This window comes from Anastrepha obliqua, chromosome 4 (assembly GCF_027943255.1).
Source record: "Anastrepha obliqua isolate idAnaObli1 chromosome 4, idAnaObli1_1.0, whole genome shotgun sequence".
Lineage (NCBI taxonomy): Eukaryota > Metazoa > Arthropoda > Insecta > Diptera > Tephritidae > Anastrepha > Anastrepha obliqua.
Genome location: NC_072895.1, coordinates 13,303,856 through 13,375,944, shown reverse-complemented (window position 1 = coordinate 13,375,944; position 72,089 = coordinate 13,303,856). Strand labels below are relative to the sequence as shown.

The 72,089-nt window shown below is 39.2% G+C and overlaps 2 protein-coding genes and 1 pseudogene across 3 annotated transcripts; all 3 read right to left on the bottom strand.

Moving 5' to 3' along the window:
• Window positions 1–17,938: 17,938 nt before the first annotated feature.
• LOC129245412 (angiotensin-converting enzyme-like) lies at window positions 17,939–43,075 on the bottom strand. Of its 2 annotated transcripts, none has more exons than XM_054883553.1 (10): window positions 43,008–43,075; window positions 39,916–39,984; window positions 39,297–39,836; window positions 39,056–39,221; window positions 29,446–29,809; window positions 26,019–26,364; window positions 25,695–25,915; window positions 21,052–21,192; window positions 20,740–20,912; window positions 17,939–18,047 (listed from the first exon to the last, which is right to left on the bottom strand). In XM_054883553.1, exons 2-10 carry the CDS (start codon window positions 39,952–39,954, stop codon window positions 18,016–18,018), a joined length of 2,022 nt encoding a protein of 673 aa, XP_054739528.1. In that variant the 5' UTR covers window positions 39,955–39,984; window positions 43,008–43,075; the 3' UTR covers window positions 17,939–18,015. The 2 variants fall into 2 exon arrangements, with proteins under 2 accessions (XP_054739528.1, XP_054739527.1); XM_054883552.1 differs by having other exon boundaries at window positions 42,945–43,045.
• A 6,712-nt stretch (window positions 43,076–49,787) lies between these two features.
• LOC129246194 (angiotensin-converting enzyme-like) lies at window positions 49,788–66,267 on the bottom strand. The gene is made up of 7 exons (XM_054884787.1): window positions 66,176–66,267; window positions 54,267–55,174; window positions 53,860–54,205; window positions 53,458–53,678; window positions 53,234–53,374; window positions 50,434–50,612; window positions 49,788–50,338 (listed from the first exon to the last, which is right to left on the bottom strand). Exons 1-7 carry the CDS (start codon window positions 66,215–66,217, stop codon window positions 50,289–50,291), a joined length of 1,887 nt encoding a protein of 628 aa, XP_054740762.1. The 5' UTR covers window positions 66,218–66,267; the 3' UTR covers window positions 49,788–50,288.
• Window positions 59,304–59,487, bottom strand: LOC129246580 (U2 spliceosomal RNA; annotated as a pseudogene).
• Window positions 66,268–72,089: the final 5,822 nt, after the last annotated feature.

The window sequence follows — 72,089 nt, the reverse complement described above, 5'->3', positions numbered from 1 at the left end:
GCGCGGTTGTTAAGGCCGATGATATCGATATCATAAAGAGCGATACTTACTTACTTTAAAATATCTGATTAAAAAGTGTGAAATTTGGTGAAAATTTCTAATTTTTAGTTTTGATTTTTTAGAGGGGTTTTGTAGGGGAATGAACTATATACATACTTATATCATATATCTAAAAAATCTGAAAAATATTAAACTTTTTGAGTCGACGAAGAGCTAAAATAAATGAATGTTTGACTGAGCTCCTTTTCCGATTAGTAGTTTCCGTCTTGATATGGAGGCAACCACAGCTTTATACCGTCTCCAAATGCCTTTTCATGAGGAGCTTTTTCGTGCCAGAAATACTCTCAGAAGTTAGACATTGCCTGCCAAGAGCAGAGAGCCGCTAGTAGAATATATTTTCTCTATCATTGACTGTTTCGTACGTGAGGTTTCGAACACGTATACTTCCGACTGAAACCATATATGAACTATACCTGTATACTTATAGAAAAATTCTTAAAATAAAACGTTGAGTTGGGAAATAAGTTCATAGCGGTTTTATATTTTCTTTAATTTTACAACGATTTGATGGCTGTTTTGCAAACTGTAAGAATTCATTCGATAGAAGTCTTTCTGCTCTACAAAACTATGTTAATGGTATTTTTGAGTTTTTTAATTAAGTCTAATTAGTTTTGAGACTTTAAAATGGAATTCCCAGGAGGTAAAAGGCAACATTTTCGACACTCGGTCTTCTTTGCTTTCCATCGAAGTAAAACGCTGCCGAACCAACCCGGGACATTTGCGACATGTATGGAGAAAGTGTCATAGTCGAGCTTACAGTACGGAAATGGTTTGCAAAGTTCAAAAATGGCGAATTTCGACGCTGATGACACGCCCCTCAGCGGAAGACCTTCTGAATTCGATAAAGAACGTCTCAAATCCTTTTTGAAGGAGAACGGTCGCCAAACCAGTTATGAAGTGGTGCAAGAAATGAACTGCTATCATAAAGCGATTCATTCATTCAATGGAATTTACCGAAAAATTGGGAGTCTGGGTGCCTCACGAGCTCAACGAAAAAAAAACAAAGAAAGTCACCTTGAAATTGCTTCTCAGCATCTCGCCCAAAATCGAGCGCACTCGGTCATAAACAGCGCTTTTTGCCCGAATCGTCACGGCAGATGAGAAGTAGTGCCTATACATTAATATGAAGCAACGAAAGGAGTGCATGGCGCCAGGAGATACGCCAAAGCCGAAAGCCAAGGCGGATCTTCATCCAAAGAAAATCATCAAATAAGCTTGCTATGACTGGGAGGGCATGGTGCACTGGGAAATCCTCGATAATAATGCCATGTTCCACAAGGAGCTCTACTTTGCCCGGCTGGAAACCGTAGTTGAGGAAAGCCTATTGGGTCTGCACGTGAAATATATTTTTAAAACTTTATATGAATATAAAGAAAGCACTCTCCCGAATAAATTGTCGCGGTATGTGATACGAAAAAACTTTTCTGTTATAAAAATCTTAATGGAATGTGCTCAGAATTCGGCTTAACTTACGACGAGTGGATAAATAGTATGCAGCGGCACAGCCTTTGCATACAACTGCTGACAGAATTAAAGGTCAAATACACCAGAGAACATAGCGAAAAGGCACTTGCAAGCGCATCGCGCATATACAAATACTTGGACCAAGCGAAGGGTTCAACACACACAAAACAAGGAATGCAGATTGAAGATATTTCAATGATTTTCAAAGCACGATGTGGCCTGCTTATGTGAAAGGTCAATAAGAAGGAAATGTGAAGCATTTTATTGGAAGGTGTCCTGTACTCGCTTAGTTTAGAAATATTTATTTGCCATAGAAAAATCAGAATTAGCAGAAAAAGAAATTATAAGCGCATTAAATAGAGAAAACGATGTAAATTGAAGAAAAACTTTAGGTTTTTTGTATTCAACTTTACGCTATGGAAATTATCTGATAGCGGAATTTAACTAATTGGTTATTTTATTTATATTTATATTTATATATAATAAATAATTCAAAGTAACTAAAAGTAGAGCTTCTTATTTGAAAATTTCTTTACTGAAGTATACAGGGTTTAATTGAAAAGTAATGAGCCTTCCCGCGCGGAGCGTCTGCCAAGCGATCAACCAAATCGGCTGGTGGGGGAAAATAATCGTTGGACCTTCCCCTTCCACTAGAAACCGGTTCCAGTTCGCTGGCAACAGCGATGCACTCAATATCGCTCCGCGCGTTAAAGCTGTTTTAAAAGTGTGTTAGGATTTTGCAGTGGCGAAAATGCAGCGATCGTTGGAGTAACTTTACTTGGTCAAATTTTCGTACCTCCAGGAAGCACTGTAAACGCTGTCATTTTACAAAGAATTGCTCTTTCGCTGAAAAACCGCGTCGCCCGGGCTCGGCCCGACCTCGTCAACAATTGGACTCTTCATCACGACAATGCACCGGCCTACACCGCCTTACTCTGCACCTCTGCATTGGCCAAGATGGAGGTTCCGGTGCTTCCCCACCCTCCCTAAAGCCCAGACCTGTCCCCTCCGGACTTCTCCTTGTTCCCGCGCCTGAACAGAAAGCTGAAAGGGAGGCGTTTCGACTCCATCGAGGCGATCCAAAAAACTGTGACAGCCGAATTGAACGCGATTCCGCCGGATGGGCTTAAAAAATGTTTCCTGCAGTGGAAGGACCGCTACCAGCGGTGTATTGACGCTCAAGGGTCCTATTTTGAAGAATATTAGTTGTTTAAGCCAAAAGGTTTAATAAAATTGCTTAAAAAAAATAAGGCTCATTACTTTTCAATCAAACCCTGTAGTCTTTTGTTCGTTCCATTTTGTCGCCGAATGTAATTAATTATAAATTTTAAAATAAATAAATTAAACAAATAAAAACGTTTATGGACCAGCCTAATGTGTATATGTATGCTTGTATGAGTGTGTTTGCATGTTTGATTGCGTTTGCCGTTTGTTAGTTTGCTGCGCTTGCTTTGCTTTATAATTTATTTACTTTTTTAACTTCAACTTGCTTTTCGTTGCATTTCCCTTTTACTCAGTTGGTTTAGTTTCACTTTTGCGGGTTTTTCCTAGCTTTGCATTTAATTTCAGAGTTTTCACAATTTTCACAATTTTCAAGGTTTTCAGGCGTCCTGCACCATTTGTTTGCCATTTTATGCCTATACTCCAATTCCTTGAGCCTTTAACTCTTCCGCATCTACAGCTGCACGTACACACACATACACATCCACATATTTACTTACTAAGTTGTGTGTGTACATTACTTAAATTTTTCAGGTTTTGAGCATTTTGAATGTAACTACTGGGCGTGTGAATGTGTGCCTGTATTCAGTAAGCAGCATTCAAAAACTTCTGGCTTCAATTACAGTTAATTTGATTGAGACAACTGGGATAAAAATTGTCATTAAATTGGCCTTTAAAGGGGTGTGAAGAGGAAGAGGTGTAATTTGAGGAAAGTTTCTCAAGGTTTCATTTCAGCTGAACCCTAAATAAGAAGAAGATATAAAAGTTAATGAAAAAAAAAAATATATCCCAAAGCGTTGTGAAGGAACAAAAGATAAGAAGTCTAAATAATAGCACCTACTCATGATAACGTAAATCTTTATAAATAGTAGTTTTCTTTAATCTGATTGCTCAGATTTTGCAGCAAAATACTGTTGCATGGGGCATACCTTACCAGCTCCTTGTCGGCGTGCTTGAAAAGCTCAGCTGGTAGGCCATCGCCTTTTGCTACTTTCAGGGAAGTTTCCGCGAAAATACGAGAGATACCGAAATATGTGAGTATGAAGAGTTTGAGATGCCAGCCAAAAGAAGAAACGACCGAACGGATGATAAACGGCGACCCTCTTTACCACCTGGACAAAGAGGGTCAAACACCAATTCCTACTGCTAACAATTCCAAAATTTTGGGTGTAACCTTTGACAGTTTGTTCCCCTTCTCTCCGCAATTGCCACTAAAGTCCAAAATCGTAACAAGGTCCTCAAGTCGCTTGCCGGCAGCACTTGGGGCAAAGATAAAGAAATGTTGCTGGCGACATTTAAGACAATTGGCCGGTTGATGTTAAACTACGCTGCGTCTGTCTGGTCGCCTGGAACTAGTGACACGCATATCAAGCTCCAGACTTGCCAAAACACTGATATCCGGACAGCGACGATTGCCTCCTGATGTCTCCTCTTCAACATCTTCACAACTAGGCACAGATGCTCCCAGTAAAGGAGCACTATAAAGTTTCTGCTTGGTTGCTACCGCAGGGTTCACCCTTGCAGATACTTGCTTGAGCCAAAGTCGCCTCCCAGGCACGTTAGGAGACATCTTCTCAATTATGCCGCCGAGATCCAGGACAAAATGAACAGACATCTACTGGACCAGACTGTGTTTAGACAGACAATAAACGACATTCATCGAGAGACCGTCACCACCTTCTTAAGCTCTCATCCAACGAATGGAGTAATCGGAGTCCAACCACCACCCACAGTAGATGAAGAGCTTCAGTTTCCCCGTGAGACCCGCGTAACACTGACATAAATATGTTCTGGATATAGTAGCAGGTTAAACCCCTTCCTACCTAGAATGGACTGCGATATACCAAACTTATATCCAGCATGTAAAGGCACCCCGCATGACACTAACCACCTTTTACCATTCCCCATCAAACTCACTCATCTAACACCCCTCTCCCTCTGGACCAAACCTGTCGAAACAGCATGTTTCCTGGGCCTACCGTTAGATGAGTTAGACGAAGACGACCGGTAATATACACTATACTGAGAGGGCTTGTATTGCTGTTACAACAACAACAACAGAAACGACCGAAAACTTTGCCAGCAGGTGCGGCGATTTTCAGAAGGTTTCAAGACGGGTGCGATTTACTGTGAGAACAAAGAAGACGACCAGGATACACTTAAGAAAGGGAGGTACCACTTCTCTGAGCTACTGAATAGGGGGAGCGCTAGCCCCTACGGAGAAGATAAGAAGCCCATACCTCTCGCCGTAGTTGACGGTGTCGACGCCCGCTTACCTGACCTTAGTGAAGTGCAAGTAGCGATAACGCAATTAAAAAATAACAAAACAGCTGGAGTATTCTTAATATCGCATATTTTTTTTTGTTTTGCCTCCTTTATTAATTACACCTGTCGTATGACACTAAGTAATTCTTTCTGCAGCTTGGATTTTATAACATTAATCATTATCAATATTACATTTGGGTTAAGTTTTTGTGTCGCATATAAGGTGCTATCGAGGGTATCGTGTGACTAAAGCCTACTGTAATGAATTGATTGAACCTCACCAATGTGGCTTTATACCTTTATTTATATATTCACGGTACGCCAAATTCTGAAAGAGACCTACGAGAAGAGACTCGCCACTCGATTTCAAAGTCGCCGTCGATAGCACGAAAAGAAGTTGTCTATATGCGGTGATGTCTGAAATTGGCATCCCTGTAAAACGAATATGTGTATGCGAAACGGCGTTGGGCTAACCAACAGCATCGTCAGAATTGGGAAGTACCTCTCCGAAGTACCGCCAAGGCGACTCTCTGTCGCGCGATTTTTTAAATTTAATTTCTTTCTATTTTCTATGCGATTTGATTTCAGTCTAAATATTAACAACTCAAATAAGTTTTATGGGAGGTCTTCTATTTATACGAAAATATTAGCTTGGGGAGAAAGAAACCCGTTATTGTTGTGTAAAATTTTTGCGTAAATTGTTTACAACTTTTTTATGATCGGTCTTTAGTTCCTGGGAGGTGCTACGACTACTAAGATGTCGATCAACTTCAATTATTTCGGTGATTTTTCTGATTATTTTTGACATTTTCGACTTTATCGGCATTTTCAATAACATGAAAAATTTCCGAACGGAGTTGACAAAATCCATTTTGCTCGTAATTAGTGGGTACTGTATCGGCCCCATAAATACCATTCCTAATTTCAGTCTGGCTTTATTAAAGAAAAACTGTAAAATATACCAAATTTTCTCTTCGTTGATTTCCATTGTTAACACCCAGTAACCCACAACTGAATGAAACAAACAAAGCAAACAGTAAAAGAATTTTTAATGTGTGAGTTTTTTAGTGTGATATGTCACCTTGACAAGGAGCACAAACTTAAAATTGTTTGATCAATACTTTACGAGATATCGATCCCTACGGCCATCCACCAAAAAATTAATGAATTTCATTTATCCCAAATTTATTTATGCTACCTTCTTTCTCACGAAGCCAATTAGTCACTTATTTTTGCAACCATCACAGAGCAAACTTTTCGTAAAATATCTATCGATAAATATAAATTTCAACATTCTGCCTAACGATAAACTTCTATTCTAATTACCGAAAGCCGGAAGACCTGCAAAAATTCAAAAAAATTGTTTCAGTCTACATAAAAGAGGGGAAAATACCGAAAATTCAAACAAAGTAAGTTTAAATCAGCATTAAAGGTACCGGATGGCTAAATTGAGCCAGTAGAAATGTATTTATTTAATAAAGTACGAAATAAACAGCTCACAAAAAAACAAAAAAAAGTGTGCTGTAAAAATGTTTCGCTAAGAAACTGTGCGCTATTCGCACATACTTACATACATATACACATACCTACATAGGCACTTACAGTGAGGGAAGAAATATTCACGAGTATTTCATCTATACATATATCGAGTGGCTGGAGTTTATTTCCTATTCTAAGTTATTTAATGGTTTTTACACAAAAACGCGCCTGGGATTCGATTTTAAATAACACATGTAAAAATTTAGATTCTTTCAGGTTTCTCTACTTTTATTCAAAATACCCAAATCACCCTAAACAAATTCTGAATTTTCTTATTTGATTATAATAATCGAAGCATCCGAGCTAATTGATGGTAATTATATTTTTTTTGTTATAGCCGAAAAATGGGGTTGGTCGAATAAATAGCCCTTCTACCCCTTTTTTGGTATAACAGTCTGCCTTCCCGTTTCCTTCGTGTTCCTTATGTCTTGGTACCCACATCAGTGAGATCTGATTATAATCACTGCGTTACAAAAACGAACTTTTTTTCTGTCCTATGAACCAAATATACTTTTTCAGAAAGGGAAGAAAAAATAAAAATACACGTGTATCGGTGATTTTCATGTACACGTCAGAATTTTTTTTTATGTATAAAATATAGAGCTCGTAGTCCGCCTGTGTGAAAAACTTTTGATCAATTTCTAACCCTTTTTCCGTGATCCAATCGCGCTGAATTTCTGCAGGCAGACTCGTGGAAATGTTTTTATTATGCAAAATTAAAAAAAAACAAAAATTTTATCAATTCTCAGATTTTCTTGAATTTTTTTTTTCTAAAATTGCGCAATATTTTTCCGAAACTGAGCGGCGCAAAGATTCATGCAGGTATTTTTTTTACGAAGGCTTTTAGTAACTTTATTTTTTTAATGATGTGTATAATTTAAGGTGTTTTCAGTGGTCCGCAGATAAAAAAAATAGTTGCAAGTTATGAATTTTCATCAAAATTGAATGCTATCGAACAACGTGCATGGAAAGGCACAGTTGCCGTTATTGAGCAGTTTCTTAGCAACAAACGAGCTGACAATTATAAAAATATTGTTGCAGAAATGATTGCGGCATATGGCGAAATGGGCATATTAATGTCGCTAAAGATCCATTTCCTTCACAATCATTTAGATTGTTTCCCTGGTGATTTAGGAGCTTGTAGCGATGAACATGGCGAAAGGTTCCATCAGGAAAATGGGGGCTATTTAAAGGACATGCTTTGCGAATACTGTTGGTCTATTTGTCGCGATACTGACACAAATGCTTACAAACGCAAAAATAAAAGGCCTAAGTTTCTTTAAAAGCATTAAAATTTTTAATGAAACAATTTTTAATTTTAGTATAATAAAATTTATAAAAAAATTCGGGGTTTTATATCTCTATTGTAATGCGGAGTGAAATACCTTTCTTTTGATAACCACATCGGCATATCTCATGCAATTTTTTTTTTAAATTTCGAACAAGTGGAAACCCTGTGGAACATTGTCAGTGCCAACAACTAGGTGAAAAGTCTAGAAATGTGATACACTATCTGTGTGCCCAATTTCATTCAAATCCGTGAAGCTAATCCTGAGATTGTGTGGCTATACAGATATGCATACAAGAATTGCTCGTTTAAAATTATAAAATACAAAAAAAAAAAAAATTGTGACGAGTACATGAAAATCGCCGATACACGTTTATTGTATATTTGGTTCAGAGGACAGAATGTGTGTAACGCGGTGTTATGAGTGGCCAGTTTGTTGAGCGCATTGTTACACTCTATTAGGACTTTTGACTTGAATATGAAGCTATTCAAGGCTTTGAGAACCGATTGGCTCTCCGAAATATTTTAAGTTTTATTTTCTCGAACCCTCTTTTGGATATGATTTCCACTGTTTCCATTATGGCGAAGAGTTCCGCATGGAAAATTGTGAGCTGTTTGATAACGCGTAACCAACGTGAGTTACTTCAAATTTTTAGCCTCTAACGCAAAATTTCATACAAGCTGAACACATCTTTATTAAATTTAATACTCAGACTCAACCAATTAACCATATTTTTACGAATTGCTAGGTGCGCAACTAAGTTGTCGCTGTCTTTTTGATGAAAATTCAACTTGATTCTGAAAAAAATGGTTACAAGTGAATCGTTGAAAGTATTGCCCATCGCTGGCTACTACTTTTTCCCATTTTTCTGGTATATCTCGTATACCGTCTCGATAAAACTGTTCATCTTTTGAGGCTATCCACGAATCAAGTCATTTTTTGATATCTTCATATGAATGGAACTGCTGGTCAGCTAGACCATGTGCCATCGTTCGGAGCAGGTGATAATCGGATGGCGCAATATCTGGAGAATATGGTGGGTGGGGTCGGATTTCCATTTCAGTGCCCAGGTAGGTTTTAACGGTCATGCTGTAGAATCACTTTTTCGCGCAGTGATCGGCTCAATCGCATCAATTGAAGTCGATACCGATCCCCGTGATGGTTTCGCTTAGCTTTAACTGTTCATAATAAATAACACCAACTTGGTCCCACCAAATACATAGCATAAACTTTGCAGCGTGATTATTCGGCCGAGGTGACGACGTAGAAGCATTATCGGGCAGTCTCTATGACTTTCTTTTCTTTGGATTGCTGTAATGTATACATTTTTCATCACCCATCACGATGCGATAAAGAAAATCCTTCCTTTTTTCCCGCTGGAGCAGTTGTTCACAGGCGAAACGTCGAAAAAATGATGTTCACATCACTTGGTTTTAACTCATAAGGAACCCAAGTCCCCTGCTTCTGAATCATTCCCAAAGCATGAAATCGCATGGAAATGGATTGGCGGGTAACTCCTAATACTGAAGCAAGCTCTTCTAGCGTTTGACATGGATCCTCATTGAGCAATGCCTGCAATTCAGCGTCTTCGAAGGTTTTCGGCCTTCCTTCACGCGGACGGTCGTCAATATTAAAATCACCGTCTTTGAAGCAACGTGCGGCCGATTCCCGAAAAGCTGGCCAAAACTCAAAAAATTAAGTAATTGATTCAAAATTTCTTACTCGGGGGTTGTCGGGGTCGCTGATTACGAATTTGATCTTAAAATTTTGAAAATCCACCCCCTTCCACCCCTATTGGCCACCCCCTCACGTGAAATAGCGTATATTCTAGAACATAATCAAGATGCATGTAAATTTATATGCTTTCGGGGTCACAAGGTAGCAAGTGGTAGCAGCTGAATCTTGTTTTATTCAGTAACCATTACTTTTTTGAGTAACCTTTAATAGGTTTCAAAGCAGCATATGACAACGTTGTATTACTATACAGTTTGAAAACTCAAATTTTATAAAAAAAATTGCAAAAAATGTATCTACGTATTGCTGCAGCTAAAAATTTTGTGTCGAGGTATTGATATGTACTAAAGATTTCTCGTATTTTACTAACCTTCCGAAGATGATTCCATTTGGTTTTGTTCAATTTACTCCATTACAAAATCTTTCAAATGTGTACAGCTTTCACTATTCATCGACAGTAATACGATGCTCAAACGAAGGCCACGTTGCGACTGAAAATACAGAGGATACTTAAGGTACAGGACGTTGCTATGAACGGTTTTCACTACTCAAGGCATTACTGTAGCCAACCCAAAGACAAAAAAACTCTATTTAGAAACTTTTTTTTTCGACTTTTGGCCAGCTTTTTGGGAATCGGCCGCACTGTGCGACGGAACTAATCTCGGCACATTGTTTCACTTAAAGCAGCATCTGCATAAGCGTTTTATGGCTCTCGATGCGCTTCAGCCGCCCTTTTTTCGAAAGAAAGAGGAAAATCAGCACTTACCGCAAATAACGATTATTCGGCACAAAATCAGACATTCTCACAAAACCAAAAAATATAAAATACCAAAACAAAATCACTAATGTGTCGAAGCAGTTTGTTTATGGAGTCGGGCGTTGTCGTGAAGGTAATTTTCAGTCGAGTGGCTTTATCCACGCGGTGAAGCTGGGCAATCTAGAGCTCCTTGTTGACTGCGGCATTTTTTCGAGCATTTCACAGTACACCATGCCCTCCCAGTTCCACCAAAACATATCATGGTCTCTTCTTTGGATGGAGATCCGGCTTGACTCTCGGACTTGGCATATATCCTGGAGCTACCCACTCCTTTCTTTTCTTCATTTTGATGTATGGGCACCATTTCTCATCTCCCGTGACGATTCGGTACAAAATGGCGGGTAGGATGCTGAGAAGCCATTTGAAGGTGTCTGTCTTCATTTTTTCGTTGAGCTCGTGATGCTCCCAAGCTCCCAATTTTTCGGTAAATCCAATTGAATGAAGTTTATTGAGAAATGCTTTATGATCGCGGTTCATTTTTTTCGCCATTCCACTACTGGTTTGGCGACCGTTTTCCTTCTTCAAATGTTTTTTGAGACGTCCTTTATCGAATTCAGAAGGCCTTCCGCTGCAGGATGTGTCATGGACGTCAAAGTTGCGATTTTTGAATTTTACAGAGGGATAGCAGGAGACCAGGCTTAGAGTAAGGATCGAGTTACAGGAGGTAGGGGGGGGGGGGGGGGGTACTTTTTGTTAAGCGTATTTATCGAGCTTAATGAAGCTAAGAAGAAACTCATTTGGACAAATTGTGCGCTCTTATATATTTGGCATGAGGCTGTATCATAAGTGGATTTGACAGCTTGAGTAAACTTCTTATTAGACACAATTTTACATAACTTAACCCAACCTAGGAGGAGGAGCTCGGCCAAACACCCAAAAAGGGTGTAAGCGTCAATTAATAATAATAATAACCCACCTACCATACGAGGGTTGCCTTTCTAAGTCCTTGCCCTTATCGAAAGTTTGGTATTTTTAGCATAGACTTACATATAACGTTTCTAGTTTCACGCTGTGCTTCTTCGGGAACTCGGGAAAATTATCATGCGATGAATTATTACGAATTTCGACATGAATTATCGAGACAGGAGTGCATCTAATAACTTGCTTCGACTTTTGGCATTGAAACACCAAACTTTACCAGTGTGAAACGCTGGTACAAGGAGCTCTAGTATCGCCGTCGATCCTTGCAGGGTGAATTTTATACAGGTCATTCAAAAACGCTTGTTGGGTCGGAAATAATCGATGCTGAGCGCCAAATGGTAACGCAAGATCGTCATGTGACATATCGTGAGATAGTGGCATCCTTGGGCAATGGTGCGACCAGCATACACGCAATATTCAATGAACATTTGGTCGTCGAGAAGATAATTTTCTCATTGGATTCCCCGGAATTAAAAAAGGATTCGTGTCGATTGGTGTAAGGAAATGTTGAACAAATTCAGCCGCGGTGGTTCAAAGCGCGTACGCGACTTCGTAACAAGGGTAAATCTTGGTTCTATGCATATGAGCCGGAACACAAAAACAATCGGCGATATGGATGCTCGAAGATGAGTTTAATTTAACAAAAGTTGTTTGCGGAAGAAGCACCTCAAAGTAAATGGTCGTCAGCTTTTTTGAAAAATCTCGTCCTATCGCAATGGAGAACTAAAGAAATTTGATCGGAAATCGTGTTACAAAGGATTCAGTAGTACCCCATAGGATTCATTTTATTCATGAGAAAAGGAACATAATCGCAAAATAGCGCTAAAGAAATAAAATTTTAAGCTAAAAATTGATTAATTTACTTCGTGTCAGCTGGTTTTGACATGAATTCAAAATTTGGCATTGATTCAGTGATAGCAAAATATTTGTAGTCGAGACGACTTTGCTGCGATGCACTCAGGACATAGTCCTAAATAGACGAAACAGAAGGGCTCAGTGATAAGGCTGAATACATTTAAATGCATTATTTAAAGAAATTTTTGAATTTTTGTGTGAACAGTTTTGCTCTTCACTGTGTGTGCACCTAAATGCGTATGAGGGCAAAATGGCCACGCACTAGTCTACTAACGCTTTCTAGATTGTACGATATTCATATATTTATGCATTCACATACAAATACATATATAGGTATGGATATGCTCCCATGCTTGTGTTGAACTTTCTATTGCTCGCATGCTGTTAAATTATAAACTTTTTGATTTTTATCCGCCTGCTGACACTCTGCATTATCCCACCGAATTTACTTGTGTTTCGGCAAATAAGGAACAATCATGTTCACATGATGGTGCCGCTTGTGTAGCTGGTGAGCAAGCATATTATGAATTTTCATACGTGTGCGAACACACACACACATAAATACCAGTAGGTGAGTATATCCATGCCAGGTCTCACATATTTTCGATGCTTTGTGGACGCCATGGGGTATTTACACCGACGGCACATTTGTAGTTGGGTGAAAACTTGTCTTACGTAAAAAGCTCGAAGTAGATATGTTTAACCCTTCCAGGGGTAGTGGAATGCATGGGTCTCCGAAATTTTTGCTTGGCTGTTTTTGCTTATTCTAGGCTATGTTTGAGAGAAGATTAATGTAGTTGCTATGGAGAGCAGATGAGTTTATAGCGCAGCTGTCCCCTTCTCAGACATCGATGTCCCTTTGTCCGTTGTTAAAGGGAAATTACACAATTTCTTTCTTAAAAAAGCGCAAGACAGATGGAGGTTTGTCTCATCGGTGTTCACTGGTCATTGGGTGATCGATACTCATGCGGAGAAGCTTGGAATTCCGTACAACTCCTATTGCAGAAGCTGTGGGGATCCTGCAGAGAAAGATACTGTTGAACACTTTCCCTGCAAATGTCCGGCTCTGGCGGCTAGGCGGTTGAGATTACTTAGCGTGACCTTTGGGGATGGCTTGAAAAGATTGCCCAGCTTAGATCCATTTTCTCTCACCACTGGATGGCTGTAGAAGGTTTTCTCTTCCCAAAAATTTTTCTTTGTACAGGTAATGGTCCACATTATGGTATCAAAACGGCACGTAAGTGTTACTTGAAGCGATTTTTTTGATACCTTGATTCCTGGAGTTTATAGAATCGCTGAGTCAAATTTGAGATTGGAACTACATTTAAGTGAAGGGTGATCAGATTGGTGGTGCTTTTTCCAATAGGGTTTTTTTTACAGATCGCGTGTGACTACTGTCAAACTAAATACAAATTTTTTTTCAGTATTCTTTGACATTTCATCATGGAAAGTTTTGCGCCTCGACATATGGGTTTTATAAACCATGCAATTTTATTACGAAAATCGACGATCTGCCGAATTTTGTTCAGTGAAGAGGCCCATTTTTGTCTTAAGGGGTTAGGGGTAGTCAGAATTTTCAAAACATTCAATTTTGATTTGCATTTTCTTAAAGTATAATACCTCAAAAATATTGTGTGAAGATTTGAAGTAAAACAGACAAATACTTTTCGAGTTATTCAACTATTAACAAAGGGCGCTCGGGTGCTCCGGAGTCGTCGAGAGCAAGTAGCAAAACTTTAAATGCATTTTTCTCAAAACTATGTTTTTTGAACTGGTGATCACTGTAACTTAAAAACCACTTGGTAGATTTCAATAAAATTTACACTGTTTTTGAAAAACATAAAAAACTCGTGCCTGATCGACTGACTTTTTTCAAAAATTTCGATTTTTTTTTGCACTTAATTGTAGGTTTTTTTCTCGAAAATCTCAAAACTATTTTCTGAGGCCGCCATATTGTTAATTATGAAAAACAAGAATAAAGCTTCGATCAGGCACAAGAGTTTTTATTAATAAAACTAATTTCTCTTGTCCAATTGATTTTAGATGAATCACCGCAAGGGACTTCTGGAGAAACGGAAATTTTTTGAAATTTTGCTAGAGTCAAATCGAAACATGATGTATTAATATTATGTTTTCAGTTTTGTAAAATAAAGCGATTGACTGCAAAACAAAAATGATTGAAAATCATCATTTTTTCGGAACTCTGACTACCCCTAACCCTGTTTTTGGGCTAAAGAGCAACCCGAAGTCATTCAAGAATAGCCATTAGATCCATTGAAAACAACCGTTTGGTGCGACCTATGGTCTGGAGGAATCATCGACCCATATTTCTTCAAAGATGAGGCTGGCGCCGATGTAACAGTGAATGGCGAACGCTATTGCACTATGATAAATGACTTTTTAATGCCGGATATTGAAGTCAGTGATCTCCACAACATTTGATTCCAACGAGACAGCGCTACTTGCCATACAACCCGTGAAGCAATGAATCTCCTGCGTCATCATTTTATTTATCTCTCTTCTCGGACCAGTGGTTTGGCCACCAAGACCGTGTGATATCACACCTTTGGACTTTTATTTGTGGGGGTATGTAAAGTCTAAATGCTTTGCGGATAAATCGATCTATTGAGGCATTGGAAGCCAACATTACTCAAGTTATTCACGAAATACCGACCAACTCTCAGCGAATCACTCAAAATGGGTGTTTACGGATGGCCGAATTACGGCGCAGTGAATAGAGAATGTCCAATCACTTTGAATTTTCGTTGCTTTATTTAATTTCAAAATCCAATACCCAGTGGACTTGTTTTTGTCTTGAGAATAGGAAAAGCTAGTAGCTTCATTCTGTGTTGTCTGATATTTTATAATTCCCATACTCATTCGGGAGTGCTTTGGTTCGAATCTCCATGTATGTAACAGCAAAATTATAGAAAAGGTTTTTCCTATAGCCCTTCGGCCATGAAAAAGCTCCGCATAAAATAAATCTGCCATTCCGAGTCAGCTAAAACTATAGGCCTATTTGTGGAACAGCATCAAGACACGTGCCAAAAATAAGAGCAGAAGCTTGGCAAAACAAGCAAAGTGTACGCGCCAATTTTTTTTTATTTTTTATTCTGTAGACAGTGGCACAGAATCTGGTGTCTTCTCTTAGCAACTTTTACCGAGAAAAGCTTACAGATTGCCAGACTATTGCATCGTTTTTCAAGCTGAGGTGCATTTTATATGGCGACAAAAGTCTTAAGCAGGATGGAACCCGTTCCTTCAGAACTCACCTTCTTAGTAGATAAGGTCTCGATTCTTTTAACGACTTTAAAATATATTCAGCAGCGTCACGCTCTAATGGATCCCGCTCGTTCCAACGACAGTCTGTTTTGCGTTACCGGAACGATCGGGGATTTATATTCGGCCAAGGAATGCCACTCCACCATTATTCTACTATATGTATGAGGAATGTTTATGCTGCTACAACAACAACAACAACAACTGAATCCCGCTCTACCCCAGCTCTAATGGTATATCAGTAAAAGAAGAAGCGGGCGAGTGCATGGATAAGGAGTGGGGAATCAAGTCTAAGCATACGAGCTTCACTGGGTTTCTTATATTTACAAGTTGCAAATAAATGAATAACACTAACAAAAAAACAAGAAACCAAAAAATGATAGACTATCTACTAACAGAAGCTGTACCAATCCGAAGATCTGCAGAGCATCGTATTCATTTTGGTCAACACTCGGGGAATGAAAAGCATGGAACTTACTAAAACTACCAAAAATAGAAAAAGCTGCTTCTCATGGGAATACAAATGGGTTACTGATGTCTTCTTCTTTCATAGCGTTACAACGCAGAATGCGTCAAGGCTTCCTTCAAAATGCTCCTCCAAAGCGGTCTATCTTGAGCTGTTACTTGGTAGTTATTGCTGTCATATGGCTGTAAATTTCTAAGTTCAATGAAACAATTTCTGTATTAGTTGTAGGGATGGAAAAGATTGCGGATCTATCAACCATTTCCTTTGCAAATGCCTTACACTTCGTTGAACAAGCCTCTGATTTCTGATAACCTACTTATTCGACCATCTAGTCATAGTCTTGGTGACAGTCGTAGCTGAACGGGTTGGTGCATGACTACCATTCGGGAGTGCATAGGTTCGAGTGGGTAGGTTCTGTGTATGAAACAGCACAATTATTGAAAAGTTTTTTCTAATAGCAGTCGCAATGGCAAACCTTCGAGTGTATTTCTGCCATCAAAAAGGTCCTCAGAAAAACCCATTTGCAGTTATAAGTTGTCTTAAAACTGTAGGTCCCTCCATTTGTAGAACAACATCAGATTCACTGTTTTTTGTTTAGCAATTGTATAATAAACTAAGTGAAACTTAGTTTTAACTTGTGTTCTCCTCTTGGGTGAGTTGGCCCAAACCGTTCTTAACTTAGTTGTAAGTTGTATCTCGAATTATTTTAAATTCACTTTCTTTTATTGATCTGATCTTCCATGAGTATACTATCTGAATTTGGATCAAAGTTGATAGTCTGAGCAGCGAAAAAGAATTTCGCATTTTACCATTTAGCTCTCAGATTCGTGTTGAGTAATAAATACCAGAAACCGCTTCGCACCAATTTCGCTTAAGAGTTGTTCGATTTCAGCGATTTCCGTTCCCCATATAGGATTCTCGTTGTTGATTATTCCAATTCCTTTCCCACACTGCAGTTCAGCCACCCCATAACCTTCAAGAACCAAAGGCATCAAAGAAATTTGTAAATTACAAAGAGTTTTCCCTGAAAGGGTTAAAGATGAAATTCATTCATTGCTATGGAGGAGTACATACGGAACATGTGGGCGAGCCAAATGGGCAAAATTTGTGTAAAGGAAATGCTTTAGATGAAGGCGCTCAGGGAGGGGTAATGCAAGTTGACAGCCTATATCTTTGGTAGCTTGCATTTTCTCAGGAAACTAAATGGAAGTGAATGAGTTGCAAAAGTTTGCAACAGAAAAATAAAATTTATTGTGCAATAGAATGGCTCAAGGTTGGAAACAAATTGCCTCGTACTCCGCAGCATTGTATTGATTAGCAGCTAAGATATAAAATGATGGTACCTGTTACAAAGTGAGTGACTTAAAGGTGAGGTCATCGTGAATTCTTAATCTGAAATCTTTTCCTTTGCCAAATTAATTTTAGTTGTTTTTGATTTTATAAAAACATATCTATTTTATTCTAGAAAAAAAAAATTACACACATTCAAAAAGTTTGAAACTTGGTCTATTATGGCCTTTATTATAAGAAGGATCTTCATAAAAAAGTAATTGACATAAAAAAAAATATATGTTAAATAGTCGAAACTGGGCAATATGTGGTGCTTTAGTAATTTTTTCTTTACTGCTGTGCAGAATCGGTGGAAATGCAGTAGTCATCGCGTCTTCTGTTATGGACATTGGCCCACCACCTAACTGATACAAACCTTATTTGGAACTACAAGTACGGGGTTTCTCTTCTGTTTTTGAACTCTCGATGGCGGCTCACTCATGACTACGGAAAAATGAGAAATCTAACCATTGATCAGTTTGGCTTTAACCAGCATCTCTTTAGCCCTTGAACTGGAAGTAGGTGAATTGTATGTGCAGTGATAATCAGCGAGGATCGAGGGATGTTATGGCTATTTTAATTTTTGTTTATTTATTTTAATTTTTTATTTTATTTTATTACAAATATATTTTTTTGAGCTCAATGGTCCAATCATCCATCCTTCCTATTCATCGACCCTATATTTAGAATTAGTTTCGATTTCGTTTCATATAATTTTATTGTTGTTGGTAGATTATAGATTCATGCGAATGTAGATATATAATATATTACTGATGCTAAGATGGACTGTAGTAATCCTTGCTGCATCCTGTGGAAGAAAAAAAAACCAATTAGTATATGGCTCGTTTATTGCAGAGGTGTAATTTTTTTTAGATAAAAATGTAGAACGTTTTAGTGTTATTTCACATTAAATGTTTCATAATGAAAAATTAATTCACCTTGCGATAGGTTTCAGAAATGTGTTCCAATAAGAAAACAATTTTGCTATCGCTGTGTTATATTAAGATTTATATTTATTGGCAGTTTATACTTCGATTTCATGGTCTTTTGTTCCCTCTACTCATCACATCTATACTTTCCTAAGCACATCTATAGCTACGCTGATTTCGTTATGCTTTTATAGGCTGGTATTGTCACTTGCGAAGCGAACGTTTTGGCGAGCACACTTAAAATTTGCATTGTGGGAGGCAAACGAACTTATGGGCCGAAATTATGTCGTTGCCATTTGAGAAAAATAAATTAGTTTATCCTCTTTTACATTTGGTTTTTCGGTTTACTTATACGAACCGAAATTTTAACAGCGTGTATAAGTGGGTGTATAAATGTTTAATAGCCCGGATATTCATTTCGAGGATAATTACAACGTGGATCCGGGAGTTAAGGGGACAGATACCTGTAAACGGCCATATTTTCCCTGAGTTTCATTAAAATTATTTAAAATGAAGAAGTCAATATATTTTTTTCAAAATTGGCATACAGTTTATTTATAAAGGGTGGTTAAGTTTCAAGGGCCGGTGTTGATTTTGAATAAAATACAATTGTTTTAAGAAATTATTATCATTTCTCTTCATTATGATAATACTGGTATAGGTCAATTACGTATAAAACAAAATATTGGCCTCGGCGGCACATCTCCATCCAAATTTTTGATGACGCTGAGGCATAATTGAGGTTCTATGCCGTTCATGTGCCGAATTATCTCATCGTTTAGCTCTTGAATTGTTGCTGGCTTATCGACGTACACCTTTTCTTTCAAATAACCACAAAGAAAGAAGTCAAATCACATGATCTTGGCAGCCAATTAACATCGCCGCGAAGTGAGATTATTCGGCCATCAAATTTTTCGCGCAAAAGAGCCAGTGTTTCGTTAGCTGTGTGTCAAGTGGCACCGTCCTATTGAAACCACATATCGTCCAATTCGGGCCGTAAAAAGTTCGTTAGCATCTCACCATAGCGAACACTATTCACAGTAATACTTGACCGGCCTCATTTTGGAAAAAATACGACCCAATGATGCCGCCGGCCCATAAACCGCACCAAACAGTCACTCTTTGTGGGTGCATTGGTTTTTCGGCTTGGATTCAGTCTTGGATTATCATTCGCCCAAATGCGGCAATTCTGCTTATTGACGAATCCACTGAGGTGAAAACGTGCCTCATCACTGAGGATGACTTTCTTCACGAAGTGCGCGATATGGATTTTGATTTGAACGCCCGTTTCCATAATAAGCCTGAATAACTTTAACGCGTTGCTCGATTGTGTATCTTTCCATGGTTCAAATTGAAAAATGTCAAATTAAATGCAGAAAAAAACTTGACATTTAGGTGTAGTTCACATGCAACATCGCCATTGAAATTTAACCACCCTTTACATTAAAAATAATATAGAATTTTTTTTTTAATTTTAATCATTTAAAATGGCGGATGTACACTAAATTCTTCCAGGAAGGTCGCAGCGGGGCTTCTCAATCGACGGGCATTGTAGCATCGGCGTCAGTGACCTGAATACAAAAAGCCAAACAGTTTTTTGTTTATGAATGTCATAATTTCTATTTGAATTAAAAACAAATGAAAAAAAATTCCCGGAATAAAATGCTTCAAAAAAAAAAATTAATTTCGGGGCGAATTTTCCTACTATTTTTGCTTCGAAAAAATTATTTTTTCGAAAAATTTTTTGAAAACTTGTAAATTTCCAGTTGCTTCAAAGTGTTGCCTCCTTCTGCGAGTCTGGTCATCATTAGAAGTCAGCAAGGCTTCATTCAGATATCTGATCGATTGATTGCTGTTAGTCTGCTGCTTGCTTTGTGTCATATTTTTTTCTAGAATTTTTTACTTTGTTCTTTTATTTCCAATAATTTTAGGTGCTGCTTTTTTTAGCTCGTACATTTGTCTAGTATATCTAGCCATTTTTGCAATTTTTTTTTCTAAAGGTTTTGGAGTTATTAAATAGATTATATACATAAAATTAAAGTGTATTTACGTCCTTTCAATCATTTTAATGCGAACAGAATAAGCAATAGTCAAATTTTGTCAGTAATGGCGAAGCGAATGTAGTTTTTTGCTAATGGCAATGCAGGAAACTCATTTTCGACACTCGTTCGCCATTTTGTGGCGCATTCGCTTGCGATTCGCATCTCACAATTCGAGACTGTCAAATTCGCCCATTTTTGCTTTCACTTCAGAGGTGACAATACTAGCTTTGGACAAACGTAATGTGAAGAAACTTATAGTGCCGAAGGCCAATGGTGGGCAGGAGTTTAAAAAATAATTGTACGACGATATCTTGAACACAAGACTGAGTTTATGAAAATTTTACTGTGAAAGCGTTTGTTTCTTTAAAATCAAGAAAAAAAAACGATCCGAACATTTTTACTTTCCTTATACACATAGCTAATAAAGTAAAAATGTTGCTGTTTTTTCCACATCTAAGTCAATTGTGTCTAAATAAATATCAAAATTTACTTTATAGTAATAAATTTTCCTAGTATTAGTAGTACTCACTAGTCTCCGACTCCCAGCCCGTTTCAACATCATTCTTTTTATTTTGCTCCTTCAGCCAAGTGTAGAGTGGTGCAAAGTATTCCATAACACCTTTGGCGCTGAGTTTACGCTCACCTATGGTTGTTTCCATCAAATCACGCCAATGCTTGGTTGCGCCTGCTTGCATCAACTCCCTGTTGAATGGGAAGAGTTAGATTTGAATTTTTATTGAATATTTTTTTTTTTTGTTTTCGTTCAAAATATGACTACCTCGTTTGTATGAGGCTCAAATTCACATACGTGAAGGTATTTATTTATTGCATATGCACTCACTTCATTAAATCGCCTGCCGCCTCGCTGCCATAGAAATCGCAGTTGTGCAATGGATACTCCGGGTCCCCGGGCTTATACTGTTCGCTGGCCAAACAAAATGCCCGATAAAATTGATAGCCCAGTATTTCCGAAATCAATTTCCTGTTAACAAAATGTGAAAAGGCAAAAAGAGTGAGTTCATACAGATTTTGACTAGAGTCCAATGTGGATACTATACACTTTTCTATATGCATAAATCTATGCCGTGTAAACCGTTTAATTGATGCACTGTTGGAGACTGTGCTGTGACGAACAGCAGCCTAAAACGTGTTGCCACCAACCAAAGATTTGCTTGTGTGTATGGAGGCTGTAGGAGTATGTGTATATATGACTCTACGTATCCAGGTATGCATGCATTAATGTATGTATGTATATGTAGTCCAACAGTTACTGTGCTGGACCCACTGAGATGCATGCCAAATGTTCGTGACACTTTCTAGTTCCTATAGCTGCGCTTTGGTGTGTGAATACACAAAAATAACTGCACGCACCTCAACTCGTATATGTATGGATTTATGTGTTTGCATTTTTGCTGACGGACTTTTGGCGCAACATGTCGCTGACGGATTTATTTGTGAGCCTTTCTCGCTGAACAATGAAACGCCGTTGGGCAAGGCTGAAGGTGTTTGCATTTTTTAGAAGCCTCTACCTTAGCGAGTATGCAGGCAATGATTCGACATGCATTGTTGCGTCTGGTTTTAAGCTTTCGGCAAGCAAAATTGTTAATGAAAGGTGCGCTCTTTGTTTTTAACTGTTTCCCACTAGCTAAACCCGTCCAAAGCACACTCAAAAAATTTTTGAAAAAAAAAATTTTTTTTTTTAATTTTGGTTCAAATCAACTAATCTGCGGGTCGTTGGTCCATTAAAGTTTATGAGAATACAAAAGAAATGGTCTAGCAGCAAGGGAACTTTTTTTCTGAGGAAATGTCCAAACGCAAAAATAATTGTTTTCGCTGCTTTGGTGCTCTAAATAGCTTCGCAGACGCAATTGAAATGCTTAAATGCGGCTTTACTGCCAAAGAATGATCTGGCGCGTGAACTTTTGAATTGCAGATTTTGTTGCTAATGAGTATTTTTTCTATTTGAAGTGTATTTGAAATATGCCAAACGGTGGAAAAGAGAGACCCTCTATAAAGAAAATTTGGCTAAATTTTCCACTACTACCACAATATATTTGAATGTGGGCTAGTCAGCGTCGGGTATTGTGAACTAGTAGCCCACATTACTCCCTTAGTATTTTCCTAATTCTCGTTAATTTTCCTGTTTTGTATTTCTCAACTATACACATTTAGACGCGCCAAAAATGGAGAAATAAGGAAATGCGACCCCGGTATGATAAAAAAAGCTATTGTAGCTGTTAGCAACGAGGAGATGGGCACACTTTCAGCATCAAAGATTTTTGATGTGCCGCTTTTTACATTGCAAATAATGGTAAGGAGTAATGCATGCCCTAGCCTGCTTTTAAAAACCCCACTTGGACGTAAGCCAATACTGGACAAAGCCACAGAAAAACACCGTGTAAAATATACATTAGAAATGGAATCAAGACTTTGCGATCTCATGGGTCACGATATTCATTCCATGGCGTTTTAATTGCCGATAAAGTGCCAAACAAATTTTCGGTCCTCAAGCAATGTGCAGGGAAAGGTTGGCTGCATAAAAAAAACACATTGCTTTGGCTGAATTTATGCATTAATAAGTAGATCATCAAGTGGAAATCAGTTGCTTGCGTGCCGATAATGCAATGCAAAAAAAGTTTCAAAAGCTCGCGGTCATCCCCATTCAACCATGTTGCCCGAGCCATATAGAAAAAAAATTATATTGACTTATTATACTTATAGCATTTTTAGGTACATTTTCTTCAATAAAAATTGGTTTTTATATGAGCCAATGTGCACGATGACCTTTCACTCTGGGTAGAAAATTGTCCGCACAAACGTAAAAAACACACAAGGATAGCCGCAAACAAAAAGTCATCGTATAAATGAGCTCTAACTTATGCAAAAATGCAAAAAAAACAACAACAAAAAATATTACAATATTTAATTTTTTTTTATTAAATTTAGCCAATTCCAAAAACTATATGACAGTTCATTTTCTACAATCCTTTTTTTCACCAATCCTTATTGACAAATGTTTTTCTAGAATCAATAAATAATGGGATCCGGAATAAAAATTCCAGAAAACAGATGATTTAAAAGTGAGTAGTGCACCAGTCCTGGTCTGGTGGAACTCGCTGGAAAGGACGACATCAGTTAAGATGCTGGAAAGGGTGCAAATATCTGCTGCTATTAGAATCAGTGAGGCACTTCGGACCACTCCTATTTCCGCGCTCAAAGCTACACTGCATGTGGCAGCCATGGACATCGCAGAGAAAACTGCAGCTGCATGCGCTGCTAGCAAATAGAGGTGTTCGGGCACTTAGTGAAGTGTTCTTAGACCCTTACAGTTCAGCCCCGTGATACTTGTGTACCCTTGCTGGGCCCGAGCGATATTTTTTCCATTCATATTCCCTCAAGGGAGGGGTGGGTGGTGTGCAACATTTGGAGACAGAGAATAGAAAAAATGTTTTGGAAGTTGGACGGAAGACTTGGAGGGGAAGTATTCTGCGGCGAGCTGAGGCTACCGGACTACTTCGGAGCAGAGTTAGTCGCGTTTAAAGAAGCAGTGGATTGGTTGCTTACCTTTGCAATTAATGTAAGGGAGGTAAATATTTACTTCGGCAGCCAGGCGGCAATTAGGGCTTTTGGTTCGTTGTTTGTGCCCTCGAAATTAGGCGGGGAGTGCCTGACTTCCCCCCTATATCCGAATACTTCAATATTAGGCTTATTTGGGTCTCCGATCACAGTGGTTTAGAGGGAAACTGCTGCGCTGAGAAGCTAACCAGACAGTCGATCCTCGAGATGGTTTCATCGCAAAATGAGAGGATTGGCTTTCAGTGGGGGACCTGTGGTGTGCTTCTGCAAATATGGGTCTCGCGTCAACTCTGTGCGCACTTGGTTAGTGCGCAGACGTGCAAAGTCGGGAGATCCTTTTGGCCACAGGTATATCGGGGGCGCTCGAAGGAAGTTCTTAGGCTATCAAAGCCGCAGTTCACGAATTTGGTAGGTATTCTTACCGTGCATTGTCCGTTAGGTGGCCATGCGATGAAACTTTGGGTTGCCTCAAGTCCTTTCTGCAGAAGCTGTTTGGTGGATGGCTATTTGGTGGACGAGGATCAGCCATCTAAGTACCTTCTCCTCAGGTGTACTGCTCTTAGCGGGCTAAGATTTAGGCATCTGGGTTCTCACTTTTTTTTTGCACAGGTTTAATTATTAGGTGTCTGGTGAATTTCTTCAGGAGATTGAAGGGTTTAACGTAATTAGTCACCATTTGGTCATCATCCTCTCCTACTTGTATTTCCCCTCTGTTTTTCCTCTCTGTATCACAATAGATGGATTTGATTCTTTGCTCAAGTGAGCCCTCGTTTCGGTAGCTATTTATATTTATCTAACCTTATGGCACAGCCAGAGCTGCTGTAGCCGATGGGACCGAATGGGTTGGTGCATTCGGAAGACGTCGGTTTGAAACTTCGTGAAACACCAAAAGTAAGAAAACGTTTTTTTTTTTAAGCGGTCGACTCTCGGCAGGCAATGACAAACTTCCGAGTGTATTTCTGGCAAGAAAAAGCTCCTTATAAAAAAGAGCTACCGTTTGAAGTCGGCTTAAAACTGTAGGTCCCTCCGTTTGTGGCACAACATCAAGACGCACGCCACGAATAGGAGGAGGAGCTCAGCTTAACACCAAAAAAGGGTGTAAGCGTCTAATGGCGCACCATATGGCGTTATTTGGTGTCGGCCATATTGTTTTTCCAGCGTAAGCAAGTAAGTAAGTCAGTAATTTTTCCGATCGCAAAGGTGCCGCGAAGAAACGCGTCTCGCCAGAAAATATAATTTTTCTTCCAAACTTCACGCCTCATACGCATACGAGCCGTTCTAAAAACTCTCAGCTAACAAAACATAGGGAACCGGATGATTTTATGCCTTCAGTGTTTGATTCAGCCGTAAGCAATATAATAGTAAAAAGAATACCTCGACAAGTTTGTAGGCACACAATTCTCACCAGCCTTATTAATAAGGTCAAGAGAGCACTTATTTTGGAACAAAGTTATGAAATATTGGTAAATGAGAGATTTATTTGCTCCTACGCAGATATACCGCTGATTGATAGTCAGAGCTGTTGGAGCCAAAAAAACCGACGATTAAAAACCAAACGTATTTTTGGAGCACCCTGTTTAAAAAGTTACAGTTTTTCGCTTAGTTTAACCCATGTATCAAAATTTCCTACTCTGCATCAATACTCCAAGGGCAAGAAATATAATTCTAGAATAGTTAAGCGATCGCATATGGACGCTCAGTTAATAGTAATTAGCATTTGCCGAGATGCCAGGTTATTTGTTATTGTTAGGCAGCTCGTTGTGAGTTACTATTTCGAGTTCAAAGCTCAACGAATTTTGTTCATATTATAATTTTCGTTAAATATTCTCTAATCTTAAAAACCTTTTTTTTGAAAATTAAATAAATTTCCTCATAATCGCACGCTTTCGCAAATACTTAATTACTCACACTGTATTCGGTTTCTCTGGATTCAAGCCACGATAGAATTTAAAATCCGGATCGAAAGTCTTTTCATTGCGCCGCAACGGTGGTACTACACCGGCATATTTATTTTGCAACTTCCAGTAGCCGCAATTCAAATCTTGCGCGCCAATGTGACCATCCATCACATCAACCAGAAACTTGTCATTGATGAAATACTGCGGTATAGCTAAAATTGTGTGAATACCCTAAACGATGGGAGAGAGTAAAATTAAAAGAAAAAATACACAACTCGAGAAAATCATTAGGTTGTTGCGGGCTCAAAAATACTATGCCGCTAGTCCAGCTTACCATACGGAAGAGCCGATTCATCGATTGCTCCTCATTCAGACTGTGATTGAAGAGTATATGCAGTCGATTGAGATGACGTGGTGTGCCCGATGCAATGACAGCCGCTTCACCCAGGGCGCTTGCAAAACCCGGACACGGTTCACTGTCCACACCGTAAGGTAGTCGTCCTCGATATAAGTTGTACTGCAGCTCCGCCATATTGCCATGAATTTGCATAAGTTTCTTATAATCCAGTTTGGGGCAGTAGCGTAGAGCGGCCTCGGGTGGGAAGTAAAATACCTCAGCGCGACAATCAGGGCCGAGTTCTTCGTCGCCAATGCGACGCGAAAAGCGTTCATAGAAGGAGCTGTATGTCGAGAAAAAGGTGTGCGTGAGAGCTTAGAGTGAATGAAAGTAAGATCGATACCAAGTTTTTGGAAAATAAGCGAGAGTAGAGTAAAATACAGTAAAGGAAGAAGATTCAAACTCAAAACTTGGGTGGTCAATCAAGAACTGGAGAGTCCTTGCCGAAGATTCGCGCTCAGACCACAGGTACATTGAGATTCAGAGTGGCGAGAAGGCACAAATGCCATTGCCCTCTAGAAACCCAAGAAAAATAGAGTGGCAGAAGTTTAGGGGGGGCGTTGCGAGAACTTGACGTGACGCCACCGAGACTTCGGAAAGAACTGAGCATTCAGGCGGCTGTTGGGAAACTCAATTCTGCCTTAATTGAATGTTTTGACCCAGCCTGTCCAATTCGACCTCTCCCTAACCGAACTCCCGTTCCTTGGTGGAATCGAGAGCTCCACATGCTGAGGCGTGAGTCGAGAAAACTTCTAAAACGGGCCCTCAAGACTAACCTTGCTGAGGACTGGGAACGAAACCGTGATGTTCAGAAAAACTACAAAAGGCTTGTTCGGGAATCGAAAAGAGCCTCCTATAAAGAATTCTGCAGCGATATTGAATCTCTGAGTGACACGGCGAAATTGGTTAGGATCCCGAAAAGGGACTCAACTCCAAAGCTGTGTCACTTAAGAAATCTGATGGCTCCTTCACGGAGAGGCAAAGTGAGACACTCAGCTTGCTGATGGAATCTCACTTTCGAGGTAATCAGATAAACATCGGCCAACAACAGCCCTTATTGATAGAGGCGGTTGTCAGAGCTGGTACACCTTCGCGACATAACTTGTACGTTGCCAGATCTGTGGTGAATGAGGCCGCCAAAAGTCGCCCAGACTAGATTGCATATAGTCATTAAAGGGAGGCACAGAGTCCGTGACAGCAGCCTTGAAAAAATCTTCTCTGCATGCCTGTCACTGGCCTATATTACCACGCTCTTGGAGGATGGCGAGGATCGCCTTCATTCTTAAGGTTGGAAGAGTTGACTACACCAGCCCTAAAAGCTTCATACCCATCAGCATGACATGTGAACGACCGTGACTGTTTGGTAACAGTCCCTTCGCTTATGAACATCTGTAGGAAAGTGCAGAAAACTCTGGATATGATCGACACTTGGTGCTGTGCGAATGGGCTATCGGCAAATCCCATCAAGGCTGGCATTGTCCTCTTCAACAGGAGGAGGAAGCTTGATAGCCTAAGCTAAAAAGAGTCACAATCCAGCTATTCAAAGAAATTAAATATCTTGGAGTAGTCCTCGATAGTAAACTCCTCTGGAAACCACACGTTAAAACAAAGACATCCAAAGCACTGACAGCCTTCTGACAGCTGCTATGGATCTACACGGCTATGATAAGAATTATTATCACCTGTGCATCAGTGGTCTGGATGAGTAGAATCTCTCTGGTTCTGTGGTCATCTGTTATACCGGAGATTTTCCGACTACTTCAGGTCCGGCATTAGATGCTCTGATTAGTCTAGCACCACTTGATGTTTTCATCCAAGAATAGGCCTTGAAGGCCATCTGCAGGCTGAAACATAATGGGAATTGGTACGGCCCCTGCCCGGCATTGGACAACCGAGCAGGCATGGACTTCGATCCAACGACCCTCGCCATGTCCCTTGACTCCATGCCATCCAGAGTCGTGCTTGAGAAGAGATACAGTGTGGTGCTGCCAGAGGTTCAACTGTGGTGCTTGGCAAACACTGTTTTCTCATTTTCACGGATGGCTCCGGGACGAGCATGGCTTGGGCGCTGGGGTCTACGTGGAATCCAGAGGGACAAAACTGCACTTTGCTATTGGAATGCATGCATTTGTGTTTCAAGAGGAGGTGTATGCTGTTCAAGAAGCGATGAACTTTGTTGTGGAAAACCGATGGAGAGGCAGATCTATACGTGTCTGCAGCGGCAGCCAAGCTGCGCTCATGGCCTCAGATAGCCCCTCAACCACTTCAAGGGTAGTAAATCCAGGCTGAACTATGTCGATATACATAATAGCCTCATGCTAACATGGGTCCCGAGACACGTGGGTATCGCGGGCAACGAGATCTCTTACTCTATAACTATGATGAGCTTAGAGGAAAAGTTCTTTGACCCGAAGCTCGTTCTACCACTTACTTCTGCAGCCATCAAAGTCACGGTTAGCAAATGGGGGGGCTACAGCCCACAAGCGAGCTTGGCAGGCTGAGAGAGGCTGCAGATGGACAAAACTGATGTTAGCTGCCATGCCCGGCCTACTGTCGCAGTTTCTCCTGTCATTAAGCAGAAGGGACTGTAGGAGATTGGTTGGACAGATGACGGGCCACTTTCTCATATGACCACTAAGCATATGGAAAAGGTAGGTGGATAGTGCACTCTGCCCAGCATGTGGAGAGGAGAATGAGACAGTACACCACTTTCTGTGCGTCTGCCGCACCTTCGCTCAAATCAGTCTTGAGGTCCTTGGCACTGATGTGTTAAAAAGCGACCATAAGATCTACTCAGATTTCTTCGGAGGTCGAGTAGATTTAAAAAAATTAAAAAGGGAATCCAAGTGCAGTACAATGGACTTAATGTTGTCTGAGTTCTCTACTAGTATGTCCCGATAAAAAAAAGGTGCGAGCCAAATTTGCAAAAGTTGAAAACAATCGGGAAGGTTGTGCCATGCTTGATTATGTACTACTTCTGGAATAGTAACTGTATGAAACTGTGCAGGGCGCATCAAAGAAAGTTAACAACTGTTCAACGACTTTACAACTCGAAAGTATTTATTTTTAGTAGAGGGAGGATAATATTTAAAATAAGTTTTAAAATTTTCTACAAGGTAGCGCAAAATTAATCCTCCAATTTTGTTTTGGAACAATTATTCAGTAAATAAAAAAATTATGTATTTTGAGTAATGGAAATCTTTTTTTTTAGCGGCCCATTGCTCAGACTAGCAAGACTTGCATGCTGCAGCTGTCCAATTCACAATTGCCAAATATGATTGCATTTGCAAAAATTATAAATCCTCCTAAATGGGGTAATTAATTTTGCGTCACCTTGTCGCATCAATGCTTTCTCTGTACTTACTCTGACATGTGATTCAATCCGATGGACTCAAAGAACTCTGCCGCTTTTTTAATGATCTTTAATGATGTCACAAGTATCTCCTCCAAACGCTGCTGCACAGTGGGCAGCTGATTCTTCGGATATGGTGTGCGAAAGACTGTGCGCGGCGACCAAGCCTGTCGTACGATTTGCTCAAACACATGCGCTGGTATGACGCCGTCATCGGCATGCAATTTCTCACCATAAGTGTTACGTACACTTTTAAGTAGATAGGCGTGTAATTCCTGGTACAGTGGCATTATTTCCCAAACGACATCCTCGAGCTCACGTTGAAAATTATCCGTATCGTAATACAGATACCAGGTACGTGATGGGGTTATATGGCCTATGTGGAGATGCGTATATATATATGTGTGTATGTGCATACGTATGAATGCCATGTATAGGATATATTGGGTGTGCAAGTGCGAAAATGAGAGAGCAAAATGTATGGCATTAAAATATGAATATGTGTGCGTGTGCTTACATCTATGTACACATACATATATTATACTTCGCATGTGTGTTAGTAAATGTCCTCTTCAATTGTGATTAGTTGAATGGCATCTTGTGCCCATTGATTTCTTGTCAATCGCCTGGCCACTGTCGGTCTCATTACCACCTTCCCAACAGCTCTACCGCTACTTGACATTATTAACGTCATCCTAGTTTTTACTCGGCCATGCGGACCTTCGGGTTATGCATCTATCGTCCAATTTACCTAATATATTTATGCCAGCACGTGTACAATAGTAGCTAACTGCGGATAATGGAAACGCAAACGTGCATATGGACATTTACACCACAGTCAAAGAGACCAGTTCTGAACTAGTTTGCTACCAGCTTGCGTTGCAGCTGAAGATGCTCGTCTGCTATTTTCCTTTTATGCTGCTATTTTCCTTTATACTGCGACTGACGGCTACGGTCAAATGCCAGTCTTTTCTATGGCATTATAGCAGTCAACATATTAGTTCATAATGTACAAATAAAGCGGTTGATTGGCACCACCAGCATTTTTTTACTACTTTTATTAGTCTTGTCGGTGCACGGTGCACGATACACCAATGGACATCTCGCGCAGGGCTAGGGATAAACGCGGAAAAACGGACATGGTACTTTTTACCAGAAAGTACAAGGTCCCGCCGTGGAACCTCCTGAAGCTAGGCAACAACGAACTACTTCTCAAAGATCATGCGAGGCACCTCGGAGTAATACCGGACAGTAAATTGCTGTGGCAGCACAATGTCGAGGAAAGGGTGAAAAAGGCCAGTAATGCAAGTAAAAGAAAGCTGAGAGTTACTTGGGGTATATCACCCTCTCTGAGGCATTGATGCTACACAGCGGTAGTTAGACCGATATTGCTGTATGGGGCCTTAGTATGGTGCACTGCGACAAGAAAACTGACATACTTAATGCCACTGGAAAGGATGCAGCGACTCGCTGCTCTGTGCATAACAGAAGCGATGAAAACCACTCCAACGGCGGCGCTGGAAATGATACTCAGCATGCCATCTATTTACCTTATGGCGAAAAACCTGACAGCGAAATCCGCGAGGAGATTAGTGGCTGCTGGAGTATTCACCTGCAGAACCTTCGGTCACAGCTCAATAGGAAAGTGGAGCTCAGGTGGCACGGACTACATGACTCCGTACTTTAATTAGGAGAGAAGGTTTCGCACTACAATTGAAGAGGAGGGATGGCACAAAGGCATGAAGCCTGGCCATAGAACTTTTCACATCTACACAGACGGCTCTAAAACTTAAGATGGAGTGGGAGCGGGTATTTATTGCTCAAAGCTAGGGATAAGGCAGCCTATCAAGCTGCCAGACCACAGCAATATTTTCCAAGCGGAAATTTTTGCTGTGGGGAAAGCCGCTGAGCTAGCCTACACAAGAACAAGACAGAACTCAAGAATTAATATATACGTGGACAGTCAAGCAGCAATAAAAGCAATAAGCTCATATTGTATTAAGTCCAAAAATGTTCGGCGGAGCAGGGAGGCCATAGAAAGGCTAGCCGAAAACAGTAGGCTACATATCCATTAGGTACCTGGTCACAAAGGCATTATGGGCGAACAAAATAGTAGATGAGATAGCAAAAAGCGCTGTTAGAGTACCATTTGAACAAGAGAACATACAACGAAATACAACGAATACATGAAAAAACTAGTAGAAGTTAGGTAGACCAATTTGACCACGTGCCAAACATTAAAAGTTGTATGTAGAACTAACCACAAAAAACCGACTCAATTCGTGCTTACGCTCTCGTGAAAGGACTGCAGAACTATCATAGGTATGCTAACAGGTCATCATCTATTGGCTGTACATGCGTACAAGATAGGTATTGCTAACACGGACAAATGCAGGAAGTGCAGAGAGGATGTTGAGGAAACTTTAGAACACCTTCTGTGCGTTTGTCCGGCATTATTAAAAACGCGTTTAAAATGCCTGAGAGCACCATAGTTTGAGAGTCTGGAGGACGTCTCAAAAGCGGATCTCTTAGCTCTACTTAGATTCGCCAAAAGCGTTGACATCCTACATGATGTGTACTTCAGGTATTCATAGAGGTCGGTATCCATCTGGTATCGCTAGGGACCAAAAGGTCTATGCGTGGCTTAACGCCAACCAGGCTAACCTAATCTAACCTAGTAGTCTCGTGGTCCTTGCGTGCGCAATTCATGTTTGAAAGGTAAGAATGAGCGTTGCCATCAAATTTAAAACAGAAAAATAGCTGAAGGTTTTGTCCAAATACCATCCCGCTTCAGTAAAATTTTCCTTCTTTCAGCTAATGGTGTAGAAAGTTCTTACCGAGCTTCCAAGGAGAGTGTCTAGATCTCTACATTGCTCACTTGTAGCAAAACTAACGACTTTTTCTACCAAAAGAGATTCCACGTGTCAGTTTGTTATTTGGTGCCAAATACAAACTGTACTGCTGCGACAAGCTTGTAACTGGTTGAAATGAAATTTGAAAATGGCGAGCCAAGAAGAACCGAGATATTTTATATGGCAATTGGCGCTTACACCCTTTTTGGGTGTTTGGCCGATCTCCTCCTCCTATTTGTGGCGTGCATCTTGATATTGTTCTACAAATGGGGGACCTACAGTTTTAAGCCAGAAGCCGAACGGCAGATATTTTCTTTTATGAGGAGCCTTTTCATATTAGAAATACACTCGGAGGTTTGCCATTGTCTGCCGACGGGAGTCTTGTTCTTCATTTTGGTGTTTCATGGAGATTCGAACCGACGTTCTCTGCATTCCGAATGGTAGTCACGCACCAACCAATTCGGCTGCGGGGGCCGAACGATTAGTAAAAAGGCCCATTGTTTTTAAAATTTTAGGAAGTAAAAGAGTTGATAGTTAAAGAGGAGAGTTGAGAAGTGACAGAAAGAAAGAGATGGAATAGAATAGAGACAGAGACGGAGATAGGTAGTCCCGTGAGAATTTCCCAGATTTTTTGGCAAATCTGAAAATATCCTCCAGTTAGAGAGAACCAATTTTACTTATTCTCATGACATCGGAATCCGAAATTCGTAGCCTTGCTCTAGTAAACGCGGGAAACTTACAGAGAAAATGCTCAGTGCCATCGCCTCCTCTAAGCAAGACAGGCAAATCGGGTCCTCAATGATTCCAATGGTGGTCATACGCAGACCCACTCTAGGGGTTGTGTCATATAATAATACCGGCCATCAACCGAACGTCTTTTCTACCAAGTTTTATAAGAAAGTTCAACAGGTCTCTGTTCGTGCTTGTCACTAAATACTTAGCAGTTCTGCAGCGTTCCTAGACCGGACTATCGCTCTTCATGTAAATTGCTTATATAATCCCTGATCCAATTAATGATTCCTGTTCAACTGATTCCGATTATTGGCTCTGCTCCCTGCAGGGTAACCACACAGAGCCACAGTCGGTCAATTTATCGTAAATTTTAACTGGTTACTCTCAAACTAGTACGACCACATCCATCGAATACCAGTTCATGAATTAGAAGGTCTGCTGAGTACTTTGGCTGTTCACTGCAGAGTACGCCCATGCGTCTACGTGTGTGTATGCTTTAATTGCGCAGTTGTATGTGCCATTTTAAATGCAATTTACGACATCTATTTGCAATTTCATGCTCGACACATTGAAGGCATATTGGTTATATTGGTCCGCTCGACTCGCCTTTGGCTAGCTGTGGGGCTGGCTGCTATGGCTTTGGCACGCAAAGAAAGGGACGTGTATTGAGTTTGTTAGGTATTATGTTACCGTCTGTTTAATCAATAGTCCTGTATGCCGTTGTATACTTGGGTAGATATTCGAGTGTGTGAGTGTGTGGACACCACACAAACTCTTTGTCTGCAAATTAGGTTGGGAATTCTTCTGCCTGGCACGTTGCTGTGCCTCCGTTGTTACCCGAAACTGGAATGACTTGCGTAAATTTTACTAAATGGGCGATTTCAATTTTTTTTTTCTTTTGAAATATTTTTACTTTTGCGTTTATCGTAATTGCAGTTTGACTCGTGTTATAAATATGTTTATGGATTTATTTTAATCTCCTCGGTAAGTGTAATCGATAAAATCTGTAAATTAGATGCCCTTATAACTCAGAAAAGATATACTCAAAAAACTAAGGTAGAAGAACTGAGTTTTGCTGCTTTATTCTTAAAACTCTTTTTTTTATTTATTTTTTTTTATAAAAAATTTTGGCAAACAAAAGAAAATGTCTTTAATAAAACAAAAAATTAGAAATTAAAAAAAAAAAAATTTGAAGAAAATTGTAAAATCAATTCCTTACTTTTGGTTTAAAACAAATATTAACTAAATTCTCATAATTAATAATTTTAAGTTTAAAAAATTCTGCTTTTCATTTTACAAATAGTTTTTAACTTTAATTTAAGAAATGAAATAATTTTCTTAAAAAAATTTGTTCTTTTTTTCTTAATTTTTTTTTTATATTTAATATAATAAAAATTTAAAAAGTAAACCATTTTTTAATAAAACAAAAAGTTAGAAATTAAAAACAATTTGAAGAAAACAATTTTTTGAAAATGAAAGGCAACAAATTTTGAAGAAAAATTTTTTTTGGAAGATTTCTTTGATGCAACAAAAAATTAGAAATTAAAAAAAAAAAATTTAGAGAAAAATTTATAAAAATTTTTTTTTGAGAATTAAAAGTAAAAATTTTTAAAGAAAAGTTTTTTATTGAAAATTTCCGGCTTCTGAAATTTTATAAATAAAAAAATCTTTTTTTCTTTTTTAAAAATGTTTTTTACTCTTTATTTAATAAATAACATTTTTTTCCTATGTCTTGTATATGTCGGGATTTGGCAACCCTGGTGTTGCAATCTGGCAACTGACAGCTGTATCGCAAAGTTTGACATTTTTTGGCTTTTACTTACTCAGAACGTTTTGAAATACCAGCGCTATTTGTGTTGTTTACAGTAACTTAAAAGATTCATCTCGGTCCAAAAATGGAATTAAATCGTGAACATTTTCGTGCGATTATTTTTTAAAACTTTCGACGTGGCGACTTTTTTGGCAATGAAGATCCATCAAGGACCAGTGTTTATCGATGGTATGGTGAATTCAATCGTGGTCGTAGTTCACTCCAAGACGAATTTCGTGAATCTCGTCCAAAATCAGTTCCGAAAACCATTGATGCTGTGCGCGAACTGATATTGCAAGATCGTCATGTGACCTATCGTGAGCTTGAGACAATCTTAGGCAGTAGTGGGACCAGCATACACAAACAATATTGCATAAACATTTGACTGTCAAAAAAATCGCGGGGCTTCGAAACACGTCTATGACATCGTGACAGGTGATGAATCATGGATTTACGCGTATGAGCCCGAAAGTACACAGCAGTCGACTGTATGGGTGTTTCAAGGTGAGCCAAATCCAACAAAAGTTGTTCGCGCATGAAGCACTTCCAAGAAAATGGTCGCCTGTTTTTTCGGAAAAACTGCACATGTCGCAACCGTGCCACTAGAACAACACAGAAGAGTAAATTCTGAGTGGTACACAACCATTTGTTTGCCAGTTGTCTTCCAAGAAATTAGGAAAACCAATCGCCAAAGACGGATCACTCTTCACCAGGACAATGCGAGCTCTCACACATCGGCTCAAACAACTGCATTTTTGAGCACCCAAAACATCGAATTAATGGGTCATCCGCCATATAGTCCTGACTTGGCACCGAATCACTTCTTTTTATTCCCGTACGTAAAAAAAAAACTGAGAGGTCAACGTTTTTCGACCTGAAGAAGCGGTTGCGGCATTCAGAATGCATGTTTTGGAGGTACCTCATTCAGAGTGGCAAAAGTGCTTCGAAAATTGGTTCAAACGCATGCAAAAGTGTATAGATCTTCATGGAGAATATTTTAAAAAACAATAAAGTGATTTTCGATGATTAAAATTTGTTTTTGTTCTATAATCCCGACATATAAAAGGCACCCCTCGTACAAAGAAAAAAATTAAAAACAATGTTAAAAAAAAGACCCATTGTTTTCAAAACTGTGGAACATAGAAGGATAGATAGTCAAGAAGGAAAGAAGAGAAGCAACAGAAAGAAAGAGATGGGATAGAATTTTTTTAAACAGTTGAAAATTAAAAAAATTAAGAAAAAACTTGAAAAAGAAATAAAAAAAGGAATTTTAAGAAAAAAAATTTAAATTCAAAAAAAAAAAAAAAAATTAAGAAGAAACTAAAAAACAAAATCTTTAAAAAAAAAACCTAAAAAGAAAAGAAAACAAAAAAAATTTTATTTTTTTAGGTTTTTTCTTAAGTTTAGTCTAATTTTTAGCTTCTCGTTTTATCAAAAAATAAAGGGTGTTTTTTTTAGAGGTTAGGTTTTCAAGTTGGCACTACTTTTTTCGTAGATAGTCTTTTTGACAGCTGCCACTTGATTTATGCTCAGTTTGGTTTGCCATTTCATAATGAATAGACTTACACCAGAACAACGTTTGCAAATCGTGCAAATTTATTACGAAAATAATGGTTCGGTTCGCGCGACGCATCGCGATTTTCACAAGAAAATTTTTTCAGCGATGAAGCTTACTTTTGGTTGAATGGGTATGTCAATAAGCAAAATTGTCGCATTTGGAGTGAACATAATCCACAAGCCATTGCTGGGACGCCGTTACATCCTCAAAAAGTCACTGTTTGGTGTGCTCTATGGGCAGAGGGAATCATTGGTCCATATTTCTTTAAAAATGAAGCCGGCCATAATGTTACAGTCAATGGAGAGCGCTATAGCGCTATAGAGCCATGATTAATGACTTTTTCGTGCCTGAATTGGACGATGTTGATGTGGACGACCTTTGGTTCCAACGAGACGGCGCTAAATGCCATACAGCCAACGCAACAATCGATTTATTGAAGGAAACTTTTGGTGAGCGCATTATCTCGCGCCGTGGAACTGTGGCGTGGCCTCCAAGATCGTGCGATATAACACCGCTGGACTATTTCTTGTGGGGCTATGTGAAGTCGCTTGTCTACGCAGATAAGCCCGAGACGATTGACGTCTTGGAAGAGAATATTCGGCGCGTTATTGCTGACATACGGCCCCAATTGCTGCAAAAAGTGGTCGAAAATTGGGCCTCTCGGCTGGAATTTATTCGAGCCAGCCGCGGCGGCCACTTGCCCGAAATCATTTTTAAAACATAATGGCAAACCCTTATCTTTATAATAAAGCTAAATTCTTGGTCATAACATTAAATTATATACGTTTTATTTCATCTTGAAAACCTAACCTCTAAAAAAACACCCTTTATATTTCACTTTTTAGCGACCCTTTTTAAAATTAAATGAAAAAAAAAAATTTTTTTGAAAGAGAAACAATTTTTTAAAGAAAAAAATGAAAAAAAATTTCATTTTTGATGAAACAAAAAGTTAAAAATTAAATAAAAAAATTTTAAGGAAAAAATTAAAAATAAAATAATTTGAAAGAAACAGAAAGAAAATAAGAAAATAATAAATAATTTTTAAGAAAATAAAAAATATTTTTAAAGAAATTAAAATTTCTTTTTTAGAAAATAATTTGAAAGAAACAGAAAGAAAATAATAAATAATTTTTAAGAAAATAAAAAATAATTTTTAAGAAATTAAAATTTCTGTTTTAGATTTTTTTTAAATTTCGTTGAAGTTTTTAACTTTTTGTTTTATCAATTTTAAATTTAATTTAATTAATTTAAAATTAAATTAATATATATTAAAAATGTCGGTTACAGTAGGGCCGGCAAAGCGACCTTTTATTTTTGTATTTCTTAAAAAGTAATAATTTGCCATTCGGAGTCGGCTTAAAAACTATAGGCCCCTCCATTTGTGGAACAAGATGGAGACGCACACCACAAATAGGAGGAGGAGCTCGACCAATCACCCAATTATATATGTATATATATTAGGCCGGGTCGATTTGTGGGGAGGCAAAAAAATCGCCCATTGCTCTGTGAAAATCATATTCTAGGGATCAAAATAAGAAACTTTGCCTAAGGAACCATACCTCTAAAACGAATTCTGATGTCCCCCAATTTGGGTCGAACTTTTTAGTTTCTTTTCTCATGTAAAGGCCAAAAATGGTGATATTTTTAAATGAGTGTATGGGGAACCCCCCAGGGGAGTTTCAGGGGGTGTGCCGCTGGCATGGGTGGATCGGCCGTCCAAAGTTAGTGGGGGTCGGTCATACATTTGGACTCGATTGGAGCACTCTAAATGGGTCACAGTGGGATTTTTCGTTCGACCCAAATTGGGGGACATCAGAATTCGTTTTAGAGGTATGGTTCCTTCGGCAAAGTTTCTCATTTTGATCCCTAGAATACGATTTTCACAGAGCAATGAGCGATTTTTAAATCGACCCGCCCTAATATATATATATATATTTATCGTAAGATGACATCAACGACAACGAGACGACGAGAACAATAACCAATTTTTAACTATAGGTGGATTAATCTAAATTCTAGCAAAGCCCTGAATTCCTTTTGTCCAATATTCGGTGAAAGTAAAGCGGGTAACTTACTACTTCTTACTGAAATACTAAAGAGCCACTTAAAAATTGAGCATATGCCCCTCCTTTGGACCATCGAAAGATATTTAGTGGTGTGCTCTATAACATACCGTTATTCGGCTTTGCCTCGAGCTCGACAGAATCAGCTGATAGGCTGACATCTCTTGCGATCTGTTTACGAAAAAAAAACTAAGATTGTGGTGGTGATTTACGAAAAGAATCAACCAATGACACTTAGTTGCCATCTAAACAACGACTGATTGGACGAGTGTTTGAATGCATGTGAAATGATCGTGCAAAATTCGGCTGCCGAATCTCTAGGGTGATGAGGCAGCCGAAGTTCCTCTCACAATTTTCTTCTTCCCCATAGTCAAAGAACAAACCTTGTACATCTATCAACCTTGAACCCTCAGCTGCGAAGCAACTTATGACGTATTTCTGTAGAAGCAGTAGATATAAGGAAAATATCGCTATCATTTACTTCTTATGCGAATACTTCGCACTTCGTCCAAAATTAATCATTTTTTTGTTTTTTTCAAAACTGGCTTACTCGTTTTAACACTAATCGACCAAAAGCTTTAATTAGAAGCCTTCTCGATAATCTTACCATTGTATGATGCCGCCAGCCGCAGTTTGCGCACATATGATATAAAAGCGGACTTGGCACGATCATGTTCAGCTAATACGGACCTCCATTGCCTCCAAAAGTATTCCAAGTCTCCTAGATTTTTAGTACGCACCACATGATTCAATATTGTTGGCACCATAGAAACCTAACGAGGACGAGTACAAACCAGTCAAATTCAAATTTGTAATTTCCATTTTTAAGCAGCTTTCCTCCTACTCACCGTTTGCTGGCAGTCATCCAACGAACAAACCATGCGCGTAGTTATAAATGTTTGCATTGTATGCAATAGATCTTTGGCCTCCTCGTAGTCCTCATCCGTTAAGCCATACAGCTGTAATTTTGCGAGACGCTTCACACGTCTACGTAGTATTGGATCGCTCAATTGCATCACCGGTATGGTGCTGAGATTCATCGCCAGCGAATAGACGAGGTGGCGATAATCATTTTCGATTTCTTGCTTTATTGGAGCTTGATTGATGGCATTGTAACCGCGTCCCTTGGTGGTGAGGCTGAAGAAACTGTTACGACGACGCGTCCAAATGCTTTGCATGCGTGCGGAGGCCTTGTCTAAAAATTGATTGGCATGCGCCTCATAGATGGCAGCATGCGGATATTTCGCTTTCACAGTAGCGTTAGAGGATGTAACGACAGCAGAAGCCGTGGCTTTGGCCGTGGCTGCTGTATGGGTAGTAGTTGGCTGGCCGAGTAGTATGGCGAAGGGCAGTAGCAACGAAACGAATGTGAATGCGACTTTTGGCAGCTGAAAAATTTGCGCGAAAATTGAGTTGATAAAAAATGAATTGGGTTGTTTGTTTATTCTACTAGATTTGCATACTTACACACGAATGTCCGCGTGCGACAGAGTTTATATGCTTCATTGTTCTGACATTAAGAGTGGTTGAGAGCACCTACATAAAATTGAAAGCGGAAGGAAAGAAGTTTGAGGTGAGAGGAAGTGTTATTGCAATAAAGCAGCAGGAAAAATTAACCCTCAGAGCTTAACGATATGCCTAGTTGAGTCGTGGGTTTCGTGTCAATAAAACGACCGCAATTTAAGGAAATTCAAGCAAATAGTGTTGTTAACCCTGCGCGTTGTTGTTTATATCCAACGAACTGACGATTGGCTCTTACAATCGCCTAATTTACTTTTTTCCCATTTTTTCCTTGTTTACGCCTCTCGGGAGCATAGGGCCTCGACAAGTCTCTTTCATCGTTCATGGTTCTGTGTTGTTGCTTTTGTACCATGTCATGAGTTGTCGCCATCGCGCAGCATCGACCTTCTTCAAATGTTTTTTGGTCGACCGCGACTTTCGGTCCATAAGTACAGCAAGAAAGTGAGAGCCCAGAAGTTTAAATATTTATCCGACGAGAGCAGAGCAACTCAGAAGAAGATGCTGAGATAATTCCATCTCATCCTCCAGACGGGTTCTGCAGAAAGAACTTGAAGCAAAATCATCTCTCATCGCACGAAAACCTAACGGAGTGTCCGGTAGGGATACCTACTAAATTCGGAAACTCGGGCGCTCCCGATCTACCCGTAGTCAGAAGGACCTCGCAACTTTGCACGTTTACGCATTAGCGCCCCAGCGTTCGCTAAGTTGACTCGAAGCCCATCTTTCCAGGAGTAGACCAAGGGAACCCCAATCCTCTCGTTTTGAGATGAAACCGTCTTCAGGGTACCCTTAGTAGAAGATGATGGAAGACCCATATTTCCAGGAGTAGACCATTGGCTTTCAAGGGGACCTCAATCCTCTTGTTTTGGGATGAAACCGTCTTCAGGGTGCTCTGTGCAGCCAGCTCTTCAACCCAGCAATTTCTCTCTAAGCTACTTTGACGAGGAACCCAGATGAGCCTAATATTGGAGTGCTTGGATGCAATTGACGGATACCGACTAATTTCGAACGCACAAGCAATGAGCCCAAGACCCTTATTGCCGCTTGGCTGTCAGAGTAGATACTTACGTCCTTTACAGTAACTACCGAAGTAAGCAATCAATCCACTGCTTCTTTAATCGCGGCTCCCTCCGCTTTTAAAACACTGCAGGTATCCGTGGGCCTAAGCTTGAGCTTGACCACCAACTCTTCAGACCAAATTCGAATCAACCATAAACATGTTTGCTTGTCCTTGCTAAATCTAACCTTAGCACTGATTTCGCGAGGGGTATATCGAGAGTTTTGTGACGTAAGTTTAACTTTTAGTTTTGTCACCTTCGCTAACTTTTTTATGATTCCGCATTTGAGCGCTTTTTCCATGACTTACCCATCGCACACTTAAATATTGACAAAAAAAGTAATGTGAATTAAGGAGCAGAAACAAAAATTTTACCCTACTAGATTCCTACAAGACTTTTGACCGCTACACAAGTGAGTGGCGATGCCCATTCAGACCCCATGAAACCAAATTTGAGTTAAACTTTAAGTGCGGCGTGCGCTTAATTTCGCATCCGCACTAGAGAAGCATGAATGGTGTAAGTGATAAGAAAAAACAAAACTAGGGAAGAATGAGTGGCAATCAACAAAAACAAAGCACAAAAAAAAAAAACACGACGCGTACGCTGATTATGCTATACAATACAAGGTGATCCATCTAGCATTTGGAATTTCAGCTATCGATGCTGTTTACTTTAACAGCTAAAATAACATCAGCGATGTGTCTCAAATTCAGCGAAGACAGCGAACATTTTTAAAGCTTTTATAATTTTTTTTTTTCTAAACAGGTCGCTTTTCAATTAAATAAATTTGGAAAATATTAAAAATATAATTCCAAAGTTTTTTTAACTATTTTATCAGCTGAAGCTTATTTGCACCTCGGCAAAAAGAAATGAGGGTCGGAAAATTCATACGCTGTCATGGAGAAGCTGATATATCCATATTGGGGAACTGTTGGGTGCGAATTTTGGTGTGGTGACTTTATAAAAAATTCTGCTTTTGGTATAGTCAAAAGCAATCGGTATCCGGCGATATTAACCGAGTCTTTGTTCCTAGTTGTTCTAAGTTGAAGAGGATGACTAAGACGACATTCGGTTGCAAATTTTCGCGCGCAGTCTTCGAAAAACAAATAATCAGCCGAAACGGTAATGTCAAAGGGTCAATTAAAATACGCGATTTCACTTAATTATACTATTTTTTCGGGGACGGCGGCGCTGTTCTGGGCTTGTCCTTAAGTGTTACGCCAACTATCCAGAGACAATTCAAGCGTTGAAACTTGAAATGGAAATTACCACTGGAGAGACAAATGCCGAAACTCACGAAAATGTATTAAAAAAATGGGTTCCTATAAAGGCAGCTGTGGATTTTGACTTTTGAATTCAATTTTATTTGTATCTTTGGACTTAAATTAAAGTCAATGAAAAATATTCAGGCGCCTTTCATTTATAGCCACATAAACGTAAATTCCAAACAATAGATTTACCACCCTGTTTAGGTTTAGAAATCGATTAAAAAAATTGCAAAATGTATGCATACAGAAATTTATGAAAAAATGCTATCTCGTTCAACCCTTTTCCGTGACAGATGCGTTTTGATCAGTAAAATGTGCAGGAAATTATTTGTAAATAAATTTTCGAGCTACAAATTTAATAAACTTAGGCAACCTGTAGAATTTCTTTGCCAAAAACTAGAAAGAAAAACTTTTATAAACAATTTTGCACACGAAGTTTTACTCGCGCAATTTTTTATTTTATTTTGTATTTACTCGCGCAAGTTTTTATTTTTATACTTTTTTTTATTTTCTTAAAGAACAAATGCAAAATTTTTGATGCTTTGCCCCGAGAACTACATTTTTGCACAATTTTCTATTCTTCAGCCGTCTGATTATTTTTTCCCCACAAAATATTCGTCAAAATGTAACTTTTTACTTTTCCACTCACACTTCCTTTTTTCACTTTGGATTCAAGACTTTTTCAAAGGCTTTTTATCACCGGGCTATTTACCGTTTTTAGTTCGTAAGTGCCGTCGCTGCTGCACTAAAGTCACAGTGAAGACTGAGCGTATTTTCTTAAATTGCCACTACTGGATTTGAAAAGCTTATCAACCGCGCTTAAATTAGTAAGCTAAATAAGAAGCTTGAGCAATAATTGAGAGCACGCAAGAACGAACTATTTCTGATGTTCTTCATACCCGTAGGAAAAATAACCTACAGTACGTACTGTTTTAAAAATCTCGGTAATATTGAACGGTAGCTTTAAATTTAAATTTGAACCAATGTTGAAAATGAAAATTTGAGTAGGTCGAGACAAGGAGTATCAAGAGATTTGGTGACTTTTAAAACTCTCAGGCTAAAAAGCCCATTGTATGTGGAGGTCTGGCGGCCGCCGTAGCCGAATGGGTTGGTGCGTGATCACCATTCGGAATTCACTGAGAGGTCGTTGGTTCGAATCTCGGTGAAAGCAAAATTAATAAAAACATTTTTCTAATAGCGGTCGCCCCTCGGCAGGCAATGGCAAACCTCCGAGTGTATTTCTGCCATGAAAAAGCTCCTCATAAAAATATCTGCCGTTCGGAGTCGGCTTGAAACTGTAGGTCCCTCCATTTGTGGAACAACATCAAGACGCACACCACAAATAGGAGGAGTAGCTCGGATAAACACCTAACAGAAGTGTACTCGCCAATTATTATTATTATTATGTGGAGGTCTGGAAAGAGGGTGGATAGTCAAGCAGGAAAGGAGAAAAATATCAGAGAAAGAGATAGAAAAGAATAGACACAGAGACAATCGTAGTTAGACCAGTGAAAATTTTCCAGATTCTTTGGCAAATCTGTAAATATTCTCCAGTTTTAGAGAACGAATATTACTCATTCTCACGACATCGGAACCCAAAACTCGTAGCCTTGCTCTAGCAAAGGCAGGACGCTCACAGAGAAAGTGCTCAGTTCTGCCATGGCACCAAGTCGTCTTTAGGTGCCAAAAACAGTGAATACTGCTCAGATAGTAACTTAAAGATTTCTCTGTGTCCCGAAGTTCCATCTTCGTGCCAGAAACCATATTTATGGAATCTACACATTGCTTTTATTGCTTCCTGTTGTATCTTAAGATCCAAGGGGAGCAAATCAAGCATAGCATTTAGAGCATCGCCGGAGGTTGTACTCATGGCACCCGTAATGCATAAACATGCACTTCTTTGCAGTCTGTATAGTTCCCGGAGTGTAAAATTAACCATGGTCCGTCGCCAGCAAACCACAGAGACGTAAGTGATGATTGGTCTGATAAATGCGGTGTATGTCCATAGGACCACAGCAGGTTTCAGACCCCAGGTTTTACCGAAGGCTCTGCGGCATTGCTAAAAAATCCATAATGCGCGATTCACCTTCAGTGAAACGTGTGCCTCCGAAGACAGCTTCTTATCCAGGATTACTTCTAGATATTTAACTTCATCGGAAAGGCCAAGTGTCACACTTTTCTAAATCTAAATCTAAATCTATCCAATTTCCGTTTTCTCGTGAACAGGACTATGGTGGTTTCGTTCGGTTTGACGGGAAGACCTTATCTCATGCATCAGTCAACGATTTTGTCCGGAATCCTCTGCACTTTCGTGCCAAGCCTCCTTAGGGACTTATCCGATATTAGCTCACAGACATCGTCCGCATATGCTTGGACATGAAAATGGAGTTCCTGCATCTCCGCTAGTAGAGCCTTGCTAATAAGATCGTGTAAGGCTGATTCACATGGTTTTTTACTCTGGTAAGCGTGTTGATTTCTACTAAGTGGACTTCTCGGCAATACCTTCACTCGAATATGTTTCTCCAGTACTCGTTCTAGACTTTTCAGCACGAACGATGTTAAACGGATTGGCCAATGATAGTTCGGAGTTGTAATTTTGTGGTTCATTTAGATTAAGTTTGCACTGTAAACGAAGCCTCTAAGTTTACTTTCAAGTTGAGAAATTAGTTCCTCAGCCAAGTCTCTAGTTAACTGGACTAGTTTTTGGAACTCCCCTGCAGCCAAATGGACAAGATTGTCCACATCTCGGAGCGTAAGTCGATCCGGTGTTTAAGGGCTCAGACCTCCTCTCCACGCGATAAATCATAAGCCGAATAATTATTAACCTTTTGGTAATCTAATTACATCGTTTCTTTAAAACCATTAATTTAATATACAAAAAGTATTAAGCGAAAATTAAATGCAAATAAATACTTTTTTTATTTTACTTAATTTCTGCAAATATATTTGAAAAAGAAACACTCAAAATTGATTTAATAGCTTAGCTAGTATCTCATTTTGTTATTCTTCTTTGCGTTATTCGGTGATTTTAATATTTAATTTGACAGAGATGCCACCCTGTTTGGTGGTTATCAGTTTGAATAAATAGACCTTAAGGACGTGGACTTCGCCGATGACAGCTGCCTCTTATCTCACAAACTCTCTGGCGCTAAGGCGGATAGACTGCTAATGCTGGTACGCCCAGTCGAACTGGAGGTCAACATCGCCAAGACCAAAGCCATGAGAGTCAACCAAAATGAAGCAAGACATACAAAGTGAAGTCCAAAATAAACAAGACCGATCGAAGATACAAACGACAGGAGCTTTGTTCGGATAACTTCGAGTTTATTTATTCAAAATAGTTCCATCTGTCCTCGATACACTGTTGTCCTTCAGGATGTCGGTACAAGTCTTTTGGATGACTTCTAGGACGCAACACGTTTTCCTTTCATGGCCAAATGCAATTTTCCGAATAGGTGGAAGTCCCGGGGAGCCATATCAGGTGAATACGGTGAGAGATTGATGATTTAAATGCGATTTCTAGTCAAAAAATTAGTTACGAGAGTGGATCCATGAGATGGCGTATTGTCATGCAATAAGCGCCAGCTCCCCCTTTCACGGTATTTAGGGCGAATTCGACGAATGCGATGCCACAAACGCTTCAAAACGCCAAGATTGAACATTGCATTGACGGTTTGACCCATTCGCACGAACTCCTTGTGGACAATTCCCTTGTAATCGTAAAAACGAATAAGCATCGACTTGATTTTTGAATTCTCCAAACGCGAGTTTCAGGTTCATATTAGAAAAACTATGTTTGATCCCCAGCTACAATGTTGTAAAGGAAGTTCTCGTCTTTTCTTGTCTGTTTAATGAGGTCTTTCGCATGTTGAATTCTGAGCAGACGTTAGAAAACCACCAGATAGCATGTGAGAATGGCACTGAAACAGAATCCGCAAGGGAGCAAAGATCGCGTTGGGTCAAAGAATTAATGGATAAGGTCGATTTGGGGATAAGGTCGACATGGGCCAGCGCAAAAACAACAGCCCAGAACGGTGTACGATGGAAGAGTCGAGGTCATATGCTTCAGAGCGGAGTGAAGAAAGAACAAAAAACAACTGTTCAACACTTCTTGACATTTTCGTATTATAAATTCGCCTCGGAGGATTACTTTCTAAAATTAAAATGTAAAAACTCTCTATATGACTAGCAAATATTCCATCAGCTTAAATTTATTTCTCATTTTTCGCCCGCCGTTCTTCATCTTCTTCGGCTCATTCGATAGCCTCATCGAAAATGAATTGCTTCAGATGCTGTTACGGGCTTCTTCTTTTTTTTGTAGAACTTGCTTTTCATAATTTCTTCAGGAATTTCAAATCGACTTTCTTTATTTTTCCTTTAGCGATAATACTTTTCGAATGTTTCTACTCATTTTTGCGGTAACGTGTTGCACTTTAAGCTAATTATCAAAGCATTTTATATTATATTTCTTTTGAAATGGACTCATAATTTTGATATACCCACAGCAACTAGTTTTTACTGGCAAAGCAAAGCTATGAATTTCAGAAGAAACATGGAAAAAATTGACGAAAGAAAGGCCTCGAAGGGACAAATAGCAGGGATCAGAAATATTTTTTCAGAATTAAATAAATCAGTTAAACGTCTTTGCAGTCATGTCAAACGTATGTGGATCAACTCGGTAGGTGAAGAAACTGAAACTGCGGTAGCTGTTCGTAACTTGAAACTCTTATACGACTGCGCTCGCAAACTCTGCGTAGCTCAAGGCCATCCCAAAATGTCTATCAAATGCAATGCTGAAAAATTCATATCCGACCATCGGGAGCAGTGCAGAGGAAAGAACACTTTCATGAAGTCTTCATTGTACCCGAGCAGCCCGCATTGGTAGCAATTCCTGGACGGCGTACTCAAAGAGTTACCGGCGTATCTTCCCAACACCCAACTGTTACAGAAATTGTGACTGCTGTGAATTCTGGTGGAGTGGACAACATCACGGCCGAAATGTAAAAGCCGACCCGACACTATTAGCGCAAATGCTGTTCCAGGCTGTCCCAAACCATCTGCGAAAAGGAAATGCTAGATCTTTATTGGATGCAGGTCATATTGGTGAAGGTTCCGAAGAGGGGCGCTACTTCCAAGTGTTGGAATTGGAGGGGGATCACGTTGCTATGTGTAACTTTCAAAGTCCTCAAAAGCTGCATAGGCAACGCAAGCTAAATGATATAGTTAAAGATGCTGGACGTGTTGGGTTGCGTATTAATGTTGCAAAATCGAAAGCTACGGCTATCAATGATATTCGGCCTGGCGCTTTTACGTTTTATGGTCAGCCTATCGAAAAAGTAAATAAACTTACCTGATTAGGGTGCATCTGGTATCGATAGGGACTAAAAGGTCTATGCGTGGCTTATTGCCAACCAGGTTAACCTAACCTAAACTGCTTAGGTAGCCAAGTCACCACAGACGGCGATACAACTGCGAACATCGAACACAGGATATAGGAAGACAGGTCACCTTTTGTAACACTTAAAAGCATATGATGCTCTAAGCTGACTACCAGAACAAAGCTGAGGACTTTTAACTCCAACTTTAAGTTTGTGCTATTAAATTGCTGTGAAACGTGGTATGCAACGGTTTCAACATCAAAGGGAATTCAAACTTTTATAAATTGCTGTCTTAGAGCCATTATAGAGCTATCTGATGACCTGATACTGGATATCGAATGACGAGCTCCTCACTCGAAGTGCTCATAGAGTAATTGAAATTGCGATTCGCGAACGAAAATTGAAATGGATTAGTCACACAACCCGTAAACCTGATAATGACATCGGCAGAGTATCGTTACATTGGAACCCTCAAAACTTTCGTGGTAGAGAACGAACAAATGGAACATGGAGGCTAAGCCCATTTAACGAAATTACGATAAGTTAAAAGCTGCAAATTGACTCCAATGGAATTTACTTGTTTCGGTACTTTGCGCCCTCGGCCCGAGCTCTAGCGAATATATTGGGTTTGGCAATAAGTTCATAGCATTTTTATGTTTTCTTTTATTTTACAACGATTTGTTTGCTGTTTGGCAAAAGGTAAGGTCATTCGATAGAACTCTTTCTCCTTTACAAAACTATGTTAATTGTTTTTTCGAGTTATTTAATATTGTATTAGTTTTGAGGCTCAGAAATGGAATACCCAAGAGACAAAAATCAGCATTTTCGACACCTGCTTTTGTTTGCTTTTCATGAAGGTCAAAACGCTGCCGAAGCAGCACGGGACATTTGCGACGTGTATGGAGAAGGTGTCACAGGTGAGTCTATAGCACGAAAATGGTATGCAAAGTTCAAAAATGGCGACTTTTACGTCGATAGTGTCGATGACACGTCCAGCAGCGGAAGCCCTTCTGAATTCGCTGAAGAACGTCTCAAATCACTTTCGAAGGAGGAGAACAGTCGCCAATTCAGTCATGAATTGCTAAAAAAAATGACCGCGATCATAAAAGGGTTCTCAGTCATCTTCATTCAATGGGACTTACCGAAAAATTGGGAGCCTGGGTGCCTCCCGAGCTCAAAAAAAAAAAACAAAGAAAGTCAGTTTCAAATTGCTTCTCATCATCTCGCCCGCCATCGAGCCATCACGGGAGATGAGAAATGGTACCTATACATCCATATGAAGCAAAGAAACGAGTGGGTGGCTCCAGGAGATACGCCAGAGCCGATAGTCAAGCTGGATCCTCATCCAAAGAAGATCGTGATATGTGTTTAGTGGAGCTTGGAGGGTATGGTGCACTGGGAAATGTTCGAAAAGAATGCCACAGTCAACAAAGAGCTTTAAACTGCCCAGCTATACTGCGTGAATGAGGCTATTCGACTGAAAAGACCTGATCGATATGGTCAAGCCACACTCCTTCACGACAACGCCAGATCCCATGTTTTAGAAGTCCGCAGAGCCCCACTCCGAGAGCTCGGATGGGAGGTTCTTTAGTATTCGCGATTTTCTCCTGACCTTGCACCGACCGATTACCATCTTTTCCGCTCCCTGTTAAACCATGTGAAGGGCGAGTGTTAGCTTCGATAACAAAGTGGTCATTAAGAACTGCCTGAACAACTTCTTCGACACCAGACCAGTCGATTTTTGGCGGAACGACATCAACAAATTGGACGAGAGGTAGGAAGAGGTTGTTAGTTACTGGTTCTTGGTTAAATAAAAGTCTTTGGTAAAAACGCTACGAACTTATTCCCCAATCGAATACCTTGTTTGGAAACTACGGTTTTCTTTTTTTAGCGTTTTTCTTGGATTTTATTGTGTTTTTTTTTTATTTTCTTCTGCTATTGGAACAGATCCGCTATATTAAAGTCAGTGTTCGCTATGAGCGTTCAATGGAAAAAAGTGTTCACTATATTCAAACTCGACTGTGTATTTCCATGTAACATAGCCATGAAAAGACAAATGGGGCGATTTCTCTTCGCCATTAAATTTCAGCATTTTCTTTGATTACTGCCTTTAGCTCATTTTACTTTTATTGCAAGGATAAAAAAACATTTTTTTCATTTCCTGTTGCTTAAAAACTAAGTTTCTTAATGAGATAATGAAAACGTGGCAACACTTGAGCTGTTTTGTAAAATTATCAAATGGATATTTTTCGTCGTAAACAAAAATTCCATCAACGCTTGTGCAAATGAATGTGACTGTAGTTGATAAAACGTGTATATGAATCCATTCAACAATTTCTGGATTGCGCCCAGTTCAAGCGGCAACAAAAAAAATAAATAAATAAAAACAAATAAAGAAAGCACATAATTTATATCTTTGGAAGCGCATGCTTGCTGGTGTGCCCCCGGTAATAGCGTGGGTGGATGATGATGTTGACGAGCGATTGTTGTGTTAGTCTTGTCACTGCTTGAGTTTCTGCACAGATTACTGCCGGAACGTGTTGACATGTGCCACGTATTCACGCCTTTTGTTTTGTTTTTATTTTCGTTTTTATTTTTGTTTTATTTTATTTTTTTCAATAAACCACTTTGGTTGCATTTAGCAGAGCTACGCGTGGATTGCATTCTGTGAGTGGGAGAAAAAAATTATGAAAGAATGAAACATACAAAGTTGTAATGAATGAGGTCAAGTGCAAGAGGGGGGAAATGTGCACTACTCACTGTCGATAGGCATCCAGCCGACCCGCAAATTCTTGCTCACATTATCGTCGGTGATCCATGTGTTTAGTGGTTCGAAGTACTCCAGGAATGCGGTGGCAGTCATATTTGTCAACTTGATCATGGTTAGTGATTTGATGAGTTCACGCCACGGCTTTGAGGATCCGGCGCTCATCATGTCGCTGCAAAAAATTAGAGGGAAACATGGGCTGATTATAAAAATATTTTTTATTCAATCATTTATTCATTAATGCCTAACAAAACTCGGAACAGATATTTAATGTATGAATTCAAAACTAAAATACAAGTATTTTAGAATAATTTAGATTAAAAAGGGTAGTAAAGTTAGATTATCAACATAAGTAACCATTAAATTGCTAAAAATAGATACAAGTTAAAATTGAATTTGAACCAAATTAATATTTCTGAAACTAAAAAACAAATATTTACGAAGTATTACTTGGATTTGTTACATAGAAAGCAATTTTGTACTTGCAATTGAAATACCTCTTTGGCCTCCAAATCGAAAAAGCTGATACTGCCTGACGAGTACCTTTGCCACTTAATGAGAAAGGACTAATCAATAAACAACGAGATTTGCATGATGATTAGGGGTCTGAGAAATTGAATGAATGGTGTGCAAAACGTAAAAACATTATTTGAGCCCTCTCCAAAAGAGTGAATTGGAAACGAAATCATTTAAGACCGTGAAAAAATTCTCGAATAAAAAAGTGAGTGTAGCGTAGTATACATAACAGATGAAACTTTCAAGGCAGACAAAGAAAGAGGGATAGACCCGAGAGAGAAAAAGAGAGAAAGAGAGAGAAAGAATATATATCTAAATAAGTTCACAACATTTGCAGAGAATACAAATAGACAAGATTTACAAAAAACGGAGAAGGGCGGAGAACGCCGGAGACAAACCGTGGCAACAACGCGCACTAACCCGAGCGTTTTTCACCCACACAAACGCAGCGATTCCAGGACCGCAGCAAAGGCACAAATTACCGCAAGGCAATTCCAATAAATCCGACGCCGGAATGGATAGCACTTTATAGTACGCACAAGCACTAGCCCGGAAATGGAAATAAACGCTAAAAAGTAGGCACAAAAAAAAAACGCCAAAAAATTTGGAACTAAAAAACGCCCAAACAGTAGGCACCAAAGAAAACGCCAAAAAGTAGGTACTAAAAATATATTTCCTACAAGTTTGCACCAACAAACAAGCGCTTAAAAGTAGGCGTTGTAATTTCTCACTAGAAATTAGCAACCACAAGGAAAAACTCAGGAGAAATATCCTAAAGTGTATCTAAGATATGTATAAGGTATAGCTCTCTCTCTCCTTTTCCTCCACGTTATATCTTTTTTTCTCTGTCGCGGAACGAAAATGCGCAAAACGTTGCATGACCTTGAAACTTTACTCTCCATTCTCGCTCGTTCATCGACGCCTAAGAAGTTTCACTTCAAAAAAAAAAAAAAAAAAATAACAAGGGCCCTAAAATACTACCCTCAGGTACACCAGAGGTGGCAATAAACTGTTTCGGAGACACCCCATTGGTAATTACTGTGCTGTGAGAGTGTGTGGATTATGAACGATGACTGTGCTGCGTTTGCGTCTACCGCTTTGTGCTGCTGATGAAATTCATCAGATTTTTAATGTCAACGCCAGCTATATCAGCAGACGTAGCAAAGAAGTAAGAGCCAAGATGCCTAGATCCGAACCCCGCCAGAGCAGGGCAGCTAAGGAGAAGGTGCTGAGATGATTCCACCTCATGCTTCATACAACCGACGCAAAAAGGACTCGAGGTGATTCCAAGTCTCACAGCATGCATTCCTCGCGCATAGTGTCCTGTGAGAAAAACCACGAGATTCGGAAGCTGATATTTTGTCAACCTCAGAAGATCGCCCGAGCGCCCCCGATCCACACGTTGCCAGAAGGATTTCGCGACCTTACAAGTTTGTGTACTTGCCCAGCGCTCGCTAAGTTGGCGCGAATCTCAGCGCGGAGCAGACCGCAGGTAGTCAGTGGGATCCCATTTATCTCTCTTCGCGGGGAAGTCATCTCACATGTCCCTTGTCTGCCAGCTCATCCGCCTCACAGTTTCCCGCAATGTCAATGTGACCATAAGCCAGATGAGGCTTATGTCAAATGCACCGTCACTGACCCGAAGGCGCTTATTGTCGCTTGGACATAGGCACGGAAAAATGGCGACTTTGACGTCGATGACACGTCCCGCAGAGGAGGACGTTCTGAATTCAAATTCTTCATCCAAAACAAGAAGATCAAGAAGAAAGTTGTCTTTGGTGGGACTGGGAAATGCGCGAAAAGAATGCCATCGTCAACAAGGAGCTCTAAATTGCCCAGCTACACTACGTGAATGAGGCTATTCGACTGAAAAGACCTGAATGACAGGGTCAAACTACCCCCCTTCACGACAACGCCAGGCCCCATTTTGCGCAAGTGGTGAAAGCCGCACTCCTAGAGCTCAAATGGGAGGTCCTTCAGATAACAAAAAGTCTTTAAAAAGATGCTGAAAAAATTCGTTGATATCAGACCAAGCGGTTTTTTGCGGAACGTCATCAAACAGCACCGAGGAATATATAATTGATTAACTTTTTGATACAATTATTGTTTTTTGTTTAAATAAAAGTCTTCCATAAAAACGCTATGAACTTATAAAACAACCCAGAACCTAATAAAAGAGATTTCTAGTTAAAAGTTCGAATTAAAGCTTCAGCAAAACTGCTTAATATTGTTTGTACTTTCACGGTAATCCCCTTATTAATACTCGTAGTCACTTACTAAATAAATTTTCCCGCATGCTTGCTGCCGTAAAAATCACAGTTATCCAGTGGCTTGTAGGCGTTACGTCGTTCATATTGCCCAATATTTAAACAAATTGAGCGATATATCTGATAGCCCAAGAACTCGTCAAATAGTTTTCTGGAAATATATAAATATTTTATCAATATCATTCTCATACCACTAATTTATCTGCTTAATATTTTAGCTTAGAGGTTTCTTACTTGGTGCTACGAGACTGATCGACAATGCCCTCATAGAACTTGTAGGGCATATCGTAGGCATCTGGGTTGGTTTGCAGAGGTGGCTCCACGCCCATATATTTCTGCATTAGATTCCAATAGTGACAATTATAATGCTCAGGCGGCACTCTACCATCGATCATATCAACCCAGAGTTTTTCATGAACAAAATAAGTAGGCAGTGTGAGCAGTGTATGAGCAGCCTAAAAGAGAAGAGCAAATGTATGAGTAAGCCAGCAAATGCCTGAGTAAGGAGAGTAGAGAAAGAGAAATGTTTCTTTTGCACTCTGGTTAAAACATAGCTTGCGCTCTGCTTACCTCATCTTATCACAATATTTTTTTTCTTTGCTTACTCGAGCACCACCAAGTCTTATCGCTACTCACCATTCTGTAGAGACGATTCAAGTTCAAAATGTCATCATACTCATAATTCTTCAAGAGACCTAGACGCTGTTGCAAATGCTTTGGATTAGAAACGGACAATATTACAGCCTCACCCAGTGCAGCACCAAAACCGGGACAGGCTTCCTGATTGAGCCCAACACGGAAATTATTTTTTTCGATCGCATATTGCACCGCCGCTATGTCAGCGTGTGTTTGCAGCAGCTTTTTATAGTAGACCTTGGGACAGTAGTGTAGCTCCACTTCGCCGAAATCGAAAATACGCGACTTGCAGTCGGGACCACCGGTGCCAGCAGCCATTGGAATGAAATGCTCGCGCATGAATGTACTGAGTTGAAGAGTTAAAATAATTTATTAACCGTTATGCTATGTCAATATCTTGTGCTTACTCGGTTAGATTGCTAAAGCCCAGCGAGCTGAAGAACTGCACACTAATATTGACGAAATCGAATGGCTGCAAGCCCTCACCATCCAATTCGGTTTGCAGATTGGGTAGCTTTCTTTGTGGGAAAGGATTTTGCAACACCGTTTCCTTCTTCCACGCCTGATACGTGACCTGTTCCATGAGATGATGTGGTATGAGTCCAGTTGGTGGTATGACATCATCCCCATACTTGTGGCGCAACATATTGCGTAAATGTGCGTGTAATTCCCGATAGAATGGGCGTAGCGCATCCATTAGTTTCTCCAGTTCATAGATCAAATGTGGATCTTCATACTGATCATACCAATATGCAGATGGCAACACATCTGGTGTACTCATATTTTGATAGTAGTCAATGTAGTAGTGCAGCGCTTCCTTCACCTCAGCGGGCATTTTGTTGCGCCACTCCTTCCAATAGTATTTGATCTCATCCAAATCATCGCTATTCGTGAAGATCGTCTTTATCTGATGCACAAAAGCCATATTACATTTGGTGGCATCCTCTTTGTGGCACACCCACTTCTTGCGCGACATGCTCTTCAGTGTGTGTGTGGCACGTTTGAATTTATAGCTGATTGGTGGATATTTGGCACCGCGCAAAATCACCTGGAATTGTCGCTTCAACAGAGGATCTACAAAATTCTGCCAATCGAATTTCTGCATAGTCTCATAGAAGGGCCGCAACTTTTCGCGCATCAAAATATCGGGACTTAACGTATCGTCGGCGAATTGCCGATAGGCCGTGGCGCTGGCCCAATAGACATCATTGACTTGGGTGAGTAGATATTGCGCATCTGCTTCGTTGAAGTATAGAAACTCATTTGGATGGCTGTAGTTTTGTTGAGAGTGCGCGAAGCTGGTGAATGTTGTTAGCTGCGGTGGCAAGAGAGGGAGAGGGAGAGAAACACAGTAAAATGAGTGAAACAAAAAAATTTTGATAGTTTTAAAAAATACAAAATATCGCTCTATAGTTTGAGCGAGGTAATTGTTTAAGGGATTAAGTTTGCTTATTCATCCCAGCCGCTTCATACTAAAGGTTTCAAAAATAAGTTAGCTGTATTCTTCTTCTTATTCGTGATTGGCGCGATAACCGTTTACGCGATTTTGGCCGAGTTTAATAAAGCACGCCAGTCATTTTTTTTTTCGTGCTAACCGACGCCAGTTGGACACACCAAGTGAAGCCTAGTTCTTCCCCACCTGAACTTTCCAACGCTGAGAAGGCCTTCCTCTTCCTCTGCTACCGCCAGCTGGTACTGCATCAAATACTTACAGAGACGGACCGTATCCATTCGAACGACATGACACCGGCTATGAAGCGATACTCGCCGTCGCCAACATGCAAAGGTTCAAAAATCTTCCGCAAAAGCTTTCTCTTGCACACTCCACGGGACACCTCATCGGATATTGTCATCGTCCAAGCTTCTGCACCATACGTTAGGACTTGTATGATGAGAACCTTGTAGCGATTTAATAGGACTATGTTTAAGTTCGTGCGGTTTTACAACAGATGGCGTAACTTGATTATTATTCCATCGATCCACATTTCCAAACATTCATTGGAGAGCTACTGTCGTAAGGCACAAACGTCAGTATAAGTTTTTTATTTGAAGCGTAAACAACAATATTTTTACCACGCTTGAAAATGTCGAATTTCGTGCCAAATAATGTGTTTTTGCGGGGAATTTTTTAATATGAAGAAAAAAGCAGCCGAAAGTCATCGTATCTTGGTGGAAGTTTATGGTGAGCATGCTCTAGCTGAGCGAACGTGCCAGAAGTGGTTTGCACGCTTTAAAAGTGGTGATTTTGGCTTGGAAGACGAAGAACGCGAGGGTGCGCCGCCAAAGTTCATGGATACCGAATTGGAGGAATTGCTCGATCAAGATCCGGCTCAAACGCAAGAAGAGGTTGCAAAAACTTTGGGAGTTGATCAATCAACCATTTCCAAACGTTTAAAAGCCATGGGAATGATCCGAAAGGTAGGCCATTGGGTGCCGTATGAATTGAAGCCAAGAGACGTTGAACGCCGTTTTATGGCATGCGAACAACTGCTTCAACGGCACAAAAGAAAGGGTTTTTTGCATCGAATTGTGACTGGCGATGAAAAGTGGGTCCATTACGACAATCCAAAACGTCGGGCAACGTATGGATACCCTGGCCATGCTTCAACATCGACGTCGGCGCAGAATATTCATGGCCTGAAGGTTATGCTGTGTATCTGGTGGGACCAGCTGGGTGTTGTGTATTATGAGCTACTGAAACCGAATGAAGCAATTACGGGGGATGTCTACCGACGACAATTGATGCGTTTGAGCCGAGCACTGCGAGAAAAACGGCCGCAATACGCCGATAGACACGACAAAGTTATTTTGCAACATGACAATGCTCGGCCACATGTTGCACAAGTGGTCAAAACATACTTAGAAACGCTCAAATGGGATGTCCTACCCCACCCGCCGTATAGTCCAGACCTTGCGCCATCCGATTACTATCTCTTCCGATCGATGCAACATGGCCTGGCTGACCAGCACTTCCGTAATTACGATGAAGACAAAAAATGGATCGATTCGTGGATTGCGGCAAAACCGACCGAATTTTTCACAAAGGGAATCCGTGAATTGCCAGAAAGATGGGAAAAAGTAGTAGTAAGCGATGGACAATACTTTGAATATTAAATTTGTAACCATTTTACGTCAATAAAGTTTCAAATTTCGAAAAAAACCGCACGAACTTATTCATAGTCCTATTAGTAGTAGATATTTAGAAAGGAAACGTCACCAGAACGGGAATAAATTATTTTAGCCACATAACTCTTTAGTGGCTTTAAGTCAACGTGAATTTTAGGAGAATTATTTGAATTGTCAAGCCATCGCTCGAAAAAATTGACCCAGCGTGGGATTAAAAATCATTCGGACGTCCGTGAATAAGTCGTTCGTTTGAGAACATCCAAGCTATGTGCGACAATGTCCAAGAGGAGCCCTTTCCTTCAACATTGGCAACAAATTAGTAAATGGTAAAAAAAGAGGATATGAATATCAATACAAAACTGCTGAAGCAACACCAAAAAGGAGTGGAATTGTAACTCTACCGCTCTCGTTCTGAATAGCTACAGTGGCGAGCAGAACGGCTAGCAAATTTTCAGGTTAAATGATTCATTTATTAAGAAATAAAACGTGTTTATTCAAGTTTAAAAAATATTTCAAAATAAATAGAAAAGATATTACAAAGATAACAAAAAAATCTATTTAGCCACTTTTCCATGTGCTCAGATTCGGCAGTAATACTTTAATCTTAATATCATTACCCGAAAAAATTAGTTGAGTTTAACCGTTTCATCGTCAAACTTTCAGTTTTGTTCACACTAAAAGAATGGTTTTGGTATATTAATCGAACTGAGGATGATTGACAAAAAGTTGAAGATTAAATCCTTTCGTTGACTGAAAATGGTCGCTCATCAAGGAAAAGAGCACAACGCTTGGATACTTGCCATCACAGTGCCTAAACAACGGAATATGAAGGCTCCTAAGCTTACAAAAAGGGACCCCACTCTACTTTCGGAAAGAGATGCGCGAGCAATGAAGCGAATATTGACATCATCAAGTAGCTAAAAGACCTAAAGAAGCCGCAGAAAAAATTCAAAACCCACCAATGAGTACAAAGCACGCAGAACGCTGAAAAAAATCGCTTCGGAGGCCCCCATCAAGCCACAAAAGCCAGCAATATCTTCCAAAACTGTTGGTACTCGTACCTGTTATTTCCAACCGACTGTGGCAGATCTTTCTCTCAGTAAGCAGAAGGGACTGTAGGCAGCTGGTTGGACTGATGACGGGCCACTTTCTATGAGCGAAGCATATGTAAACGTAGGTGGTCAGTGCACTCTGCCCAGCACGTGGAGAGGAGGAGACGGCGGACAACTTTCTGTGCGTCTGCCCGGCCTTCGCTCGAATCAGGGTTGAGGTCTTTGGCACTGGTGTGTTAAGATGCTACCACCTTGGCTCCTTGGCACCACAAAATCTTCTCAAATTTCTTGATTTTTTCAGAGGTCGTGTAGATTTCAAGAAAATTAAAAAGGGAATCCGAGTGCAGTACAATGGATTTAATGGTGTCTAAGTTCTGTACTTGTTAGTCTGAAAACAAAAAAAAATACCAGTCTAACGGTTAGACTTGATAGAAGTGAAACCTTCCGTAAAATAAACTGAGAGAGAATAAGACGAAAGCAGCATTAGGAGCGGGATAATTATAGGTTCATTATAATATTGCTATAAAGTTCATATTTTATTTTCTTCATTTTATCATTATTCATCCTCAATGTTTTCAATTTCAACAAATGATACGAGTGGCTTATGATAGATAAAATATGATACAAATGCTTTGGTTTCGATGTTGTCAAAAAAAATATCCAAACGGACCGAAGAAACAGACTTACAAATTTCTTCCATTTTCGTCTACTTGTATTCATATAAAAATTTATGTCTCTTCTCCACCAAAGCTAAATGTATTAGTATATTTTTTCTTGTATTTATTCAAGGCTGAAATCCAAAAAACTGTTTTCAATAAATAATCAGAAATGTCCTACAATGCAAATTTCAAAAAAAAAAAAATTTATTTCTTGTGATTCGAACCAAGAATTTTGGATCGGAAGCTCACATTGCTAGCCGCTCGGCAATCGCGCCATACTGTCGGTGTTGGCCTAAAAGTTATTTAGTTCGTCGCTACGTTTATATGTAATTCGTTTCACTTTTTCCCAAATCACTCCCAACGATTCTAAAGAAGTTTTCACTTCAAAAATTAATGTACGAAATATTTATACCGATTCACTTAAACTGACTTTCAGTATCTAAACCAAAAATAGAAAAGCCAAAAAACTGTTTTCAATAAATAATCAGAAATGTCCTACAATGCAAATTTCAAAAAAAAAAATTCCATTTTCGTCTACATGTATTCATATAAAAATTTATGGCTCTTCCCACCAAAGCTAAATGTATTAGTATATTTTTTCTTGTATTTATTCAAGGCTGAAATCCCGGCGGTACTGCAATACCGGGTCAACCCGTGGCAGAGGCGGAGCAAGCCCATAAAACACTCCGCGCATTTCCAAAAATTAGTTTAACATTTGTTGTCCTCCGATGGAGGATCTATCAGATGTTAAGCTGATAACCACACTACCTAGTCAATACATTTTAAATAATAAACCTAATAAAACTTTTGAGAATTACACGCTCACAAAAATTATTTATATCAACATATAATATAACGCTTCGTAACTAAATAACTTTTAGGCCAGCGACGACAGCATGGCGCGGTAGCCGAGCGACTAGCAATGTGAGCTTCCGATCCAAAATCCTTGGTTCAAATCACAAGAAAAAATAAAAGTTATTTTTATTTAGTTCGTCGCTACTTTTATATCAACATATAATATAACGCTTCGTAGCCAAGTTGGTCGCTTTTTTCGTTTCACTTTTCCTCAAATCACTCCCAACGATTCTAAAGAAGTTTTCACTTCAATAATCTGACAAAAACATGAAAGTTAGGTGGAGATTCAGCAAAAAGTGCAAACACTGAAGTTGTAATGACTGCAAAAGAGTGATATGGTCGGATGAGACTTGTATTAACTGTTTTTAGTCGGATGGGAAGCAGTATTACTGGCATCAAAAACCCGTATGGCGTGGTGCTGCTTCACGTGGTGACATCTTCGTCCAATGGTACGAATGTTCGGGATAATGAAAAAAGAAGACTATTTAAATATCTTGCAGATCAATTTGTCGTAGCTTCTTGACCCAAGCGCTTATCTGGCAGAAGAGACTGACCTGAGCAGCAAGACGGGGACCAGAACCTGAAGCCAGAAAAATTGTTCAAAAGTGGATAAAAAGTTAACACTTCCTGCTTTTAGAATGGCCAGCACAGAATACTGATTTAAACCCAATTGAAAATTTCTATTCTAAATAAACGGCTAGCATCCTACAAAACGATCCCAAAAAAATATCGACGAACTATGGTCAAGAATTGAGAAGGAATGTCGTGATTGTCCACATTCAACTATTGAAAACCTTGGCGAGAGCATCCCAAGGCGTCATTATATAAATAACGGGTGATCAATTAAGAGGAGTTTTTTTCATTTGCCTTTTTTTTACAGATCGCGTGAGAGTTGTGGCAAACTGTCATCGTGGATTTGTTGAACAGCGTTTGGCATTTCATCATGGAAAGACTCACACCGCAACAACGTCTACAAATTGTTCAACCGTATTATGAAAAGTAGCATTCTGTGACAAATGTTTTTCGTGCGCTTAGACCGCATTGTGGTCAACATAATCGGCCTGCCTTAAACACTATTCGACATACCATCAACAAATTTGAATCCGAATATTCATTGGTGGATAATTCTCGACCGAATAGACCACGTCCAGCAAGAAGCATTGAGAATATAGCGGCAGTAGCAGAGTGTACGTGAAAACCGCGATGAATCGATTCGGCACCGTTCTCAGGAACTTGGACGATCGTATGGAACAACTTGGTCAATTTTACGGAAGGATCTTCATTTAAAAGCATACAAAATACAGCTCGTACAAGAACTAAAGCCAAATGACCTTCCTGCACGTCACCGTTTTGCTGATTGGGCTCTTGAAAAGATTGAAGAAGATCCGCTGTTTTCGAGCAAAATTTTGTTCAGCGATGAGGCGCATTTCTGGCTCAATGGTTACGTCAATAAGCAAAATTGCCGTATTTGGGATGAAGAGCAACCAGAACAGGTTCAAGAGCTACCTTTACACCCAGAGAAAACAACGGTCTGGTGTGGTTTATGGGCTGGTGGAATCATCGGTCCATATTTTTTCAAAAATGATGATGGCCGCAACGTAACTGTGAATGGTGCTCGCTACCGTACCATGATATCGGACTTTTTGCTACCTGAAATTGAATCTAATGATCTCTACGACATTTGGTTTCAACATGACGGAGCCACTTGCCATACAGCTCGTGAAACAATGACTTTATTGAGAAGTCATTTCGGAGAGCAGCTGATTTCACGTTTAGGACCTGTGAGTTGGCCACCAAGATCTTGTGATATCACACCTTTGGACTTTTTTCTTTGGGGATTCGTGAAGTCCAAGGTCTATGCTGATAAACCAGCTACGATTGAAGCTCTGGAAGCCAACATTACGCGTGTTATTCACGACATACCAGTCGAAATGCTCGAACGAGTGATTGAAAATTGGACCTTCAGAATGGACCACCTTAAGCGTAGTTGCGGCCAACATTTGAATAAAGTCATATTCAGAAAGTAAATGTCAAAGAATGTCCTTTCAAATGATAAATAAAGGTTTTGAACATAATTTACATTTTTGTTTTTTTTAACTATTGAAAAAAGCACCTCATGATTGATCACCCGTTACATAAAATATTTAGCCAGTTCTGCTTGCCTCTGAATATAGTAAAAATATCAAGTTGCTCAATAAGATTTGCGGTTCAATAAGAGAGGGCATTGCTACTACCCGAAATTTGTTTTGTTATGCTGGTGCACTCTTCATATGAGCGTATGAGAAGTTTCAACTCAATCTTGAATTCATTCTTTGCTTTCAAGCCATTTAGTACCGAAGTGTCACAGTATTTTCTACAAGGAAAAAAAATCAAACATAGTGCGGGCATTGACCAGACAGGACAGAAAATCGTCCTGTGACTGAAAGATATTTAGTAGAATATAATAGATTTTTGACTGAAGTACAACAACAATAACTTTTATAGCGTTTTCCAAAGGATAAAGTATGGAAGAGACGCTATGGATGAGACTTGGGTCTATAACCATGATTCTAAATTAAAACAAGAGGATAAAGAGTGGTGTGAATCTGGTTATTCGACTCCGAAACGAATTCGTGTACAGAAATCGGCCAAGAATTTTGGTTTTAGATTACTTGCTGAACTGATAAAATGATAACTTTTGAATGTCCTTTTAGACCAACTGAAAGAAAAAATTTGTGAAAAAAGACCCAGTTTGCAAAAGAAAAAAAAATACTTTTCATCAGGACAATCCAACGTGTCACATTGTCTAAAATCCATGAATTAAACTCCGAATTGTTGCAGCATCCATCAGATTTGGCTCCAAGCGACTTCCATCTGTTTCCAGAACTAAAAAAGTTTATGCGCGGAATGCGTTTTTCATAAAACTATGAGGTGATAGCAGCTGTGGAAGCGTATTTTGTAGCCCTTCCAGATTCTGACTTCTGGGATGGAATTCATAAAGTGTAATCTCGTTGGGAGAAGTGTATTGATGCTCAGGGAGTCTCACTGAATAATAAAGTATATTTCAAGCCATAAAGTGTGTTTCTCCTATCGAACTGCAAAACTTATTGAACAACCTAGTATATAGCAAAAATATATATAATTTAAAGATAATCTCTATGCATTTTAATTGCCAATTGCTTAATTTTATAATTTCCATTTATACCTATTTAATATTAAATTTATTGCCTTCTTGGCTGTGCTTTCATCGAGTTGCTTTGCTGAATGCCGAATGCGGTACTCTGTGTTTTAAATCAAATGTTCCCGGCTGATCTCAGCTGACAATGTTATCTATTTATATGGATGTGTTATCTACAAAATAGTCAAATAATAATTTTTTAACGAGCATTAGACTTAACACAATCACGCGAACGTGACGTTCTTCAATCTGTCGCATGAAATCTAATTAGAAAAAAAATTGTAAAAACTAGTTTCAAATGAAGTGAATTCTTTAAATTAAAAAAATATAGTGACTATCAGTGGCTAAACTTAGCGTGCAATTCTACACACACACATGTGCACACATACAAATATAGGTGAACTATTTACGGTTAAAGCTCAAGTATGCCCTACCGAGACAAAGGCATATTTTGGAGAGTTCGACAAATGCTATTTTATTGGAGGGGTTAAAAAAATGTCCTCAGCGTTGGGGACTATTTTGAAAAACAAAAAAAAAATTTTCTTTTTTTAAAATTGTGTTTTCATTTCTAAGACTTCTCGGATAAAGTGTGATTTTTTCCATGTTTGATATGCGCCGCGATTTTATTAACGCTTACGAAGAAAACAATTTGGCTGTCCGGGCACTAGCCAGTAGGTAAGTTTTGCTCATCAAATCTTGCAAACATCATTTTTGTAGATAAAAAATTATTAAATATAAATGAAATAAACTCGATTTTCCTTATAAGGTTCAGAATTGGAAAAGCACAGGCTGCGCTCATCGTCAACAATAAAAAGATTATTCGGTCAAGATGAGTGTGTGAGGACAATAACTTTACTGCTTTCAAATTGTTTAAAAATTGGAAAACCACTGCAAAATAGTTTTCTTTAAAATAAAAATACGTCAGTCGACAATTTCTAATTTTTTATGTAATGAATCCAATTATCAAATTTTATATAAAGGGTGGTTAAATTTGAAGGGCCGATATTCAATTTCAAACTAACTCAATTTAATCCATGGAAAGATACACAATCGAGCAACGTGCTAAAGTTATTCAGGCTTATTATGAAAACGTTCGTTCAAATCAAAATCAAAATCATCTTCAGTGATGAGACACATTTTCACCTCAGTGGATTCGTCGATAAGTAGAATTGCCGCATTTGGGCGAATGATAATCCAAGTGATTGCCGAAAACCCAATGCACCCACAAAGAGTGACTGTTTGGTGCGGTTTATGGGCCGGCGGCATCATTGGGCCTTATTTTTTCCAAAATGAGGCCGGTCAAGCAGTTACTATGAATAGTGTTCGCTATCGTGAGATGATATCGAACTTTTTATGGCCCGAATTGGAAGATATGGATGTGGACGATATGTGGTTTCAACAGGACGGTGCCACTTGTCACACAGCTAACGAAACAATGGCTCTTTTGCGCGAAAAATTTGATGGCCGAATAATCTCACGTCGCGGCTATGTCAATTGGCCGCCAAGATCACGTGATTCGACACCGTTGGACTTCTTTCTTTGGGGTTATTTAAAGGATGAGATAATTCGGCATATTAACGGCATTGAACTTCAATTATGCCTCAGCGTCATCGAAAATTTGGATCATCGGATGGAGGTGTGCCGCCGAGGCCCTGGCGGTAATTTGGCCGATATTTTGCTCTATGCGTAATTGAGCTATACCAGTATTTTCATAATAAAGAGAAATAACAATAATTTCATAACAAAATTTTATTTTATTCAAAATCAATACCGGCCCTTAAAACTTAACCACCCTTTAGTTTATTGACTAAAATGTAATATAATAATAATTTGATTTTCGTTTGAATGATATTGTATTATTCACTTTTCTTCAAATAAAAAATAGTATTCAATTAATTAAAAAATGAAAAAGTTTTGAAATAAGCTGCCCCTCCCCTCACACAGACATCTCTCTTCGGCGGACAAAAGTTGACTGACGGTGATTGTCAGCCCAAGGGAGATTTCACTGTATATGAAAATATGAAGTGCCATATTTTAACGCATACAAAAATATTATTGAAACGTTCTGTTATCTATTTTTATTTACCCTTTTAACTCGTCCATAACTGGTAATTTTTGCCAAAAATTGGACTAGTACCATTTGTGACTATAATGGACTAGTTCGTTAAATGGTGTAGCACTGATGTATATCAGGTTTACACGCTTTATATGCTGATAATGAATATTTTCAAGGGCGTTCCTATGCTAAATTACCAGTTGACAGCATTTTAAAAAAATATTTGTACATAGAAGACGAGTTCAATAATTCAGCTGTAAAGCAAACTGATAGAAGGGTAGTACAAAATTAGGTTTGGCTGCGTGGTGTAAATGGTATAGATATGAGTAGGGTAAGGAAACAAGTTTTTCACCTCCATATCCAAACAAAATTGTGGTGGGGTCTCCCAACCAAAAAAAAAAATAAAAACATTTTATTTAAATTTTTTTTTAATAAATTATAATTTTTAAATAAAAAAATTAATATAAATTTTTTTTTTAAATATTGTACAATTTTTAACTAAAAAAAATCACTAAGAAACATTTTCTTTAAATTTTTTTAATTTTATTTTATTAATTTAGAATTTTTTTTTAAACAAAAATTTAACAAAAAATTAGATTCTTCAAATTTAATCAAATTCTTTTAAATAAAAAACAACGGTTTGAATAAAAAATAAAAAAAGTTCTTATAAAAAATTATTTTAATTATTTAAATTTAATATTATTTATTTCGAAATTTTTTTTGTTAAAAAAATAAAGAAAAATTAGAAAAAACAAAAATTTTATAAGAAATTAAAAAAAATTCTTTTCAATAAAAAATTAAAATTACGGTTTTAATAAAAAATAAAAAAAGTTGTAATAAAAAATTAAAAAAAAGTTTTTTAAATCAGTCTTCACAGTTTGCATTTGAAAGAAAGAATAAAACTAAAAAAAATTTTTTTTAAATAAAATATTTTTAAAGATATTAAATAAAACTTTTTAAACTCAATTTTTAAATAAAAAAATTCAAAAGAAAAGATTTTTTTTTTTTTATTTCAATTTAATTTGATTTATTTAAAATTGTTTGTTTATAAAAAAAAAAACAATTGAAAAAGAAAAACAAAATTTAATTAAAAAAAATTCATTTAAATAAAAAGTTAAACTTTTTTTGAATTCGTGTTCCCAGTTTTTTACACAAGATTGTTACAGTTTTTTATCAAACGTATTTGTTGTTTCAAATTATAAATTTTTTAAATTATGTTAGTTTTTCAACCATCTAAGAGTACTGAGTAATGCACCAAAAGAGTACTGCAACTATTTTCACATAATTATTGTTTTTGTTTTATTTTTGAACACATGTAATATTTTCATAATAAATTGTTGAAAATTTTACTTAAATTCACTACACTCTTTAAATTTTTTACGAGAATTTAATTAATTGTCCTGGTACTAACCAACAGCGCTGAGAGCTGCCAGCTCCACTTGAACATCACCATAGTTTTTACAACTTTACAACCTCAGTTTCTAAAACCGTGCACAACGAGTGCTGAATTGGAACTAAATTACTTTAAAATTTATCACCTAAGCGCTTTGATTTATTTTTAGAGAAATAAATACGCATACATACATATGCACGAATGTTGATAGAAGAATCGTTTGGGGTGACTCTAGCACTGATAACCTCAAGTCAAGAACGCCAAGTCTGTGCCATATAACTAAAACATATAAATATTATGGAGCAGCTGAAGAAATAAACAAACGATTTCGTACTTGATTCTTTTTTTGTTTTTTGTAATTTTTTTTTTAATTGAGTGAATGCAAAAACTAACGGCATGTTCTGCATTTTGGTGCTCTTTATTTTTATTTAAATGATGCTGGGAGTTACGTGGGGCCTACTGTGTTAAGAAAAATGACGTACAAAATACCTATGGAAAGTATTCAACACCTTCGCATACTCTACATTACAGGGGCAATGAAAACTACGCCAACGGCAGCGCTTGAGAGAATACTCAACCTGCCAGCGATCAACATTGCGACAGAAGGTCTAGTAGCTAAATCTGCCATACTCGTCTTATGACTTGTAAAATATTCGGACTTAACTCGATAGGCACTCAAGCTCGCTGACCACTGCAGTATCTTTCTAGTAGAAGTCTTTGCTGTAGGAAAGGGTGCAGAAATAGCATTCGCAAGTACATCGAGTAACTACAAAACAAATATAGTATTCGATTGGAAATAAAGTTCATATTTTATATTTTTTCTTTTATGTTACAACGATTTGTTTGTTGTCGTACTTTTGTTTTGAGTTATTTAATTTTTTATAAGTTTTGAGGCTTAGAAATGGAATACCCGGGAGGCAAAGATCAACATTTTTGACATCTGCTGTTCTTTGCTTTTCATCGAGGTCACCAGAGGAACGGTCACCAAACCAGTCATCAGTTGGCGGAAAAAATCAACTGCGATCTCAGTCAACTTCATTCAATGAGATTTACCGAAAAATTGGGAGCCTGGGTTCTTCACGGTCTCAACAAAAAAAAAAAAAGAAAGTCGCCTTTAAATTGCTGCTCAGCATATCCAGCCCCGGCACTCCCGTATTCCATTTTTGACCCATCAGTAAACCATACCTGTGCGCCCTGTTTTAAAGGTATTTCATAGTTTCTCCATTGCTGAGCGATCACTTGACCACCTTGAAGCTCTTGGAGAATTCTAATTTTTTTTCCATCTCGTCATAGACCGTCAGTCGCGGAGAGTTCGGGATTTTAAGGTGAAATAATGTAGGAAGCCTTAGGACTGCACTAACTGCCATCCGCTTGGTTACAAGGTGGAGTGGAATGAGTACAGTGAACATTCATAAAGCCGTTGTGGGGAAGTTCGCATTGCTCACATTACGCTCAGACAGACTATTCTGTATACCTTGTCAAGCGCCATCTGAGTCTTAATTTGGTCTTTTTTGGCCACTATAAAAAAGAGGCGTTGGTGATTATTGGCACTATTATTGTCCTGTAAGACCATGACATCATCTTTGGCCGCAGACCCCATGTCGTAAAGACATGGGTACGTGTGTATTGCTCTCAAAGCTTCATTTGTGATGTACGATAAATGACTAGGTTTTATCACGGATGACTCCCAGATAGTTTATATCACTGCACAGAGTTAAGTTTGCGTTCCCTAGTCTTAGCGTCCCTAAACCTAGTTTCTTTCTTCGGGTGAAGGGTACCACACATGTTTTGGGCGGCTGTATCGAGAGTTCTTTCTCTTGACGCCAGTCTTGCGTAATGCCTTGCCTCTAACCATTATAACTAGATCGTCAGCAAAGCCCTAAACCTCGTATCCGAGATCAAAGGGAGTTTATATAAGCTCGTCTATGACCAATAACCAGAGGATCGATGATTAAACATCTCCCTGGGCATCCTTCGGTTGACCTGATACATAATCTTTTCGGCCCACTTTCAAGGAATATTGTCCTATTCTTCAGTATGTTGGAGAACCCACTTTAAGATTAGACAAAAAAGTATTATCAAAAGCCCCCGTACTATCAACCGATGTGCAGGGGGCAATTTCTTTACCAACCAACGCCTTCTCGATCATAGTCGTAAGTCTATGTATAATAGTCGCAGTTGACTCGCCTGGCTGGTAAGCGTATTATTCAACAAGGAGAGGCGAATCCCTAAGCATCTCTTATATTATATATTGATCAATTCATTTTTCCATGGCTAAAAGCCATGGGAAAAAAGTTAAGCTTATGGATCGAACGGCTTTTGTGGTATGGCAAGAAGGCGCCAGCTTTCGGGGTGAAAGCTTCTTTTTCTTCTTCTTCTCAATTGGCGCGATAACTGCTAACGCGATTTTGGCCGAGTTTAACAAAGCGCGCAAGTCGTTTCTTTCTCGTACTAACCGGCGCCAGTTGGACACACCTTCTCCACCTGATCTTTCCAACGCAAAGGAGGCCTTCCTCTTCCTCTGCTACCACCAGCTGGTATCACATCGAATACATTCAGAGCCGGAGCTTTTGTATCCATTCGGATGATATGACCCAGCCAACGAAGCCGCTGGATCTTTATTCGCTGCGCTATGTCTATGTCGTCGTAAAGCTCATACAGCTCATCGTTCCATCGTCTACGATATTCGCCGTTGCCAACGTGCAAAGGTCCAAAAATCTTACGCAGAATCTTTCTCTCGAACACTCCAAGCGTCGCTTCATCGGATGTTGTCATCGTCCAAGCTTCTGTGCCATACGTTAGGACGGGCATGATGAGAGTCTTGTAGAGTGTTAGTTTTGTTCGTCGAGAGAGGACTTTACTGCTCAATTGCCTACTCAGTCCAAAGTAGCACTTGTTGGCAAGAGAGATTCTACGTTGGATTTCAAGGCTGACATTGTTGTCGGTGTTAATTCTGATTTCTAAATAAACGAAGTCTTTTACAACCTCAAAATTATAACTGTCAACAGTGACGTGGGTGCCGATACCCGAGTGCGCCGACTGTTTGTTTGATGACAGGAGGTACTTCGTTTTGTCTTCGTTCACCACCAAACCCATTCGCTTTGCCTCTTTATGCAGTTTGGAGAAGGCAGAACTAACAGCGCGGTTGTTAAGGCCGATGATGTCAGTATCATCGGCATACGCCAACAATTGTACGCTCTTAAAAAATATTGAGCCTGAGCGATTAAGTTCTGCGGCTCGTACGATGCTCTCCAACATCCGGTTAAAGAAATTACACGAGAGCGAGTCACTCTGTCTGAAACCTCGTTTGGTATCAAACGGCTCGGAGAGGACCTTCCCAATTTTGGTGTTTGAGCCACGTCATCTTGCACAGCCGTATTAGTTCTGCGGGGATACCAAATTCAGACATCGCGGCATACAAGTAACTCTTTTCCGTACTGTCGAATGCAACTTTGAAGTAGACGAAAAGATGGTGTGTGTCGATTCTCCTTTCATGGGTCTTTTATAAGATTTGGGGTATTGTGAATATTTGGTCGATGGTAGACTTTCCAGGTCTAAAGCCACACTGATAAGGTCCAATCAGTTAGTTGACGGTGGACTTCGGGATGAAAGCTTCCCTAGCTTTATTGTTATCAACACCTGTCGATTTAAATGGACTTAACGTGGATATCGCCTTTTAGTTTTGTTCATTGTAGAGATTTTACGGGAGAGGAGAGAGGAAGAGTTTCTGAATGTCCCTGATGTATTCACTGCCGTCAACCACGCTGATGCAGTCCGGAAAGTGAGTGTCCAGCGATAGCTGTCCCGTTCCCTATAGACTCTCTGTAAAACCGCCGTCCGCCTTCTTGAAAGTATAAAGTCCATTTGAGTGATCTTTGTTGAGTGACTTTTGGAGGCTTGACTCTCTCTTAGCAAACCTAGGGGCCGGTTTTGACCGCCTATGTGAAATCATAGTTGAACAGCCAAATTCAACTAAACTAACCTAATTTAACCTAATAGCGCTTTGTGTGCCCGCTCACATAAAATCATGCGTGATATTACCTCGCTATTTCACACTGGCCAAAACTTGTGCATTGTAAAACATTTCTTGCGTCCACTTAAATCAAATTTTTTGCCGCACTTGCGTGACTTTTTGTAGCATATTTCAACTATCCATTTTTTGAACTTCCTTCCTATTTCTATGTACACTCCCTCAATTAGCCACTTGACCGTTTCGCTTACTCTCGGCTGCCCATAATTAACTTAAGCATATACAACTTGCCGTCAATCTTGCAACTGTCGCTTTTGCGTGTACGCTTGCCTTCTTTAATGAAGTATAAAAAAACAAGAATACCGAAAAATCGGTAAATGCCGCAAATGCTAAACATTTTGAAACAGCAACACCCCATTCAAAATGATTTTTAGTGATTTCTTCACTTTCTGTGACTTCGGCTATTTGTTGCTTTTACTTTTTCTGCGCACAGAAAAGTAGACATATGAATATTTAAATATGTTAATTCATGGGTTAGTGCGTATGTTTGTTCCACCACCACCGCCAGCTCTTCTCCGCCATCGCATATGTTTTGTTTTAGTGTTCTGTGGCTTGCGGCATATTTTATTTTCTCTTCTAATTTGTTTTCCATTTCATTTTCCACTTCACTTTGTGCAACCAACTTCATGTCGCACGCTCGCTCAAGTTTTCTGCCCCACACACTTCCATTTTAACCGTTAACACTACTGCCCCCAAAATATAAGTTTGTTTGGCACCATAAAATGCCTCTTCTTCTTCTTCCTCTACTGCTGCCACTGCTTCTTGTTTACCTACACTCACATTGTAACAGCAACATAAGCAATAATAACAACAAAAATCACAACAGTTACAGCAACCACGTTTTATAACGGAGTTTTTATTATTTAGTAGGTTACTGTTGTCCTTATTTCCAGAGATGCATTGCAGGAGCAACTAAAAATAACGGGAATTCGCATCAACGCCAATAAGTTTCATCTACTTAAAGAGCAAATGTTGTCCTACTGCTGGTGGCTCTCATTTTTGGGCAGTTGAGCGATTTGTTTTTGGCACAATTTGCCGGCTGGCATGCGGCTGTTGGGGAATTTTAACAGAAATGTTAACCGTTTAATGTAGCATTTAACATATTTTATAAAAGTAGAACAGATATATCTGGGGGTACGTGGAAAAAAAGCGAGTTTTACTAAATATTTTAGGTAGACATTTAGATTTATAGAGAGCCGAATTTGCCTGCTGTAAGTTGATAATTTTTTTTTAGAGAATTCTATCAAATATTTTTTATATTGTCTGTCTACTAGAAGCGTGACCTACATTACATGGACTTATAATATTTATTAAATGCAATATATTGGATGCCGCCTGCGATCGGGCGCAACGCGAGCCATGTGGGATCGCTACAGAGAGCTAAAAAAGGAAGAGAGAAGAAACGAGAGGCCGAAATACGTGAGTGTGAGGAGCTTGAGATGCTGGTCAATAGGAACAACGCCCGAAAATTCCACAGAAAATTCTATTCAAACATGGCGGCGAGGAGCTGGTAAAGTGCATCCATCAGCTCCTATGCAAAATATGGTCGGATGAAAGCATACCTGCCGATTGGAATTTAAGTGCGCTCTGCCCAATCCATAAGAAGGGTGATCCTGCAATCTGTGCCAATTACCGCGGGATTAGTCTTCTAAATATCGCCTATAAGGTTCTAGCGAGCGTATTGTGTGAAAGGCTGAAGCCCACCGTCAACCAACTGATTGCACCTTATCAGTATGCCTTTAGACCTGGAAAGTCTACCATTGACCAAATATTCACAATACGCCAAATCTTGGAAAATACCCATGAAAGGAGAATCGACACACACCATCTTTTCGTCTACTTCAAAGCTCATTCGACAGTACGGAAAGGAGTTACTTGTATGCCGCGATGTCTGAATTTAGT

Excerpts from the sequence above, each read along its gene's own strand:
- LOC129246194 (XM_054884787.1), bottom strand. The coding sequence starts at position 66,217 with ATGGTGATGTTCAAGTGGAGCTGGCAGCTCTCAGCGCTGTTG. Across the intron at positions 53,679-53,859 it reads TGAATCGTCTCTACAGAATG|GCTGCTCATACACTGCTCAC; the intron begins GTGAGTAGCGAT and ends CTTCTCTTTTAG. Across the intron at positions 50,339-50,433 it reads CGGCTGGATGCCTATCGACA|AATGCAATCCACGCGTAGCT; the intron begins GTGAGTAGTGCA and ends TCCCACTCACAG.
- LOC129245412 (XM_054883553.1), bottom strand. The coding sequence starts at position 39,954 with ATGAAGCATATAAACTCTGTCGCACGCGGACATTCGTGT. Across the intron at positions 39,837-39,915 it reads TCGCACGCGGACATTCGTGT|CTGCCAAAAGTCGCATTCAC; the intron begins GTAAGTATGCAA and ends CAAATTTTTCAG. Across the intron at positions 25,916-26,018 it reads TGAATCGGCTCTTCCGTATG|GGTATTCACACAATTTTAGC; the intron begins GTAAGCTGGACT and ends CCCATCGTTTAG.